This window comes from Engystomops pustulosus, chromosome 1 (genome assembly GCF_040894005.1).
Source record: "Engystomops pustulosus chromosome 1, aEngPut4.maternal, whole genome shotgun sequence".
Taxonomy (NCBI): domain Eukaryota; kingdom Metazoa; phylum Chordata; class Amphibia; order Anura; family Leptodactylidae; genus Engystomops; species Engystomops pustulosus.
In genome coordinates this window covers 272,562,235-272,634,323 of record NC_092411.1, presented here as the reverse complement: position 1 = coordinate 272,634,323, position 72,089 = coordinate 272,562,235, and positions in this window count along the sequence as shown.

The window sequence follows — 72,089 nt, the reverse complement described above, 5'->3', positions numbered from 1 at the left end:
CGGTATATAGCCAGCAGCCCCTGCCCCAGTATATAGCCAGCAGCCCCTGCCCCAGTATACAGTCAGCAGCCCCTGCTCCAGTATATAGCCAACCCCCCCCCCCGTCCCATCGTGCAGCCCCATTACAATACCATTTTTTGACTCGAGTATAAGCCGAGTTTTAGGTTTTCAGCACATTTTTTGTGCTGAAAAACTCGGCTTATACTTGAGTATATACGATGTTCTTGGCTTTGAGTGATTTCCATTGAATATTGGTGGCACAGACAAATTACGCACAAAGAGTTCACCCAAGGAGCGTTTCCTTATTTCATGGTTCTGTCATCACCAGGATCCAGGTTTAGAGCTTCCTGCTGCTATATACAGTAGATGGATACTACTAGAAGTCACATGGTTCCAAAATGGGGGCACCTTAAATAGTGATTTTACCAATAATTACATATAACCACAGGCCCTTGTTGTCCATTTTCCGCAGTCAGGAGATGTGATTCCTATTAAAGAAATGTGACTCTGTGACTTGTTTGACCAAAAATAAAAGGAACCCCCATTAAGGGTTAAGATGAATGTACCTGTATAAACAACGTAATCTTCTACATGAATGGATTATACAGAGGAACAAAGGATTTTAGTCCCATGTAAAGTTATCTCCCTGCACAGTTTGTGGTACTTGGCGTGAAAACGGGTAACTGCTGTTTTTCGGAGGCTGGAGATGAATACTGGTTCAGTGAGAGGGGAGATATACACAGTCCTTATCATCATAATCCAATTACCACAAGGAAGTGACATATAAAGAAAGCTTTATGCCTCCTGTATGGACACAGATTGTTGTCCCCTGAGCAGGGACCGGGAACATGATCCTGATGTGATTTGAGAAGGTTTAATGGGGACTGGAGATATCATGTGTGAGGTTATATCTAATGGGGGTATCTGACCTGATAAGACACTTCGAAACTTAGGGTCCTGTGTTTGGTGTGTCGCTCCTTCCAGTATTGAACATGCAGCCGTGCTACGAATTCACAGTGATTACAATAAGATGGAAAAGGAAAGGACAGACATGGACATTGAGCCCTAAAGCTAGACTATCCCAGCTTTCCCTCCCTACCTACTTGCCTACCCTAACCTAGACGGCAGGTGACAACTGGTTGACGTTTCCTTCCTGCGCTATGAGGACCTTCATTGTGTGGTCTTTGGTGTGATTGCAGTTGACAATATGTAAGAATTCTTCTTGGGAACTTATGACCTCTACCTTGATGTGTATCCTGAGGAAAACAAAGTTACGGGTTTAATCAAGAGTTTGCACCCGAGAAGAAGTTGATTTCGAGGGGTTGATATCTTTAATGACCCTTTCATTCATAAAATGCTAAAAATGTTATATAATGGCAGACATTTATCAAAACAGTGAAAACTGCCTTATGTTAGCCTGTGTAGTGTGCAGGGAGGGGGTGCCAGATTCAGGATATCTGGCGCACGTTCAGAGTGCACCAACTTTTTTTGGTGCACCTTTAACATGGGCCGTGTGACACACTACTGTCGAACTTTGCATGATAAATCTAGCGCATGGTCCGCCGGGTGCGCGGTCTCGGCTCTGAAGCCGGAGCTACTGCGCATGCGCAAGACCCAGCTTCGTAGACACGTGTGCGCACCCACCAGGAGAAGTGCACTGAAGATGTCAGGGTAGGCAGAAGGCTACTGGGGAATGGAGTAGCCCACAAAAGAATTAGCCCTAAAAAGGGCTCTACTACTCTACATTAGAGGAACCTGCCACCGGATCTACCTTAATAGGTAGATTCGTGGTGGTAGATTTCCTTTAATAAAATACATATGGTCAAATAGGATCACACCAAATACCACACAATGAAGGTCAACATGGCGCGGGAGAAAACGCCAACCCGTTGTCATCTACCATCTAGGATAGGATAGGCAAGTAGGTAGGGACAGCCTGTAGTCTAGCTTTAGGGCTCTATGTCCATGTCTGTCCTTTCCTTTTCCATCTTATTGTAATCACATTGAACATCCTCATGATGTGAAACTCATTTGTCACCTTAGGGGTCTGCATACATTTTGCAATCAAAGTGGGGGTGCTTTCTGGGAGCCCCCGCCCTGCACTGTATCTATACCCTTATAAGAAGTCTTATAAGAACTGCCTTGCCATATGGAGAAGTGTCTTTTTTTTTACATATCAAGACTCTTTTTTATATCGGCCACCGTATATTTATAGTATCTATTTAACACTACATCTCATTTATATTTTAGTTTTTATAACATATATTGACCTCACCTCATTCTACATAGTAAAAAATAGACCCCACCGCACGCCTGCCCGTCCCACCACCAACCTCATAGGCCCCATTTACCCATAAATAAGTTTGAAGGGGTAATTGCACCCCCTGCCATGTAGTGTGGCCTGGTAATCAGTAAATAATAGCTTATAATAGCAGGAGGAGGAGGAGGAGGTAGAGGGATGGGGGGGTCTTCATTTCGGAGGCCGCGCTAAAGGCTACATAAATCAGCTCACAGTTCAGCCTATATTCCCTTTAACTCACAACAGCTACTTGTATGAGCACAAAGTGATTATTTTCACTGGAAGCCATTCAGAAAGGAACCCACATAAGACCTTGTATTGTAAAAAGAAGGAAAACAGAGCCGGCCGCGCGGCCAATAATTACTGTCATGTGGCTGCCAAGTGCGGCGGTTTGTTGCGATTAGCGGTCGCATGAATAGGTAATAAGTAATAAAATATACATTTGTTCAATGACTACGGCCAATTACAATAGCGGCTACACTGCCCGTAATGTGTTTTTATCATCAGCCCCTTCACGGCTCCCAATATGTCCTGCTACATTGTAATTAACAGATCAGGTTCCCGGCTCGGCTTACATTATAGGGGACACAAATGTGCAAGTCACAAGAATAGGACTGTTCTTCTAATCCCCCCCCACCGTATAGAGCGAGGAGACGTCCTCCAACCACCGGGAAGAATAATGCAATGTCTGCATATTCACAAACTGTATTTCATGTACTGAAGGAGAAGCCATGTAATAGGACTGGATTATGTACGGATTGTTCTATGGAAGAGAAGAGAGCGAGGCAGGTTATTACTTAGGAAGAGGGATTTGTAGTGGAATGAGAAGAGTGATCAGATAGAGAGAGAGAGAGAGAGGGATGATAGAGTTAAGATAGGTGGATAGATATAGAGAGACAGAGAGATAGATGATTGATATGATGTAGATAGATAAATATACTGTATATATATATAGAGAGAGAGACACATATACTGTAGATAGATAAGAGATAGATAAGATAGAAATTGCCATCACTCCATCTTTATAAAAGCGAAAACATGTAGGGCCAGATGTATCACTTGTTTTTTCTGTTGTTTTTGCGCCTTTGCATACTGTCGCTTTGTTTTTGCGCCAGTTTTGCAACTAAATACCAAACTGGCCAAGCAGCAAAAAGAACCAGGTTTCCCTAATTTATCCTACAAATCCAGATGTTTTGCTGCACCTAATAATCATTCATCTATAGCAACTTGTTCATTTAGGTGCAATTTAGGCGCAAAAATACTCCAGCCCGAAGGTGGTGTAGACTAAGAAGCAACACAAGGCTCTGGTGCAGAGCAGCTCATCCCCAGCAGCAGACACTACAGACACTACAGACATCACAGACACTACAGACACTACAGACATCACAGACACTACAGACACTACAGACATCACAGACATCACAGACACTACAGACACTACAGACATCACAGACATCACAGACACTACAGACACTACAGACATCACAGACACTACTGACACTACAGACATCACAGACACTACAGACACTACAGACACTACAGACATCACAGACATTACAGACACTACAGACATCACAGATATCACAGACACTACAGACATCACAGACACTACAGACACTACAGACATCACAGACATCACAGACACTACAGACACTACAGACACTACAGACACTACAGACACCACAGACACCACAGACATCACAGACACTACAGACACTACAGACACTACAGACATCACAGACACTACAGACACTACAGACACCACAGACACTACCTGCAGCCTCTGTATAGTACAACAGCAGAGCTCAGCAGACACTACAGACACTATGAGAAGCCACTGTTTACAGTTCATGAGCTTCCATTTACAAATAATATGCAAAATTAGCAGCTCAGAGCAGGAGAGAAGAGAAGTGAGTGGGGGAGAGACAGTACCAAGAAGTACCCCCGTGTATCAGGATAGAAGAGAAGTGAGTTGGAGCTGCAGACAGGACAGAGAAGTGTCCGCATGTAGCAGGAAAAAAATAAAGGATTTTTCAGATAGTACATAGAAGTGTCCCTGTGTAGCAGGATAGAAGATATGTGTTTAGGAGCTACAGACGGGACAGAGACGTTTCCTCATGTAGCAGGACAGATAAGAAGTGAGTGGGAGCTGCAGACAGGACAGAGAAGTGTCCCCGTGTAGCAGGATGACCACACTGGTGTCTGAGGAGGATACTGGCCAGAATTACAGGGGGGCAGCAGGAGATCAGCACTGAGGGTCCCCTCCAGGAGAAGCCACTGCTGAGGAGGTCACTGGGTGTAGGGTGTCACACACCTGGGTGCTGCTGTGAGGATTATTCTCATGCTGGGGTGCGGGAGAGAAGCAGAGAGGAACTTGTAGGAGGATCACATGTAAGAGGCCGAATCTAAAGTAAAGTGATCAATGGGCAGGAACTCAGTTCATCACAGATGGTTGCAACTTGTGATAATTCAGGTGCAACAACAAGACTTGAGCGCAGAACAGTGATACTTCTTGCCCAGAGTTTATTAACCCATATGGCTATGGTTGAATAAACCTACAAGTTTTTACTTTTCTAAAGCTGGAGTGATGCCAATTGTTTGTTTTATTACATGTACCATTTGGATCGTGTCCTGGCATATCATCCATTATTCCTATTGCTGTGTTGCTTTTTTCCAATTCTTAGCTATGAATTTTTTGTGTTAGAGAGATAATATAATAGATAGATTTATATGAAAAATAGATGATTGATAGATAGATCAATGTTTAGATTGTTTAGATCACAATTGTTACGGTATAAACACTCCACTCTGATGTTGGTGTAGGGTGCTAGGACTGCATGGCTTACGCAAAAATTGCAACTTTATAAAGCAAGATTAAAAACAAACTAAGGTAAATTATACAAGGCCAATACTATGGGTGTTCCTGCCCTGTGACTGCACACTAGCTATAGCCTCCGCGCCTTCAGGACCGTTCGGCGTCCGTTCAGCTCCCGGCAGGACCTGACATAGAACTGCTGGAGCCTCCTGATAAATCCAGCGCATAGCACCAGCGTGTGATAAATATCTCCCAAATTTTATTGATAATCCTGGTGTCGTCTTGTGTCGGATTTTGAACCTCCCCCAGCACTGGTCCTTGGCCGTAACTGTTACCACAACACCCACTATGGCCGCCCTCTTGACTGTCTGTCACTATCTAGTCGTGCCAGACATATCAAATGGTATCAGACTGGTTTTCACTCCTCGTAATGTCAACAGGTGTCATTTTTCAGCGAGTCGCTCATTACCTCAGTGACCTACCGTCCCGCTTTTATGTCGACAAGTCAACGTCTTATATTCATAATGGTTTATGTAAGCAAGTATACGTGACTGGAGGTGCGCTAATGCAAGCCCAAACAAAAGAGATGGGTGTGCTAGGAGGCTCCCAGCCAACCAACATACCAGGCAACAAAACCCAAGTGCACCGCGAAGAGGACGGCTGGGGCTTAGATCATGGAAAGGATGAGTAGGGAGCCATCAGTAACATATCTCCTGGTAATTAAGAGTCCCACGTGTTACATTGACATACAGAACAAAGCTCTGGCTCCACACATATTCCACATCCCTCTACAGTAGATAATCTGCTTTATCCGTACCTGTAGGGATGGCAGCGGGCCAACTGAGGTCTGTGTCAATAGACGAGAAATTTCTTCCCTTCTACCTACATTTAGATTTGTTTCAGAAACCGCGGCTCCTGTTGTGACTTGTCAGGGGTTGAACATTTCTACTTGTTTTATGGGATTTTAGACAACACAATTATCTTCAAGACTGAGGATTAAGCTTCGCTATTCGTTCTACTTCTCCTTCTTGTTAAGGACGTTAGATTGTGGATTGCTCGGGACACTTAACTGGTTTGGCTCCCAATCTAAGTTACGCTATCGGTTTTTAACTCTTCAGCTGTTGTACAAGAATCTGATCTACGGTGTTGGTGGCAGATGACCCAGGCAAGGTCAGAGACTAGGTAGAGAAAGGTCTGGAGGAGCTAGCCAATATCAGGGCAGGCAGCATTAATACATGGTCAAGGATCAGGTTCAAGGTCCTGAGAGACAGCTAATGATTATGGTCTAGTACAAACCAGAATCATGACAGGAGCACATCAAAGATGATTCAGGATACAGGAACAGAGTCTGAGAAGGTGTGTCAGAACATTGAGGAGTCACAATAGCAGATCAGGCCAGACATGCTCCATTGAGGAAAGCGTCTTTATCACTATGGATAAGTTACATTGATTGAGGCGGTTTTACTGAAGAGACCCACATATGCATTGCAGGACATAGGAAACACATAAGTGATCATGGCCATCAGTTAGGAAAGAAGCTAGGACCATGACTGCCTGGGGAATGTAATGTGTCATTTCAACTTTAAATTACAAAAATAATCGTATTTTAATTGACTTTCCACTTAATAAAATCTTGAAACATCACAGGTTTCACATTGTTCACTAGAGCAATCATTATAAAATGAGACATTCTACTGTGAAGACAGGATGAGCAGAGTAATCTCATATTACAAGGGATAGTTGCAGCTGTTTTGTGTAGGCTGGGGCAGCATGAGCAGAGTCATCTCAATATCATTACAGGTTAGTTTAGCGTACTGCTGGGAACCTATACGACAGTGATGGCGAACCTTTTCGACACTGAGTGCCCAAACTACAACCAAAACCCACATATTTTTCACAAAGTGCCAATATGACAATTTAAGCAGTAACTTATTACTCCCTGAACTTTCAGAGGTTTAAATTGTACAGGCACCTGAGGACACCAATGCAGTAGAAAGAAGGACAAGAAGTTTGGATTATCATTGTAGATTCCTTCTAGGGTCCTGGGCTGCCTGTGACTACAAGAGGCCTTGAGTCCTGTCTGGCAAACCCTGCCCTGGGGTGATGGCAAGGGTGCCCATATAGAGGGCTCTGAGTGCCACAGTTGGCACCTGTGCCATAGGTTCGCCACCACTGCTATAGGAGATAGATGGTAACAATATATATAAGGGTCTGTGTGCTGTGTTCTATCACTCCCTGGATTTTGTGGGAAGGGGGTTGAACCCAGGAGTGAATTAAGACTTCCATAGGCCCTAGGCTGTATGAATATTATAACCCCTACAAGTCTGGAATCACTTCCTTTATATGGGACTAGAATCAGCTTTTTGGGGAATGGGATTTATCCCTTCTGCCTGCTTTTAATCTAAGGTTTCAGGACCTTTGGAGGACCTTCCTGAAATGGCTCTTGTGTACAGGTGTATTGAAAGCAGGAACAGATGTATAAGGATTTCATGGGTGAAGGTCCTTCTCAGTATAAAACTTGGTGGGTGGTTAGGGTGGTCATGGGCCCCCTAGAAGACTTGGGCCCTGGGCTACCACCCAAACCACTTATATTATAATCCCCTACTGCTTCAACCAACCACTTCCTGGTCACTGTAAGGATCAAAGATTGACAACTATTCTTTGCAGCCGCCATAAAGCAAACATCTCCCATTGCACTGACTATAAGAAAGAAAGTGTATCCAAAATAGCCGCCACCAGATCTATCCATAATTTCTCTTCTACACTGTCTGACTAATAGACACCTCAACATCAAACCTTCCACTAGCAGCTACAATTTTATCCTTCGCCTGACCCCGGACTGCTTTCGTCTTTCAGTGATAGCATTGCTCCGTCTGAACAAGTACTTATTAAGTACTGTAATATTTTGATTCCATGAATAAGGCCAGTATTCAGAAGCCCGAGTCAATGGATGACTATGACTCTATGAATGTTACTCTGTTGACACACGGTTTGTCCTTTATGTGCCTGTTATTCTGTTTTCCGTACCTCTGGGTCTCGCCCCTCTCATGTACTCAGTGTGTATGTTGTCTTATACCTGAACTTTCTGATCTGAATCTTCAAAGGATGGATGGTTGCCGGTAGCCTTCAATATCTAAGCGGCTTTCTCTCGGTTCTTTTGATCATACATTTTTGTGAAGGTTATGATAGAAGCAAACAACGTGTAAAAAAAAAAATACAACATCACAAGAAACAAAAATAAAAGAACTAAATGAAGCGTGAAATAAAAGCGCCCTGTGGACTACAAACTGCTTAGCGTCAGAAATACTAATCCATAACTACGCATTTGATTCTTGAACTTATAGTATGGTATTGTAGATATGAGCAGTGGTCTTGTACATGGAATATAAGGAGCAGGGTCGGTTCTACATATTAGTAGGCCCCTGGGCGACAGATCCTCAATAGGCCAAATTGCAGTGAACTCACAAGGTGCTATTAAAAATTCAGAAACTAAAACAGTCTCCTGTTCCCTAAAATATTCCCTAGTTTCTCATACTAAACAGCCCCCTCATGGGTATTTTATATACAGCCCCCCTCATGGGTATTTTATATACAGCCCCCCTCATGGGTATTTTATATACATCCGCCTCGTGGGTATTTTATATACAGCCCCCCCCCCCATGGTTATTTTATATAAAGACCCCTTCAACCCTTATGGATTCCTTATGTACAGTCTTATGTGGGCCCTCCCAGCAGCCCTGGGCCCCAGCACTTGCCCAGGTACGCCCAGTGCTGGTGCCGTCCCTGATAAGGACCTATCTGGGTCATTAGAAGGCATTAGTGGTGGCATGGACATACACATAGATAGTCACGGGAAAGTCCAAAATTATTATTGCTACAATTTTTTTTAATCAATTGTACATGGGAAATATGGGGGTCCATAAGTTTTAAGTCCGGTGCCCACTATAAGGGACAACACTGGGTCCTGTGTACACTGGAGGACAACCCAAGTGTCGGCGCTGGACTAAATATTTTTATTTTATTATATTTACCAGGAACAATCTCTTTAACATGGAACATATTAGTAATTGTTAATGAATTAACCCCAGACATCAAGGGAATAAATTCCAACATTTATTACAGCAAATGTGACACTTAAAGGGAATCCCTCATCAAGATTTACTTACCCGTCCAAACTGATGTTCTACGTATGGCGATGCCCACAAGTGCCACCAGTGCTGTTGTTTTTATATTTCACCTGCTCCTTCCTTGCCAATAGCTACTTTAGAAATATGCAAATTAGGCTGAAGTGCTTTGGGGGTTTAAGAAAAGCACCTCAGGGCTCCGCTTCTATAGCAATAAAAGCATCCTCTGCTTCACTATCACAAGGCAGCACCTTCTCTCATCCTACGTCACTCCTGGTTCCAGCAAGACGTGGAGCTGGAGCCCTGAGGTGCTCTGCCAAAGCACACAAAGCACAGCCTAATTTGCATATTCCTTAAGTGAAGTTTTGTCATGGAAGGAGCAGATGGACTATAAAAACAAAGGTGTGGGTGGTCTTTGTGGACACAGCCCTACATAATATAGATGTGAATTCACGTAGGTATATCATGGTGATTGATTCCCTTTAAGGGGTTTTCCAGACCCCCTACTGATGACCTATTTGATCCGTAGGGGTTCAAGTTTATAGGAAATGAGCTTCATTTCTCTATTGCATGAGGCCGCCATAACAGCTATTTGGTACAGGGTGCAAGTCCGAGATCACCAACAAGAGGTCATCAGTATGATAAATCTTTCCAGAATCTTGACCAACTGGTCAGTATGGCCATTATGCCTACGTAGTCAGTCCACTCTTGGTTACAGTTAATCTAGCACTAGGAGAGAATAATAACATGACCAACATGACTGGTCGATTAGGGATTACCTAAGTTTGGAAACTTTGGGAAGTTTTCCATGATGCTAACAAGTTTGAGAATCACTGGTCTATTCATTACTTCCTAAAAACCTGCACATTTTTGAAAAAGGGTCAAAACATGTAGCAAAGAAGCCTTCAGGCACCTGAGTTAGGGTACACACCCTTTAACCATGTTTTTAGAGTTCTGAACCTGGTGATGTCTATATCAGATTGTCATCATATGACCCAACCTTCAGAACCTCTGTAATGGAAACGTTTCCACTACACTACTACTACTATTTTCGTAGCTAAATACATCAAAAAGTTTCAAGCCCGTTGGGCCACGTCCATTGGGTTCCAGAAGTAAATAGGAGTCTTTGATTAATCAGGAGAGTCAATTACATGACGTCTTATTTTTACATATGAGGGAACTTCACGTTTTCATGGAAATTAAAACAGGACGTGAGTGTGAGGGAACAGAGCGAGGAGAAGGCATCTTACTGTTCCGTGGTAATTGCTGGGTGAAGACAAAGTAATGAAGTCATGGGTGATGAGGGGCTCCATGTCTCCGTGGGTCTAGACGTTGGCTGCAATTTAATTAAAGTCATATCCGAATTAAATTGATATCGGTTGTCATGAAGCGTGGTCAGGCGTTGTGACTGCCCGTCATCCGAAGACTTCAGATTTATTAGCAAGACCACTGACATTGTCATAAAAACATTATTTTTCGACTTGGAACAAATCAGGAGAATTTAAGGTTTAATATTTCTGTTCTACAGAGGAAATTTTATCGCATGTCAGTCGAATAAAAGGTTGAAATCTACAAAAATTTGGATATTGCAAAATAAGGAGTCAGTGCACTCTGCCTGCACACACACTATTGTGCCAAGAAGATGGGAGAAGAGGACGGGGTCCGCCAGAAGGTGTGTAAAGAGTTTATTGCTTTCATGTTGTGGGGGCCATGTGCTGGATACCTATATACTTGGGGAGGGGACTGTATTAGGCTACCTATATACTGGGGTATTAGTGTTCTGGGCAACCTATATACTGGGGGTAGTGTTTTAGGCTACCTATATACCGGGGAAGTAGTGTCCTGGCTACCTATATACTGGGGGAGGCCATGTGTGCTGGGCTACCTATACACTGGGAGGCAGTGCTCAGGGTTACATATTTACTGGTGGAGGCAGTGTGTGCTGGGCTATCTATATACTGGGGTCAGTATTTGCTGGGTTACCTATACACTGGGGGGCAGTGCTCTGCGTTACCTTAATACTGGGGGGTCAGAGTTTCAGCACACCACCCCTCCATTTTTTTGTGATAAAATTAGATGCCTCGGCTTATATTTGCGTCGACTTATATTAGAGTATATAAAGTAAGTGATTTAATTATTTCATAAGGAGGCACAGTATCTAATAGAGGGAGTCCAGGAAATATCTAATAAGAGGAGTATAGTATATAATAGGGGGCCAAGTATATATATGTAATAGAGGGGGCATATTTGTATTTTCTTTAGTGACATAGAATAGTAATTATATATGTGCAGTGTATATGTAAATCGCTATTTTAATTTGGAGGGGGGGGCTGTTTATGCTAAAATCTGGGTTTGTTGTATATTTTGATGAACTGGGGGGTGATTTTTTTTAGATTTACCCTGTACAACAAAGTACCTAGAAACTGCCCTGATTAGAATTGGCAATGGTAAAGGATCCATAATGGACTCTACAGAGGGCCACTAAAATAACTAAGTCACCAATTTTCCACGTTCCTGATAACTGCTGCAATACACTTTTTGGATATCTACAGAAACCCTTAAAGACCCTGTCATCAGGTCTCTGTCACTATTTCTGTCACCTCTACCTGTTGGAGCAGCTCACAAGGATCCCATCCCAGCCTTTATCTAGTCAATTCATACATTAATCATTATAAAATCATATTTTCTTTATTATGTAAATGAGGTTGATCACATGGTCAGAGGCAGTGATGTCACCCCTGTTCCCCCTCCCCTCTCCTCCCCCTGCTCATGTCTGTGTGTAATGTATAGTAAAGCATTGCTGGTGTCTGTGCTTTATCTTCTGACATGCTGCATCCTCCTATATACATGTGTGAGACACAGACATCAGCTACACAAGTACCTGACATGTTCTGCTATAACATGGCAGTCTGGAGCTGTTGTATCTCTCCTATACACACACAGGCTGCAGGGGGCACCAGCACCAGGAAGCACATGGAGCAGCCATCACACCATTATACCTCACATCATTATACAGGCTGTCAGTCATGTGTATAGGAGTATCTCATACACACACAGAGGCTGCAGGGGGTGCCAGCACCAGGATGCACATGGAGGAGCCATTACACCATTATACCTCACATCATTATACAGGCTGTCAGTCATGTGTATAGGAGTATCTCATACACACAGGCTGCAGGGGGCGCCAGCACCAGGAAGCACATGGAGGAGACATTGCACCATTATACCTCACACCGTTATACAGGCTGTCAGTCATGTGTATAGGAGGATCTCATACACACAGACTGCAGGGGGCGCCAGCACCAGGAAGCACATGGAGGAGACATTACACCATTATACCTCACACCATTATACAGGCTGTCAGTCATGTGTATAGTAGTATCTCATACACACAGACTGCAGGGGGCGTTCCTGGTAGCCCTTCAGGCTCATTAGCATAATTTTAATAGTTGATTTTAGAAGGAAGGCGGTCATGGATAACAAATATAAGAGGGTTACCACAGTCACGGTGCCTGGAAAATATGCAAAGTTTTTCAGGATGGGATAAGGAAAACCACGCCGCTTTTAGCTACCTTGTAAGGCAGCTCCCTTGACGTCAAGCATGACTTTCAGGAATTAGTATAATTTTAGAAAAAAAGGAAGCCATAGATAACAAATATAATCACATATAACCATGACCACAGTCACGGTGCCTGGATCTATAAGTTTCCCTGGTTTATCATGTTGGATTTTATGGAAGATTTCCGTTCATTTTTTTTTATTGAACTTCAATAGAGGAGGTTCAAAAGCTTTTTTTTCAGAATTTGGGACAGACCCTGTGGAGCCGAGATAGAAGTGGTAAGGTTAAAAAAAAAGTAAAGCACACTAACCCTGCTCCAGATCCTCGATCCTGTGGTTCTCCGGTACTTTCTGTCTTTGGTGAATAAGTGACCTCTTCGAACTACGGGAAATAAAAGTGGAAGTGACATCCCTTCGACAAGGAGGCCACTCGTTGGTCAAAGTGAGACTTTAAATTCCCTTTTGGCTGGGTGTAGACGTTGAAGACCAGAAATAATGGAACGATGATGGAACTGGAAACTGCCAGCCCTGTCATGTGATTTTTTTGACCGGAGCCACAACACTTTTGGGTCCTCCTAAGCAACAGGAGTTACCTGGGCAGTTTCTGAAGCTTCACCCCTGCGGACAGCTGTAAAATCTTTTCTTGAATCCAGGCACCAGGACCTGGTGTGGTGTCACCATTCCTTGTCTTTCTGGTATAGGATGTTCACGTCTAGATTTGAAGTTCAATGAGAAGCCTCCTTTGCATATTCCCACATGGACACCATAGAGTCAGATAAACCCCATTACAGGTGGTGCCCTACTTAAGGACACCCGCCTTACAGACAACCCATAGTTACAGACAGAGCCCTCTGACCTCTGGTGAAGTTCTCTGAATGCTTTACTGTATTCCCAGACTGCAATGATCAGCTGTAAGGTGTCTGTAATGAAGCTTTATTGATAATCCTTGGTCCCATTACAGCAAAAAATGTTTAAACTCCAATTGTCACTGGAGCCAAAATTTTTTTGTCTGGATCTACAATTATAAAATATACATTTTCGACTTACATACAGATTCAACTTAAGAACAAACCTCAGGACCCTATCTTGTATGTAACCCGGGGTCTGCCTGTATAAGCTAAATGGGTAAGTTTGACCAAGTTGACCAAGACAGATTTGATTTAAAAAACATTTTAATCTACTGACCAAAATCCCATCACATGATGGATTTTCTATGGGGTTGGGAAAATTCCTGTTTGCACAGATTAAACATGATTAAAAATTACCAGGTAGATTATTATTAATACACATCTTTTTCTGATAAAACTATTTAATTTAACAATGATTCATTTACTGCATGTTGGTTTTAATCATGAAAAGATTTATCTGTTCTGTGTTTTTTTTATATTAAAAAGTTAGTTAATTATCTTGAGCTGATTTTCATCTTCTGCAATTAATTTGTTTTAATTGTTTAATTAACACTTTTAATTTGCATTATTTTGGAGAGAATTATAGGAGGAATAATAATAGTATTTCATATGACAAAAATAAAAAATAAATATAACATAAAAAATGACCTTCCAGAACTGGGGTCCAATGTTTCATTATGACCATGGCCAACATCTGAATTTGATTTCTTGTTCTCTCTCTCTGGCTTCATCTCTCAGTACGTAAAATAATAAATTGCTTCCTATGGAATTGACTATTAATTAATGTGAACAATGGTAATATTTGCAGTAACAGGAAATTAAATACTGAACATACTCAAGTATAAGCCAACCAGAGTATAAGCACTTAATTTTATCACAAAAAACTGTTAAAACGTGATGGACATGTATCTTTTTTCATCCATATAAAATATGTAGCTATGTAAATTAATGACTCAAGTATAAGCCCAGGGTTGGAAATACAGTAGCTACTCTTTAATACAATGTCCAGTACCCTTTCCTGATTAATAAAAAATCTGGCAGCCTCCCCATCATAATGAAATGTCCAGCAGCCTCCCCTACATTATGAAATGTACAGCAGCAACCTCCACTCATTAATGAAATGCCCAGTAGCTTCCCCTCAGTAATGAAATTTTAACTACAGAGCCCCCTTTAAAAATAACAAAATGTACTCACCTTTGTTCCTGCTTCCTCTCTTCTCATGGTTCCAGCTTCCTATTCTCCACACGTTCCTGTTTTCATCTACTCCTCGCAGTTCCGGCTTCCTCTTCTCCTCATGGTTCCAGCTTTCTCTGCTCCTCACATTTCCAGCTTCTTCTTCTCCTTGTGCTTTCAGCTATCTCTTCTCCTTGCAGTTCTAGCTTCCTCTTCTCCTCGCGGTTCCGACTTTCTCTTTTTCTGACAGTTCCAGCTTTCTCTGCTCCTCACGGTTCCAGCTTCCTCTTCTCCTCACAGTTCCAGCTTCCTCTTCTCCTTGCGGTTCCAGCTTCCTCTTCTCCTCACGGTTCCAGCTTCCTCTTCTCCTCACAGTTCCAGCTTCCTCCTCACCTTGCGGTTCCAGCTTCCTCTTCTCCTCACGGTTCCAGCTTTCTCTTCTCCTCACGGTTCAAGCTTCCTCTTCTCCTCACAGTTACAGCTGCCTCTTCTCCTCACAGTTTCAGCTTCCTCTTCTCCTCACAGTTCCAGCTTCCTCTTCTCCTCCCGGTCCGGCTTCCTCCTCTCCTCATGGTTTCAGCTTCCTCTGATCCTCACAGTTACGGCTTCCTCTTCTCCTTGCGGTTCCAGCTTCCTCTTCTCCTCCCGGTCCGGCTTCCTCTTCTCCTCATGGTTTCAGCTTCCTCTGATCCTCACAGTTACGGCTTCCTCTTCTCCTTGCGGTTCCAGCTTCCTCTTCTCCTTGCAGTTCCAGCTTCCTCTTCTCCTCACAGTTCCAGCTTCCTCTTCTCCTCACAGTTACGGCTTCCTCTTCTCCTCCCGGTTCGGCTTCCTCTTCTCCTCATGGTTTCAGCTTCCTCTGATCCTCACAGTTACGGCTTCCTCTTCTCCTTGCGGTTCCAGCTTCCTCTTCTCCTTGCGGTTCCAGCTTCCTCTTCTCCTCACAGTTACGGCTTCCTCTTCTCCTCCCGGTTCGGCTTCCTCTTATCCTCATGGTTTCAGCTTTCTCTGATCCTCACGGTTCCGGCTTTCTCTTCTCCTTACGGCTCCAGCTTCCTCTTTTCCTCACAGTTACGGCTGCCTCTTCTCCTTGCAGACTCCTAGCCCACTACCGGGATACTGAGACCTACTCAATGTCAACACCCCCAGTGGACCTTGTTTTTGAGTTAGATGTAGGTTCTAGGGGTGGAACAAATATCTATCAAGTATTTCGACATATCCTATGTCATAAATATTATATTTGAGAATACCCCTTTAAATAGATAATATAGGAGGCAAGTCAGGTCATTCTTTACGAACTTTGTCCAGTAATTCGGAGGCTGCCAGGCTCCAATGCGGTCCTGCAACAAGCCCCCATTTATAGTTTCTTAATTTATAGTACTAGTCCCTTCATAAGGGGGTGAGCCATCTTATGGGCCCCCTAGGACCCTGAACCCAGATGCGACCACCTCAGCCTCTATCCTCTACACCTCCAGATGAAGCGAGGGTGACCCCTTAATCTTTCTCCAGAACAAGGATTTCCAGTTTTCATCTTACAACAAATTCATCGCTGCGCTGATGTCTTTTATCGGGCCGTCGGTTCTTTAATTTAATGTTGGCTTCAACTACAGAGATACGTGGAAAAAAAAGCATAACACAAAACAGAAACAGCGAGAAAATAAAAAAGAGAAAAACAGTAGGAGATAAAAATCTGCAGCCGTTCCCCTGGTTTCCATGAGGATTTAATAACAGAAAAATAATATTTAGATAAGTAGGGAATGAAAATATAGAAATTATAAGATGTACAGAGACTGGAGATTAGAGACGGGTTCAGACAGATAATTTTATTAAAATATGAAATATTCAAGTCTGGAAGTAACACAAAGGTCGGCATTCGAGAAAACGGGATCCTAGGCCCACTAAGACACCTGCCTCTAGGTACAACTGCACCCGCTGGACACCATTAAGGGGTTTTCTGGCCTAAAAATGTAGACCTTCATTAGGGGGTTGGCTAGGAATAACTGTTGATAGCCTATCCTCAGGCCATGGAGCTGAAGACAGATGACTCTGTGCCCATGTAGCAGCCATGGCTCCCACTGAAAGTCAGTATTTTGTTACATGCATTTTGTTTATTAGCATCATACCTACATAATACTTTTTGACTATGTATATCTAGCTTGAGAGAAACCAGTAATTTTCCAGCTAAAATAGAGGTTTTTTTGCAAAAAAAACCAGACAAGCAGACAGTCTGTCCTTAGAATGACAGATGCTGTCTGGAAAGTTGTTTACACCTTAGAAACTCTGTCATAGAATATTAAGGGGACCCAATGGGAGAACGCATTGTTTTTTTGGCTGAAATGTAACCACTCCTCCTAGTAGAAAGTATATAACAATAACAATCACAATCCTTAGTGTCTTGTAGTTAGGGAACAGAGCCTAGAGTAGAAGACTGCCAGAAGAAAAAGCTGAGACTGGGATACTCTGCCATAGACCCTGGGCTCCAGCCTGTGACCAGGGTACCAGCCTTCTGAGCGAGATTGGGTGCAACATCCCCCACCGGGGCCTAGCCTTTTCTCGGGGCCTGGAGTCAGCCGGGGCCCCTCAGTACCTGAGTGGCTGGCGGTTGCGGCCTAGGCACGCTAGTGTCACGGTGCTTGGTATGGGGGAATCGGGGGGCTGTCCTACAGCCTGGCAGGTCTCCAGCAGGGTGGTGTTGGCAAGAAATGATGAGGGAGAGGCTGCTATAGCGGATCTCCCTGGGGAAACCCTTTGCTGTCTAGAGTATGAGTCTCTGTGTAGTGGACAGGGTGCCCGTGATGGTGACAGCCGTAGTAGCAGGGACCAGACGGAGGCAGACGTTGAACATAAAACAACTTACAGTTCTTTATTGGAACCGACAGGAACCGCAGCAACGTGCCTTAACAAAATGGTGGAGTGCTGAGATGCATTTGGAGGGAGCCACAGGAGGTAGATCGCCAGCCTGGATGCAGAGGGCAGGCTGGGAGGTAGCTGTGTCCTAGTAGGATGCTTCAGCTTTATCCTGGATTGCTTCAGGTATCATCCTGGAAGGTAGGATGATATCCCTTTCCTCTCTCTGTCTAACTCACTGCTTGGTCTGACTGGCTAGTCTTTCTGACTGAATCCTGTCAGACTCACTTCTCTGACTGAACTAACTGTTGGAAATCTCCAACCGTCACTTTTTCTCAGCTCTTGGTCATGTGGTGGTTACTCCTCCAATTACATCCCAGCTTACAATACATTAGGATAATACATGTGATTGGATGACACATCTTACATCACATCAAAGAATTAACTCCTGCCTTGCCAGGCAGTATCTACCACTGCAGAGTTCATCTGTGTTATCTAGTGTTATGTAGTGACATGCTGTGGGGCTGATCAGACCCTACACAGGCTGCAAGCTACATGGTGGGACGTATTTGCAAACACAGCTCTGCCTTGCATCGGCGAGGGTGTTGCAGGGAAGTCAGCTCTTTGATTTGCTTTTATTGAATACAGAAGCTGTTCACTGCAGACGCTGACTCTTTAGACTTATTCTCCACTGGGATGCACCAGGCCTTTTCATCCCATCCGTATAGCAGCAACATGTGGTGACACCTCGGCGGTGCCTGGCGGACCCAGCATAGCATTGGGGCTACCCCTAACCTGGTCACTGCTTATGCAAACCCCTTAAACCACTGATATGGGATTGGTTATGACAGAGGCAGAATACAGACAGTACTGACTGCACAGTATCCCCCACTCACCAGACGGCAGAAGGATACGGAACGTCACAGAAAGTCCTAAATCCCATTGCTCAGGGTCACGTGATGAGTGGCTTGTGGCGGTGAATGCCAAACTTTAACAAGGTAAGTATAATATGGGTTGTACAACCCATTAATTCCCATTCAAATCATTGAGAGCTGATCTGCAGTACCCTGGTCTGACCACTGCACAGAGTGTGGCGCTCTTTGCTTCTTCTTTCTTTCTCACTAATCAGTAATAAGCTATTCAGTAGATAAGTTAACAATATTTTAAGCCTGGAAAAACCCCTTCATGTTACACTCGGCATGTAATTAATACTTCCTTATAAAGTTGACAAACAATATTATATTCTTGCGTAATATTGCAATCTAATTACCAAAGAATATTACTATAGATTGCTCAATACTTAAAGGTTTTTCCTACTCATGGTTTGCTTTTGGCACCCGCTAACTGGACAAACTTAAAGGGGTTTTTCTACAAATATCATTTAATTTGACTACAACAATAGGTCTTCGAAGGTCTCCAAACCCTCCCACACATTGGATATAATTCTCATTTATTACAGGAGACAGATAAACAGTCGGTGTCAGTAAGGAAATGTTTCCCGAGGATCAAGTGTTTATACAAACATGTCCTCCCTGCAGGTCCTACACCGCTCAGGTTTTACGAGAGGAAGAATGTGATGAAATGCAATGGAGTCGTCTATTGTCTACATTATCACCATGTAATGACCCAGGAACATGGTGTGAGCTCCAGGACTCCACATGAAACATTATCCAGCTCTAACTTTCTATTTTCCTCCAGATTCCATCTGGCATCTTCATATATTTATATATGGGAAGACGAGCAATGAGATGAACACTAGTTTTTGCATTAAGGACTTTAGCGGTGTCAGCCTGACATTGTGCTGCTCCCATTCATGAGTAGGGTTACAAAACACTGTCCTACTGTGCTCTTCGATGCCTTGAAGAGAGTGTTATACCTGGCGAGAGGGGTAGAACAGAAATAACATTTACTTACCCGTCTCGTTGACACCGCCGATCCGGAATGTCCGATGAGGATTCAGAGCTGCCGCGACTCACTAAGATCATGCGTCCAATTTCCTGCATGTGTCGCTTCCCCGCTCAGGTCCGCCAGAGTTCACCTTCTTCTTCCTTGTGCATGTGAGTGCTGATCTTGCGACACAATTTGGTTTTTAAATTCCGCGGTTTGTCAGAATCAGTCGGGTTTTCCAACATCCACGCCCCCCCTGATTTGTGTCGCATGCAAGGCAGCGCCGATGCGCCACAATACGATCGCGTGCACCAAAAACCCGGGGCAATTCAGGGAAAATCGGAAAAAATGCGAAACCCCACCAAAATGTGTCCGACGGACCCTTAGTAAATGTACCCCATTGAATGTAGCCAGAGAAATAATGAAAAATGTAAGTAATAAGTGAGGAATCGTAAAAGATGGAAGTAGGGAGGAAAGAAAAAAAGGAATGAAGGAAAAAATAGAAGGAAAGAAAAACTGAATTGGCAAATAGATGTAATGGAAAGCAGGAGAAAAAGGAGGAAATGAAAGGAGAAGAACACACTGCGGCACATTTACTAAGAACAGTCCAGTGTGTACTATGTGCAGTGTCCTGTGTAGTGTGCAGGGGGCGCCAGATTCAGGATTTCTGGTGCACGTTCTTCATGAATCTGGCGCCCCCTGCACTGCTCCGACAGAGTGCACCAACGTTTTTTGGTGCACCTTTAACATGGGGCGTGCAACACACTTCTGTCAGACTTTGCATGATTAAAGTGGTGCACGGTCTTACTGAGCTGTGACGAAATTAGTTGCATGAAGAATAGCGCAGCCTCGACACAAAAGGGTTCTGTGCAACAAATATGTGGTGTGGACACTTCTTAAATACCTGTGCAAGTCAGACATAAAACTGGAGCAGGGGGCCTTAGTAAATGTGCCCCATTATGTATATTTTCGGAAAAACCGATCTTCTATACAGTGAACCACCTACAGGGGAGCGTGGAGTCTGTACTGTACATTCGGGTTTCCCGAATATTTCCATTTTGCCCTGAATTGCCCTGGGTTTTTGGCACACGCGATCGGATTGTGGCGCATCAGCGCCGGCTTGCATGCGACAGAAATGGGCGGGGGGCGTGGACGTCGGACAACCCGATGGATTCCGACAAACCGTGGAATTTAAAAAAGGAATTGTGTCGCAAGATCAAGCACTCACATGCACCAGGAAGAAGAAGATGAACTCCGGCCGATCTCAGTGCAGAAGGAAACATGCAGGAAATTGCACGCACGACCTTAGTGAATCGTGGCAGACCCGAATCCTCATCGGGCAATGCAACGGGCGATCGCGACAGGACCGGGTAAGTAAATCTGCCCCATTGTAACTAATATACAATGAGAATTCTAGAAAACAATGGCGTTAGACAATACTGGAGACGATTCCCGCAGTCCTGTGTGTTTGTGGTAGAAGTATAGGGATAGATCTGTAGATAATCAGTGGAGCGGGTGCAATTTTCTGCACCTTTGTCCGGGGTAATGTAGCTGAAAGCCACCGGAGCTTTTTCCATCGTCTCGGTGGGATATCAGGCCGCAGTCACACATTCCTTATAACTCTCATGGAGGATGGATATGAAGCAGCCGCTTTCCATGATTAGTATTTGTGAAAGTATTTTAGTAATTCCAGCGCTGCCTCTCCCCGCTGTGCGGCTTATGAGCTCGCAGTCCTACAGATGGTGTCCTGTCCTGACTCTTCTGGCTTAGGTTAAATGTTATTTATTTAGCTTGCTACGTCTTCAAAGCGTCGGAGGAGCGCACCGGGCTGTTGTCCTGCTTCTCAAGACGGCTGGAGACAAGCTGAGAGACAGCGCCAGCAAGCGCCACTCATAGCAGATTACAGAACGTGAGAGGCCAAAGCTACAACCCGGAGGAACAGACATTGGGATATAAGAAGCTTTAGTGTGATTTACGCTTAATATTTCATCTCTTCAGCAGCAGATGAAAGAGCCAACTAAATGGCAACTACAAATATTTGGCATTTTTTTTGTAGTGTAGTAGGAAAATGACTTAAAGGGACTCCGCCAGCAGATTCTACCTCATTAAACTATAAGCCCCCTTAGATAAGGTATGAAATGTCCTTTCTGGCATTCCCTCTTTTATGAGAAATCTCACCGGTTTACCTAAAAGAATCATTCAAAAGTCATGTGACAATGAAATGAGTCAAGATTGGAGGCTTCAAGGGCAGAATTACTTCAGCTGTCTCTTTATTCAGTTCTATAGCAACTAGAAACATGGTTTGGGTGTCATACTAAAGATAAGAATCTCATCTTCCAAATTGCATTGAGATTGTGGTTTTGTAAGTTACATAAATGGAGATACACGGTGATAAATGCATGCCAGCTGCAGTAACGGAGATGAGTAGTACTCTGTTGTGCAGTGCAGTTCCAGTATATACAGAGTAGGAGTAGTGTATATAGTGGCCATTTATGCAGGATATGTGTTGCAAAGCTGCATGTACCATACTGTATGAGGCAGCACGGTGGCTCAGTGGTTAGCATTACAGACTTGCAGCGGTCAACAGTCCAAGGGTCAACATCTGCAAAGAGTTTGTATGTTCTCTCTGTGTTTGCATGGGTTTCCTCTGGGTCCTCCAGTTTCCTCCCACACTCCAAAACATACTGGTAGGTTGATTAGATTGTGAGCCCCACTGGGACTGATCTGACAAGCTTTGTGCAGCGCTGCGTAATCTGTGTGCGCTATATAAATAAAGGAATTATTATTATTTATTATTATTACTGTATGTAGCTTAACGTAAAGCAGCTGGACCCCAATGCAAAAACTTGTACCAATCTCCCCAAAAATAATATATTGGATATAACATTGGTGTTCTTGCACCTTTGGGGCCTTTAAGATACCTGGGTCTGGGTGTGACTCTGCTCCTGTTGATACATTTTAGATATTTAGCTTTCTACTTCGCAGAGTGAACAATGCATTTCTACCCAGCTCCCTGTTCATGAAAAATTCATCTTCCTCTTTAATGACCCTTTAAGAATTTCTCAGATAACCGCCTAAATCAGGAAAACTTCCTTCCTCGGAGAAGTCGTAAAAACAGAGAAAATTAAAACAAATTTTTTCGGACTTGATTTGCTATTTGGCAAATACAGTTAAATGACTTTGAGAATTGTGAACCTAAATGTGCTACTTATCTCCCCCCCCCCCCCCCCGTCCTCTTTGAGTAATACAAATAATCTTCATTAGGCATAAAACCTTCTTTCCCGAGCACATTTTATAGAGGAGGAAGCAGCTCGGTTGTGAAACAGTGATGGCGACACGCTTACTTACTAAGGAAAACATTTCCAGAGAGGATCAGGTTCTGTCGAAGGTCAGGCGGCCACTTACCAGCGTGTGTGATTAATCAGTGTCTATGGAAGAAGTACAGGATCTATTAACCATATTGCTTACTTTTACGGAAATTTCCTTGACAGTCATTGAGTGCTAAAACATGTTCTGCCTTCCAGATCAACATATGTTCAACTACAAGAGAATCAAGCAATGGCCCCTGGCCGAGCAAGACTATGGTTCCTTGGGTCCACCAGGTAAAAATCCTGAGGCTCACAAGTCTCTGGCTGAGTGAGACAATGGTTCCTTGGGTCCACCAGGTTAAATTCCTGAGGCCCATGAGTCCCTGACTGAGCAAAACTACGGTTCCCTGAATCCACCAGTTAAAAATCCTGAGGTCCACAAGTCCCTGGCTGAACGAGACAATGGTTCCTTCATCCACCAGATAAAAATCCTGAGATTCACAAGTCCGTGACTGAACGAGACAATGGTTTCTTGGGTCCACCACATAATAATGCTGAGGCTCACAAGTCCTGGATGAGCAAGACTATGGTTCCTCGGGTCCACCATGTAACAATCTGAGGCTCACAAGCCCCTAGCTGAGCAGGACTATGGTTTCTTGGGTCCTCCAGGTAAAAAGCCTGATACTCATGAGCTCCTGGCTGAACAAGACTATGGTTCCTTGGGTCCAATAAATTAAAATACTGAGGCCCATGAGTCCCTGACTGAGCAAATCTATGGTTCCCTGATTCCAACAGTTAAAAATCCTGAGGTCCACAAGTCCCTGGCTGTGCAAGACCATGGTTCCTTCGGTCCACCAGGTAAAAATCTTGAGACTCACGAGTCCCTGGCTGAACGAGACAATGGTTCCTCGGGTCCACCAGATAAAAAGCCTGAGGCCCATGAGCCCCTGGCTGAACAAGACTATGGTTTATTGGGTCCACCAGGTTACATTCCCGAGGCGTGAGACAATGGTTCTTTGGGTCAACCAGGTTAAAATACTGAGGTCCATGAGCCCCTGGTTGAGTGAGACTATGGTTCCTCGGGTGCACCTGTTAAAGATCCTGAGGCTCATGAGTTGCTGGCTAAGCAAGACTATGGTTTTTCGGGCCCACCAGGTAAAAGTCCTGAGGTCCACGGGAATACCATACTGAAGCATCTTTGTATTGAATGCATTGGCTCCTTATCTTTAGGAGTTATAGATTGAGGAATAAAGAAGAAGTAAGGTCTCTTCTTGGTGATGTGTATGGGAGACTTCATAGCAGCTAGTCTCCATACACTCTGGAGATGAGATTTGGGAAAGTTGACCATAAGATTTAGACCCTGCAGAAGTAATATCTGTTCTATTGCCTCCATTCATTTTCCTTAAACTAATGGTATCAGAACCCATACACTTTGGATAGCCTGAGATATCCTGAGGCCTCCAAACCCTTGGCTGAGATAGACTATACTGTAGTTCCTTAGATTGACCAAGAAACAATCATCTGGCTCACAAGCAAACAATATAGAAGTGGTGCACATCTATGTATTGGATCCTTATCTATAGGAGCTTAGCTGGAGAGCTAGACTTAGGAAGAGTAAAGGTCTTCTGTGGGTGCTGTGTATGGGAGACATCATAGCAGCTAGTCTAGTATCAGTACCTTAATGATTTTCAGTAATTCCTATGTAATAGTAGACAACCCCCCCGTAGATCTATAATGAGGTTCTCTATGCTAATAATAAGCAGACAGGAGGATGAGGAGCGTCCATGGATCTGTCAGCAGCGTGCACTCTTCATGACATCCCCTGCAGGAGGCCAGGATGTGTCAGTATACGCGGCTGCATGCGTTGCACAAGATGCATGTAGAACAGATGTGTGAGTAATGTGCTGCTACTATTATATATACAGAGGTATTAGCCAGTACTCGCACCCCAAGTCACAGGCTGTACGCCTTCCAAATATCGGATCCTGCAAACATCACTGTCCCAGGAAATATTCTCCCGAGAGTGTTCTCCAGCTGTTGTGGAACTACAACTCCCAATATCCCTCCTCACTATCGTCTTGTATCATGTTCATCTCTGCCCATTAATGTCATGCGGCTGATGAGGTGTGTATTATGATGTTCTGCAGCAGTTAGGGGGGTATTCCAGGAATAAGAATAATTCATATACAAATGGGTCATTAAAATATTTACTAATATGTAATTAGTTATTTTAAATTTTGCTCCCCTTAGCAGAAAAATGTTGTGGGCATCAGTATAATGGAGAATTAAAATACTTCTGCTCCTTTTATCAGTCCTGTGACACAGGACAGAAGATGGCCACTGGTCATATGTCCACATCACATGTCCTGCACCTGCCTGAGCAGGTCATGTGATCATCACTATGTTTGGCTGTTGTCGGTTGGTTGCAGTGCATCCAGTATGGCCGGTGTTGTGGTGAGACATTATCTCGGGGAGTTAATGTGCAGTGATGGCAGTTACACATCATTACTATGTAACAGAGCAGGACAGTCTGTTACATCATCACTGGGAGCAGAGCCTAAGAGGGAGGAGCTGTTACTGAGAACTGAGGGATCATGGGACTTGTAGTTGTGGCTAATAGCTATCTTGGAGATAACTCTGCCAACTTTAGAAAGCCCACAAAACTTTGTTGAATCATAAAAGCAAACTATTTAATCTCCATTTTGTGATTACTGCATTGAGTTTTGTTGTATTCATTTAATTATAGCATTATCAGATTTCAGGAATACCCTTATAAGTGTGTATTATGATGTTCAGCACCCATGCTTGCCCGGTGCAGGTCTCCTGCAATTGTCCCCTCTTACTCCTGCTGCCTGAGCTGTTCTGCTCCTAGATTATGCAGCAGCCTTATGGTGTGAAATCCTGTAAATCACATAACTGGATCAACATGGGGAGTTCTAGGAAAACAAATGAACTTTATTTATCCTGCGATTTCCCTTTATCTCTAGCGATAAACAGACGCAGGGAAACAAGGCCTTAACAATGTTTAGAAAGCGATTTGCAATTACGGCGTTTTTCGTCAGAATCTTTAAACAAACGCTGCACAGGATAAACATTTACTGAGTGTAATAAGTGCTGGGAGTGATAAGATACACAGCGGGCGGGAGGCGGCAGCTGCACCGCACCAGATCCCAGTCTATAGGGTCCTACATAATCCCCCCTCTTATATTTCTAGCCTTACAGGTCAATTGTATAAGCAGTGGTTTTCCCAAATTCATATCCAAAATAAGTTGCTTAGATAATCCCCGGTGGTAATTTTTGAAACACGATAGATATTACAGATGTGACTGCGGAAATCAATTTCTGAGAAAAATCTGGTCTTCTTTGATATATTACATGACCACCTTCCCATTGGATAAACTTGTCCTTGATCCAAGATGGCGGCCATGTTCTGGACATAAAAGATAGGCCCCCCCCCACTCATCAAAGATAGCCCCCCCCCCCATTATTGAACCACAATAGATATTAGAAATGTGATTGCGGAAATCAATTCCTGAGAAAAATCTGGTCTTCTTTGATATGTTACATGACCACCTTCCCATTGGATAAACTTGTCCTTGATCAAAGATGGAGGTCATGTTCTGGACATATAAGATAGCCCCCCCCCCCCCAACTACATCATTGGGATATCAGATATTTAAAAAAAATATTTTCTGAAATAAAAGGGTGTCCTTGGACTTTAGACTCACTATATATATATATATATATATATATATATATATATATATATATATATATATATATATATATATATATATTATTTTTATTATTATTATTATTTTTTCCCCTTTTGAAAATCTAGGTGACCCCATTACCAAAATAGAAATAGCAGCGTCCAGCTGTGTGCCGCTCTACCAGGATATTTCTATAGACTCATCCTGCTAAAAGGTATCTCTTCAAGTAATTGTAGATCTGTGCTGTATGTAGCATGCAGGGGTCACTTAGTATTGATTCATATATACAATATTGATGAGGAAGTCGCCTAATTCTTTATCTAAAATGAGTCACAACCAAAAAATGAAAAATGATCTTCATGGGAATGCTGTGAGTCAATGCATTGGGAAACCACACACATTAATGAGGTATAAAAAGGCGCAGTAATGTCATTGGGTCCTCAATTATTAACGCACTGCTAATAACATTAATCTACACTATACAGTATACTACTACTAATACTACACTACTATATCACCATAGTCCTATACACGAGATATGCATCAGTTACCCAGCACTGACAGTTCACTGATTGCTTTGGGTGATGTGTAGTTCCTCAATCCTCCTGTGGGGGAGCTGTAGGGGAAGAAAATACTTGCTGCCGGATTTTCCCACTGCAAAATAGATAATGGAAGAGAGTAACTGTGGCCAGGCATCCTGAGATGGACTTTCTTTTGTAAAATCTATTTTCCCCAATGCATAAACTTTGCAATATGGCAGCTGTGGTTCCGGCTCCCAACAATACCAGAATAAAACTGCACCATGATAAATGGAAGTCCATAGCATCCGCCAGGGGTCTAAAGGAAAGGCAAGCTACTCATTCAAATGTCGAACAATCAGTTAATGTGGGTCCAAGGTTTTGACTTTTTTAATATATTAACACAGAGATGGTGATGGTGATAGTGAAGACAATTTCTAGCGGTGTAGGATAGTACAGGGTTAAATGGTAAAAAACCTGGTGGAATGGTAAAAGGATTACACAGTGGTTTAGAGTAGTGAAGGATATAAAACTTCTCGGGGTCCAGAGATAATAAGAGATATTCCTGCTGGTCTGAAGCAGATAAGGAAGTAATAGAGATATTTCTGCTGGTCTATATCAGAGAAGGAAATAATAGAGATATCAATGCTGGTCTATAGCAGAGAAAGAAATACTAGAGATATCACTGCTGATCTAAACCAAATAAGGAAATAATAGGGATATCACTGCTGATATCTAAAGCAGAGAAGTAGATAATAGAGATATTCCTGCTGGTCTAAGGAATGAAGAAGAATTACTGTTGGTCCCCAGCTGAGATCAAGATAATAGAGATATTTTACTGTACTGTGACAGAGAAGATGATAATTCCTGCTTGTCTAGAGATAAGAATATGGTAATAGGGATATTTCTGCTGGTCTAGTCCTGAGACGTAGATACTAGAGATATTCCTGCTGGTCTAGTCCTGAGACGTAGAAACTAGAGATATTCCTGCTGGTCTAAAGCAGAGAAGGAGAAAATAGAGATATTCCTGCTGGTCTAGAGCAGAGAAGAAGACAACAAATATATTCCTGCTGGTATAGAGCAGAGAAGGAAATACTATAGATATTCCTGCCGTTCCAGGACAAAAAAGAGATGTAGGAAGACACCAGGGACAATTGTAGACAATTTTTGTTGTATTGCAGTGCTGGGTCCTGTGTTCGAATCTGACCAAAGCAGCATCCTCATGTTACTGCTGCAAAACAAACAACTCACCACTAGACATGCTGCGTGATGTTTTGTTTCCTCCTACATTTAATAATATGATATTCTTTTAATTTGCTGCTACAGGGAGAACACGATTCTGCAACTTGTAATAAAACACAAAGAACAGAACACTCACAGCCTTGATGTCGAAATCATTTCTCCTCCACTATATATAAAGACACTTTGCCGCTCATTTTGCACTTTCCCAAAACAAAAGTCAACGCTCTGTGTTGTATTATAAACCAAGAAACATGGATTTTAAAGTGACGCTTCATATACATGAGACTAAAAATCTAAATACATATTACTGGACCATGTATTAAAGGGGTTTTGCCATTAAGAACCCAACAATTAGCAAAACAGGGAGACCTAAGGAAATCAATGAAAAACGGAAACTAAAATAAATTTTTTACAAAATTATTTTAAAAATTTAGAAACCTTAAGCCTATGTGAAAGATTGATAATTATCAGAAATGTGATCCTTGTCGTCAGAAGAATCCATTGCATGGGGATTAGCGATGGGCAGCAATGTTTTCGTTTTGTGAATTATCGGGTGTCAGACATCATATATGTAATGGGCTGCGATGTCATCCGCGCTTCCATGTAATTACAGCTTTGCTTGGAATATAATAGGAGCGCATAGACTTGCTGGTAATTAAGTCTGTCTCCTGGGTGTACGTGATATGAGCTCTCCCTCCATCCCGATCCCACAGCATTGCTGATAGATCTGTGTACAACACAATGTCCTCTGTACTCAGGCGTGACATGTTCTACACAGGAAACCTCTCTACCTCCGACACATGTATGACAGCATCTATGGCTGTGTAAACCGAGCCCTGACATTCATCTCCGAGCGGGGGATATGTACACAGAGTGCTAGGACTTTTAACGCTTTAGCAAATCACAGGGAACGTGTCGCCAAATTTCGTGTTGACTAATTTAAATCAGATAACATAATGCCTCACATTTTCTCATCTCTATTGGTTTTTTGATTTTCTGAGATTTTCTTCTATTTTTTTGTATGTGATATTGGGGACGGCATCTTTGAGCATCCTGAGCTCTAGTAACAGCATTTAGTGATATTCAAAAAGTTGGACATTCACAGCTGAGTAGGAGATAATAGAGATATTCCTGCTGGTCTAGAGCAGAGAAGGAGATACTAGAGATATTCCTGCTGGTGTAGAACAATGAAGATAAAGAATGTCTGCTGGTCCACAGCTGAGAATGAGATAATAGACATATTCCTGCTGGTCTACAGCAGAGAAGGAGATACTACAGATATTCCTGCTGGTCTAGAACAATGAAGAAGAAGAATGTCTGCTGGTCAACAGCTGAGAATGAGATAATAGAGATATTCCTGCTGGTCTAGAGATAAAAATTTTAAAACCGTCCATAAATATCATCACCGTATCATGGTTAAATGGGATATCCTGGTTCTTCTGAAAACCCATGGAGGTTTGAGGGGCTAAAGAATGGAAATATATTGCAGCAGTGCAGTCCTCATGTCTCTGTGAGTGTAGAATGCCTACAATTATAAAACCACTGCTCTCAATCAATGTGCACAGGAATCTTGAGATCAAAAACACCATGTCCAAGTCCATGCCAGTCTACTAGAGATTTTCCAGTACACTCTGGAAATTTGGGGTGATTAAAATTAAAGAATGCATACCTACCCCCCTCCGACTCCAGGGTCCTGTAACGCTTGCATACTTCTGGTTATCGGGCCTCAGATCTGTCCGGAAGTTCCAGGGGTCACAGGATCTAGTTCTGCCAATGTGTGACCTCCTCTTACCATGGGCAGTCACTTTGGTTTTCCAGGAGAATTCACATCCTTTGTTGCGACTGGATGGAGGGGATCACTCATTAGCTTTGGCAGGTCTGTGCTTACCTACCCTACCACCCTCCGAATCCTGGTTCCCACAATGCTCCAGTACTTCTGGTTGTCCATCCTCTGATCTGGCCAAAAGTTTAAGGGGGTCATAAGACCCAGTTCCACCAATGTGTGACCTGCTCATACAACAGGACATCACTTCGTTTCTTCCAGGGACATCACTTCCTTTGTTGCACGTGGAGGCAGGTCCTGTGTCCCCAAAATTTCCAGCCAGACGGGACTCAAAAACATTGAGTATCAGAGCATGTGGGATCTGCGATCCACAGTGTGGAAATAAGATCATAAACGCCAAGTCTACCTCAGTCCACTAGGGATCAAAATAAAAGAATGCATACCTACCATCCCCCGACTCCTGGGTCCTGTGACGCTCCTCTACTTCTGGTTGTCAGCCCTCTGATCTGGCCAGAAGTTCCAGGTGGATCCATTTCCGCCAATTTGTGACCTCCTCGTACCACGAGGCATCACTTCGGTTTTCCCGGGGACTTCACTTCCTTTCTTGCATATGGAGGCAGCTCCTCTATCCCCAAAATTTCCAGCCAGGCCCAAACTCAAAAACACAAAGTATCAGAGCATGTGAGATCTGGCGCGCTGCAGTGTGGTAAGTTTGCACTCTTTATTTTTTCTCCCAAACTGGCTCCAGCCCTCTAGGGGTTTTCCAAATTCCAAATCCAATTCCTGAGAAACCCCTTTGAATAATAATATGTACTAGTAGTTCAGCTTATCGATATTGATCGACTATTCATAGGATTTGTCATCCTCTGGGGCTCTACCACATAATAATGTCCCTTTGATTTTAGATGCCATAAAGGATGCTTCCAATATACCAACCACCAGAACGTTCTTAAAAAAGAAAAAATAAGGACACTATTTAAAGATAAAAACACATAAGATCAGAAATCCTATGAATGTATATAAAAGCAAATACATAACAACATCCCCTTGAACACATTCTATTTCTGAAGGGCCCCTTTATTTGTGATGTTGAGCTCTGCAGGAGGTCCTCCTCGTCCTCGGGCACAGCTTGCTTTGGTGTGATTACTGATAAAGACCTTGTACATTGTTCTTCACTTTGACTCACAGGTGATTCAGGCTGTAGTCATCAAATAGTCTGGGTGAGGTTTATCATTCCTTGCCCATGCCAGGATGTTGGCACAGATTTAGTATTACAACATTGAAGGTGTTTTTCCAAAACCACACGTCTATTGTTAATAGTTTTATAAGTTTTACCAGCTTGAAAAATGCCTACGACACCTGAACATCCTCCCGCAGAATGTTATTCATGTATTTGTCAGTAGGGGGCAGTATTGAAAAGTAGCAATAGTTTTGGTTTCAGTGATTGTCTACTCAGTATTTTCCAAAGGCCGTGCATGAATCTGTTTCTTTTTAGAACTTCCTTCCTCCTCCCTTCCTAATAAATTCACGTTGGTTGTCATATCTCTGCTGAATTCCCTCTTGCTATGTAAACAGAGGTTTAAGATGACATAGAAGTCAATGGAGAGGGGTAGAGATGAGCAGGAGTTAAGTCACAGCATCTAGGTCTCCTTCTCAGCTCAGGGAGAACCTTACAAACTACAAAGTTATACAATACACAAAAACAATGGAATCCCTTATGTGTTCCGACTTTGCTATTGATTTATGCAAAGTTAGTTGAAAAGAAAGATGTGCTTTAAGGTTTACATCCACATGCATAGTATCATGTCAGGTCAAAATGTGTTAGCTACCATCCTCAACCCCAACGTCCCCATCCCAAGCGTATACGAGTACCATGGTTGATAATGCCCCCCATTTGTTCCACACACTGAACAGGGAACATGTTAGAGATAGGGTGAAGAGAAAGGCAGAAAGTCAAGTTAAATCCAAAAATTAAGTCAGAGAAAAAACTTTTAAAGTAGGGAAGAGGTACAAACTTTATTCAGACTCAGATTACTACAGGGTACAAAATCAGGAAGCAAGTAGTAGTCAAAAAACAAATCTGAAAGTAGGCAAATCCAGCTCAGGCAGAATAAACACATTGAAGCACATTTACTTACCCGTCCCGTCGTGATCCCTGATGTGCATTGTCCGACGAGGATTCGGGTCTGCCACGATTCACTCCAATTTCCTGCATCTGTCGGTTTCCCCGCTGAGGTCCACTGGAGTTCCCCTTCTTCTTCCCGGTGCATGTGAGTGCTGATGTGTCGTCCGACGTCCACGCCCCCGATTTGTGTCGCATGCAAGCCGGCGCTGATGCGACACAATCCGAAAAACCCTGGGCAATTCAGCACAAAATGGAAAAAATCGCAAAACCGACGAAAATGAGGCGTTCGGACCCTTAGTAAATGTGCCCTAATAAGTCACATTTATCAAGAAGTGTGCAAACTATACTATGTGCAGTTTGCCTGTGGAGTGTGCAGGGTGCGCCAGATTTGGGAATTGTGGTGCACGTTCTTCATGAATCCCCGCACTGCTCCGACAGGGAGCACCAACTTTTTTTGGTGCTCCATTTAACGTAGAGTGTGCAACACAATTCTGTTGGACATGATAAATGTGGAGCATGGTCCGGCTGTGCACCGGAACGTCCCTTTTAGTGCAGAATTTTCCTGTTGCATTAGGTGTAGTGCAGTTGCAGACACTTTATAAATACGTGTACAAGCAGTTTACATGGAAAATAAAGTCAGACAGAAAACTTGTACAAGGGCTTTATAAAATGTGGGCCAATATACTTATGTAAACCAAATCACTGGCAAGGATATCCAGCCCCAAAGAAGCTTTAAAGCTAAATAATGAGCTGAGCAAACCACTAAATGTTTTGGTTTAACTCTCTCCTGGCTCTGCAAACATTAGAATTGTATCTTTATGAAGGAAGGGTGACTTCCTATGAGAATAAAAACCTCACCGCTGATGCCCGTTGCAAGTTTTCCTACAACTTTTTTTCTGACAGGGAAGCGGTGCTGTCACCTGTGAGATCCCTTAAAGCCTTGGTCTTACTATGATTGGAAAAGATGAGTAATGCCTCCTTTATATTAGAGCAGCTTTTGTATTGGAGCTTGGAAAGTGTTTCGGCGTTATGGTACACAATGTCTTATGAGTCCATGTTCTGTCTGATATCCAGAGTTTAATTAATTTCAAGTTCAGGCAGATTCTGTACTTCCTCAAGGAAAAAATAACTGTAAAAACTCCAAAACTGGGATCAAAGCTCCAGGGGAGCGACACAGAACAGCCTGTGAGTATTACGTGTTAATTACACGTATACTGGAGGTAAGGGCCGACACTCACCTATTCATTCCACCCTTTCACTGCCACAGAAATATGTAAAATCCCTTTCACACGTGGCAGGGTTAAAGGCAATTTAGATGACAGTAGAATTGTAAGGGAAAGCAAAATGTAGAAAATACTATTACAGACGGTCCCCTACTTAAGAACACTTGACTTACATACGATCCCTAGTTACAAACGGACCCCTGGATATTGGTAATTTATTGTACTTTAGTCCTAGACTACAATAATCAGCTGTAACAGTTATCACCGGTGTCTGTAATGAAGATTTATTATTAATCCGGATTCTTATGACAACCCAACATTTTTAAAATCCAATCGTCACAGAGACCAAAAAAGTTCTGGCTGGGGTTACAATGATAAAATATACAGTTCTGACTTACATACAAATTCAACTTAAGAACAAACCTACAGTCCCTATCTTGTATGTAACCCGGGGACTGCCTGTATTGCACTACAGTCCTTTTGCTTACTAATGTGTCTCTATGGAAACAGACTACATTCCATGCAGTCCAGTGGTGATGACTACATGTCATCTTTATTCTTTGTCGTCATCTTTATTACATGTGAAGTAGTAGCAAAGTTTCAGCTCCAAGGAGACTTTTTCAAGCCAAACACTAATTGTTTGGCTTGAAAAAGGCTCCTTGGAGCCGAAACATTGCTACTACTTCACATGTAATAAAGAGGAACCACATTTTTCACCTTACTCGATGTCTGGAGTGCTGCTTACTTTTTTATTTGATAGATAGATAGATAGATAGATAGATAGATAGATAGATAGATAGATAGATACATAGATAGATACATAGATAGATAGATAGGAGATAGATAGATAGATAATAGATAGATAGATAGATAGATAGATAGATAGATAGATAGATAGATAGATAGATAGATACATAGGGCCACATTTATCACTTTTGTGCGCCTAAGTGTAGTAGCTGCGCCTAAATTCAGGCGCACTGTTTTGCCAGAATTATCACAAGCTACAACCATCTGTGATAAGTATATTTTCTGCCTCTTATTAATCACTTTACTTTAACACAGTTTAGGCGCAGTTTAGGCGCAATGTTAGATTCGGGCACTTCCATGTCATCCTGCTACAAGCTCCTCTCTGCTTCTCCCACAGCCCAGAATGAAGATAACACTCACAGCAGCACCCAGGTGTGTGACACCCAGCAGCCAGTGACCTCCTCAGCAGCACCCAGGTGTGTGACACCCAGCACCCAGTGACCTCCTCAGCAGTGGCTTCTCCTGGAGGGGATCCCCCAGTGCTGGTCTCCTGCTGCACCCCTGTAATTCTGCACAATATCCCCCTCAGACACTGTGCAGAATTACATGGGGGACACTTGTATGTAGTATCTGCAAACTTGTGCAAACTTCTCTTCTCTTGCTGTGAGCTCAGCGTTTTGCAGAATATTTTGTAAATAGAAGGTGATGAACTGTAAATAGAGTCTGCAGCTCCTGTCTGCAGTGTATCTAATGTATCTATTATATGTTCCAGTGTCTGCAATGTATCTAATGTCTGTATTATATGTTCTAGTGTCTGGCTGAGCTCTGCTGCTAGAAATGAGCTCTTCTGCAAAGGGGCTCAGTGCTTTCTTCTCAGATAACGCCACCTTCGGGCTGGAGTGTTTTTGCGCCCGTTTTTGCGCCTAAATGCAAAAGTCGCACGTGATGAATATCATTAGGCGCAGCAAAACATCTGGAATTGAATGATAGATGAGGGAAAGGTGGTTATTTTAGCTGCGCGGCTAATTTGACGTTTAATCGCAAAACGGGCGCAAAAACGGTGCGCCTAAACGAAAAGGCGCAAAAACAACAGAAAAAACAAGTGATAAATGTGGCCCATAGATAGATAGGAGATAGATAGATAGATAATAGATTGATAGATAGATAGATAGATAGATAGATAGATAGATAGATATGAGATAGATAGATAGATATGAGATAGATAGAAAGATGGATAGATAGATAGATAGATATGAGGTAGATAGAGAGATATGAGATAGATAGATAGATAGATAGATAGATAGATAGATAGATATGAGATAGATAGATAGATAGATAGATAGGTATGAGATAGATAGATAGGTATGAGATAGATAGATATATAGATAGATAGATATGAGATAGATAGATAGATAGATATGAGAGAGATAGATAGATAGATAAGAGATAGATAGATAGATAGATAGATAGATAGGTATGAGATAGATGATAGATAGATAGATAGATGGATAGATAGATAGATAGATAGATGGATAGATAGATAGATAGATAGATAGATAGATAGATAGATAGATAGATATGAGGTAGATAGAGAGATATGAGGTAGATAGATAGATAGATAGATAGATAGATAGATATGAGATAGATAGAAAGATGGATAGATATTAGATAGATAGATAGATAGATATGAGGTAGATAGATAGATATGAGGTAGATAGATAATTACTGTAAGATTAAGTAATTTGGAGAATTTTTCCCTCTTGGATGTAATAAATGGTTAATTTCCCTGCAGATTCCGTCACTGGATAATGTGACAGAGATTGAGTAAACCAAGATGTTTTCTGGTGTCAGGACAGTATAACATCACCTTGTACGCGGCGCGGATCAATATTATAGACTGAGTGCGGTGAGAGCGGTGGTGTATACAGAGCCGCTGCTTCATCTAATATGTGCGCCATTTATCATTAGCTGCTGCGCTAATGAACCCGCCGCTATCTGCCGCCATCTGATGCCACACGCTCATTCACCAAGTGCGGAAAAACCCGAGGATGGAGATTAATGGATTTTATCAAGTCTTGAGAATAGACTTTGAGTATATTTAAATATTTAAATGAGAATTGTGTGATACCTATTATGTCCTGTGGGGGCGCTACAGGGAAACTGAGTACTTACTGACAAACTTCCCAACATATTAGTTATGGTGACTGCAGACATTTTGTAATCCAATATTAACGAAGATCCCTTCCAACACTAAGGATTGTCTAAAATCATGGACCTCTTTAACGAGAACCTGTCATAAGGTTCTCATAACCCACTAGACTACAAGCCCCACCCCTAGTAGAATATGAAATGTTCTCTCTAGAATTCCCTCTTGTGTGTGAAATCTCACCAATTTTCCTATAGAAAAAAATTCCAATTCAGGCAAATGTGACTCTTCTCTCCTTTGTTTTACATGAGATGAGTCAAGTAGTTGTGTTTGTTTAGTGGTTGTAGGGGTAGGGACACTTCAGAAGCCCCTAGAAATATACTTACACCAGTCTTATGGCTTTGTGAGCTACAGAACCAGGGATATAGGCAACTAAAACATGGTTGGAAATTTGAGCTGCAGATAAAGTTCCAGTTTCTACCTATTTTTTAAAAGGAACCTGTCAGCAGGAATGTAATTTTTGCAGATGACAGGTTCCAATAGCCTATACTATGCTGATTTTAAAATGTCTTTTTTAGCATTCTGAATCATTTCAGTATTTTATATAAGTTTTATTCACATTGCCTGTCTCCCTGCCACTAGCATGTAGAGAGTCCCAGGAGGGGCAGCAACAGCCTGTGTGTGCCTGTGTCTCAGTCTCCTTCATTCTCATGCAGCTCCCTCTCCACTTCCTGTCATGTGCATTGAGCAGGCAAGGGAGGGAGGGGGATGATGTGGAGGAGACTGGGACACAGGCACACACAGCCTGCTCCTCCCCCCTGGAACTCACCACCTGCTGCTGGCCGGGAGCCAGGTAATGTGAAATAAACTATTATAAACTACTGAAATTATTGAGAATGTTAAAATAGGCAGTTTTAAAATCATCACATCACAGGCTATTGGAAACCGTCACCAGTTAAAAGGACATTCCTGGTGACAGGCACACTTTAACTGCTTGTATGTCCAGGTCTTTAGCTCACAAAACCATATGCCTGATGTGATCTGAAAGATGAGATTTGTATCTTTGATATGACATCAGTAACATATCTGTAGGTGCTATTGAACAGAAGACCATAGCCTCTAAAGTGACATTACCTCTAAAACAAGTAAACTTGACTCTTCTCATGTGAAAAGAGAGTCATATTTGCCTGACTTTGGGGGAGATTTTTTATAGGTAAACGGGTGAGATTTCACATAAAAGAGGGAATTTTAGAAAGAAAATTTGATCCCCTACCTGAGGGGGCTGTTAGTTTAGTGGGGTAAAACCTGGTGACAGGTTCCCTTTAAGGACAGTTTGCATTTTCCTATCACCCTATACAGTATATCGTGCACCATTTAAAGGGGGCTGTTGCATGTATATTCATAGTGATTGGACTCATAATTATCTATGATTCCTGTACTTGTATATTATGGCCTTACAAATGCCAAAAAGAACAATAACAAAGGTAACGCAAGGTAGAAACGCTCCAAAAATAACCCGGTAATGGACACCAGAAGTCATCACTTACCTCGCAGGGTTAATCAGATTAAAGGTAATTGTCCTTGAAAAGCCAATTACAGGATCGGAGCATCCGGCATCATCCTGCATATTAATAATCATATGGATCCCGTCCTAATAAATCCACTGTCACAACTTAGAACCTAATAAAAAATCATGAACATATTACGTTGCGTGTAATCGCATCACGTCCGTGATTTAATCCTGAAATTCGATTTATTTTTCCCAAAACAACATTGTTTTTTTTATATGACGGGGAAGTTCATTTTTAATGCAACTGAGGTCTATGGAATAAGTGAATACTTAATAATCTAGGAAGAGCGCCCCCAACTGTACATAGGTTGAGTCTGGTATTGCAGCCAAGTATAAATGAAGTGTATGGGGCTGAGCTGCAATACCACACACAACCTGAGGACAGGTGGGGCGCTCTTTAGGGGGGGAAACTGACATGGTTGTTTTATACTGGATAATCTTCCCATTCTTAATATCATGTAGTGTTATCACAAGAGGCTTAAATTTTATTCCTGGACCCATTCATAGTATTGGTATCTTTATATGAGGCGGAGGGGTCTTTAGGCCTCAGTAGGCACCAAGGCTGGAGAAAAAATATTACCTATGTGCAGCTATTGCTATGGCCTTGGGCACAAGCCCCGAAATATATGGATAAAATGCAAAGGTCCAGCCATTGCCAAGGTGCCCCCCCCCACCCACCCACCGATATAACATGGTCTATGAGGATGAAGAGGGTCAGTAACCGGGTAATATCTGATTGGTACATGGGCATTTCCCATGGCTCATGCTGTAGTGGGGTAGTTTTTGGACCCCAATTGCACAAGGATGCCGTCCATCACATGGTCTACTCTAGGACGAGATGGGTTCCATAATCCTCTGATCCATAAGGCCCTGCAAGGATCAATGGCCAATGGAAAAACCAAATGCTCCAGTCATCAATTTGGGTGGAGGTCCAAGAGTCTACAATGGAACAGTCTAGAATAAAGGTGTCAAACTCATTTTCACCGGGGGCCACACCAGCCTCGTGGTTGTCTTAAAGGGGCCAAATGACATTTTATTGCTCTATAAATATATCTACTGTTACATTTATACAACCTAACTATCACAATCAGACACTTTAGGGAAACCTAAAACGGAATATATTGTTAAAAAAACCACAGCCAATCTGTGCCACTACATTAGCCAATAGTCACAGTGCCGCCACAGAGCCCCCACAATAGCCAATAGTCACAGTGCTCCCATAGTAGCCAATAGTCACAGTGCCCCCACAGTGGACATTAGTCACAATTCCCCCACAACAGCCAATAGTCACAGTGCCCACACAGTAGCCAATAATTCCAGCACCCTCACAGTGGCCATTTGTCACAGTGCCCCCACAATGGCCAATAGTCACAGTGCCCCCACACTGGCCATTAGTCACAGTGGCCAATAGTCAAAGTGGCCCCACAGTGGCCAATAGTCACAGTGCCTTCCAGTAGCCAATAGTCACAGTGCCCCCACAGTAGCCACAGTGCCCCCACAGTAGCCAATAGTCACAGTGCCCCCACAGTAGCCAATAGTCACATAGCCCCCACAGTGGACATTAGTCACAATGCCCCCACAACAGCCAATAGTCACAGTGCCCACGCAGTAGCCAATAGTTCCAGCACCCTCACAGTGGCCATTAGTCACAGTGCCCCCACAATGGCCAATAGTCACAGTGCCCCCACACTGGCCATTAGTCACAGTGACCAATAGTCACAGTGGCCCCACAGTGGCCAATAGTCACAGTGCCTTCCAGTAGCCAATAGTCACAGTGTCCACACAGTAGCCACAGTTTCCCCACAGTAGCCAATAGTCACAATGCCCCCACAGTAGCCAATAGTCACAGTGCCCCCACAGTAGCCAATAGTCCCAGTGCCCCCACAGTGGCCAATAGTCACCATGCCCCCACAGTGGCCAATAGTCACAGTGGCCAATAGTCACAGTGCCCCCATAGTGGCCGATAATCACAGTGCCTCCCAGTAGCCAATAGTCACAGTGCCCCCACAGTAAGGGATGCTCACAATGCCCCAACAGAAGCCAATAGTGACATTGCTCCCACAGTCGTTAATAGTCGTAGCCACAGATAAGTAGAGCAGAAGCCTGCTACTGCTTCGGAGGAGTAGGGAAAGGTGAGTATTGGAATACCCTAGGCCCTGTGGTGCTCTCCTGAACAACACAGCATGGGGCAGGGAGACGTGCCGGATAACACAAGGCTGAGCGCTGGATTAGACCTGTGCACCTTGTGGTCTTGATGCTCCCTCAGAATTGAAGAGTCTGGGTTGAGGGATCAAGAACCTGATAGTCATATCCACCCCCTTAGGCTTCCCAGAGGGGACTCCCTATGGTGTACCCAATTGAGCACCATGGGCTGGATTTGCCTCATGCTTCTCCATCCTCTGTAGAAATACTCTTCTTTTTGCTCAGGGAGAACTTATTTGCATACATACCCATAATGCATTGCCTGTACATTAGCTATGGTGAATCTATAGCCAATGTACAGGCAATGTACAAGAACCAGTATCCCTCACATCTTCTCAACGCAAAAAATGTTCATTAAGTTTATGTAGTAAATGCTAATGGCACGTGTAGAGAGGTAACCGCCTCACAATTACCCCGCCAGTCCTGAAGCGTTCGCCCCCTGTCGCTGCCTCGTCCTCAGACTCTTGTTTGGTCCCCGGTGTTTGCTCAGAGTAAATTGTTTTCTAATCGTCTCCGGCGTGCGAATACGTGCAGCGACTGCACATCGTAACCTATAGGAGAAGTGACTTGTACTTTGCTAATGGCAAGGGTGTAATTACATTGTCAGCAACGCCAGGAAGTGGTAGGAAAGTTATTATCACTGGAATGCTTATTATCCTCTATCTGCCTCGTGGCAAGAACTTACCCCATTTCCATCACCTTCCCGGTATACTCCGTCTTCTCACCAGAATCACAATTTCCTTCTGCAGAAGTCAGATTAATAATATCACACATAATCTATTTGGAAATTGGGTCATATCTGTTACATTTCCACATAGTGTCCTATCTGCAGGCAGCATGTTATAGAACAGGAGGAGCTGAACAGATTGTATATAGTGTCCTTTCTGCAGGCAGCATGTTATAGGGCAGGAGGAGCTGAGCAGATTGTACATAGTGTCCTATCTGCAGGCAGCATGTTATAGAGCAGGTGGAGCTGAGCAGATTGTACATTGTGTCCTATCTGCAGGCAGCATGTTATAGAGCAGGTGGAGCTGAGCAGATTGTACATAGTGTCCTATCTGAAGGTGTCATGTTATAGAGCAGGAGGAGAGGAGCAGATTGTACATAGTGTCCTATCTGTAGGCAGCATGTTATAGAGCGGGAGGAGCTGAGCAGACTGGATATAGTGTCCTATCTGCAGTCATCATGTTATAGAGCAGGAAGAGCTGAGCAGATTGTACATAGTGTCCCTTCTACAGGTAGCATGTTATAAAGCAGGACGAGCTGTACAGAATGTACATAGTGTTCTATCTGCAGGCAGCATGTTATAGAGCAGGTGGAGCTGAGCAGATTGTACATTGTGTCCTATCTGCAGGCAGCATGTTATAGAGCAGGTGGAGCTGAGCAGATTGTACATAGTGTCCTATCTGAAGGTGTCATGTTATAGAGCAGGAGGAGAGGAGCAGATTGTACATAGTGTCCTATCTGTAGGCAGCATGTTATAGAGCGGGAGGAGCTGAGCAGACTGGATATAGTGTCCTATCTGCAGTCATCATGTTATAGAGCAGGAAGAGCTGAGCAGATTGTACATAGTGTCCCTTCTACAGGTAGCATGTTATAAAGCAGGACGAGCTGTACAGAATGTACATAGTGTCCTATCTGCAGGTAGCATGTTATAGAGCAGGAGGAGCTGAGAAAATTGTATATAGTGTCCTATCTGCAGGCAGTATGTTATAGAGCAGGAGGAGCTGAGCAGATTGTACATAATGTCCTATCTGCAGGCAGCATGTTATAGAGCAGGAGGAGCTGAACAGATTGTATATAGTGTCCTTTCTGCAGGCAGCATGTTATAGAGCAGGAGGAGCTGAGCAGATTGTACATAGTGTCTTATTTGCAGGCAGCATGTTATAGAGCAGGAGGAGCTGAGCAGATTGTACATAGTGTCCTATCTGCAGGCAGCATATTATATAAGAGGAGGAGCTGAGCAGATTTTACATAATGTCCTATCTGCAGGCATCATGTTATAGAGCAGGAGGAGCTGAGCAGATTGTACATAGTGCCCTATCTGAAGGTGGCATGTTATAGAGCAGGAGGAGCTGAACAGATTGTATATAGTGTCCTTTCTGCAGAAGGCATGTTATAGAACAAGAGGAGCTGAGTAGATCTTACATAGAGTCCAATTTGTTGGCAGAATGTTATAGAGCAGGAGGGGATCAAGATAATTCACCACCAGTTATGGAGCATACTCCTGTATGAAAGAAATGCTGGTTTTCCCTTTTACAGGACACCCTACAGCACAGGGTGATGTGACTATCAGGACACCCGCTTTATATTGATTACTTCTCAGTAAACCATTCTTAGTAAATGCCAAGGGGTGAAGAATTCATGCCAACCTCAGATGGCTCCCAGCATGCCAGCCTGTTCATGCATGTCCATGATGAAACGTACTGGAGGTATTTACTCGGAAAGGAACAGAACCCGAGAGCCAAAGTCAGAATCCTGGATCCTCTCTCCTTTCATCTGCAGCTACATAGAGGCAATGCCAGGGATGGCAGAGAGGGAATACAATGTCAATACTTGCAGGTTTACATTCCTCCGGCCTTGTGTCATCAGATACAATGACAAGATTACACATCCATAGACTTTTATTAAAGGGATACACAAGCTTCTACTTATGGAAGGATCCATATTCCAGAGGCGCAACTTTACTATGGAATCTCTATGAGGACTCCTGTCAGGTTCCCTTTAAGGAGCAATTTCTGTCCACTTCTTGTAATTTCATAAAGTTGACCATACAAATGTAAGATGGTCCCCATAGCAGATGTTGTGGGAGAATGGGATTGGGCATGTTGGATCTCTACATACCTGATAAACTTAGGCTGTGGTAGGTGATCCATTAGGTATGTAGCAGTATCCCACACCCCTGCCCTTCCTGAGAACATATACAACCCCTGAGCAAACAGCTTTCCAAACAGCTTTTTATCATTTATTTTTACCATTACCATTCAAAAGCCATAACTTGTTTTTTGCAGGTCGCATTTAATTTTTTAATAGCACCATTTTGAGTTAAATAAAACAATTCTGGAGACTACTTTATATAATTTATCTGAAGTTTTTAGACTGTTGGATGATGAAAACACGTTACACAAAAAACAGTTTCTACATCACCCAATTTCAAGACTTTTCAAGACTTTCAGCTTGTTTTTTGTGGGACAGTTTGCAGTTTTTATTAGCAAAATTGTGGTGTTTGTTTTTTTTTTTTTGCTTTATTTCTGTAGACTTAATATTGAGCTACACATCGAGCGCTGCCAATTCATGTCCTGATAGAATGAATACCAAATAATTAGGATGTGACTGCAGTGGTAACATAGGGTTAACTGAGCTGAGCATGCATGTGTATATAGATTGGTCAATAGGTATTTTGTGTAGCCAAACAATAAATTATTTTGCCTCTTACTACTGAGTGTTCTTTAATCGTTTTGTCACTTTTTGGTCTTCTGGTTTTGTAAATTGTATTAAAATTTGATTAAAAAAAATATGAAACTTTTTATGACCTTTTTATGAGCAAAAATTCAGGATCCCTATCTTTGACCAGGGGTGGATTAATACTGCAAAGAGCCCTGGGCTTTATGACTATTATAGCCCCTACAAGTCAGGAATTCACTTCCTACATATGGTTCTAGATGGAGGATGTGTCCCTTCTGCCTGCCTTCAATCTGCAGTTTCAGGACCTTTGGAGGACCTTTGAAGGTCCTGAAAGAGCTCTTGTGTATTTGTGTATCGAGAGCAGGAACAGACGCACAATAATTTCCTGGTTGAAGGTCTTTCTGAGTAGAATATTTGGTCCATGGTTTGGATGGCCATGGGTCCGCTAAAGGGTTTGGGCCCCGGACTACCACCCAAACCACTTTTATGAATGTCTATGAGCCAGGATGGAAAGTATATTGGTAAGTTGATGCAGAGATCATCTGTCACTCTTGGGGAACTACCATGTCCTCTCATTACACATACAATCCATTGATATCGATGGACGCGGTGTAATACCTAATCCGGCCTGGGGTGGCACTGCAGGGAAAGTGATCACTTAGTCTCTGGTTTCTTATTCCAGCAGATTACTTTAGGCCTCAGCAGGGGGACACTTTGTAATCTACTTATTGTCCAGGGACACATCCAAACAGGAGGCCCCTGCTTATTACTGCCATAAATCACTGTCATACATTCTAGTGCAAACACCATATCTATAATATACCCCTCCCGGGACTACACTATGTCCCCTGTGTGATGTAGATCCACTATCTGGGTAATTTATAAGTGGGGGAAGGGAGTGGAAACAATCCGATATTCTTCTAGATGAATCTGTATCTTTAAGAAAAAAAAAACTGGTGAAGCCTGTTCTGAAATTTCGGCGGGGGGTCGGGGGGGTCAGCGCATTCTCACACATTGAGATGAGAGGAGAAGAAAACACTCGATGACAATGAAAATAAACGCAGAATCCGTGTCCATGATGTTATCTAGAAATGATCTGCTAAATACAGGCCTCCGACCACATGCAGCATTGGAAAGGCCTCCGCCACGATCAGCCTCCAATTTGAGCTAAGATGCCGAGATCAGCATTTTTTTTTTTTTTATTTCAACACACACCCACACATCGACCGAGAAGATTTTGGAAAAACTTGGAGGTTTAAATAAGGTCAAACGTGTTTTTATATGGAAAGATATTACTTTTTCATGCTCTTGGGGAGAAGGACTTTGGTGGACAATGTGATGGCAGAGCAACTTCTTGCATTGCCGATTCTGGTTTACTAAGATAAACCACAAAAGCCATAGACAGAGAAAGGATTTCTATGTTTCTTACATTCTTAAAGGACCACGGCTATAACTCTATAGTCTCATAGACCGGGAATGGGACTTGGTCCAGTTTTTCCATTTATTAAAGGGATTGGGACATCTGCTCTTGAGAACAATGAAGTTTGTAAAAAGTAGAGATGAATCCCCCCCCTCCCCTCATTGGGATACCTGGAACAAGGTAAGTAGTCAGACACAGCTGCCCTATTAGTCCTTAAACCATATTTCAGCCTTATGTCCCCCTATTTCATGCCATCTGTTGTCTGATTTTAGGGTGGGATATTGGAAATATTTTTTGGATATGATATTATAAAGGCAGTGGTGGCGAACCTATGGCACGGGTGCCAGAGGTGGCACTTGGAGCCCTCTTTATGGGCACCCTTGCCATCACCCCAGCGCAGAGTTCGCCAGTCAGGACTCAAGGCCTCTTGCAGTCCCAGGCAGCCCAGGACCCTAGAAGGAAGCTACAATGATGATCCAAACTTCTTCTCCTGCTTTCTACTGTATTGGTGTCCTCAGATGCCTATACAATTTAAACCTGTGACAGAGCAGGGAGTCATACGTTACTGCTTGTGGCTTTGGTACTTTGTGAAAAATATGTGGGTTTTGGTTGTAGTTTGGGCACTCGGTGTCTAAAAGGTTTGCCATCACTGTTATAAGGGGTCGTTCCATGAAAGTCACGTTCCCTACCCACTGTGTGAGTTCACCGTCCTGGCAGCCCAATGAAACGGAATAGAGCACAGGTCATACCCGTACTCCGTCACTTTATTTGTAGGGGTCTCAGTTGTCAAACCCTCAATCAGTGTGACAGTATCAAGTGATCTTTCTTCGTAACGTAAGGATCCGATCTGGGGTCTAAAATGAATTATGGGTTTGAGGTCTCGAATAAATTAAGGATTTTTGTTTGGGCTCCAGCCTGTAAATTAAATATATTTAGGGGTTTTCTTATTTTATAAATTGATCTGGGATCCAAGATTAATATTGGTGGTCTGAATACATATTAGAGGCCCTGTTTTGGGACTGAAATTATTTTAGGGATTTGAGGTCTGGTATTAAAGGTGTTGACACAAAATTATCACAAAACTTTACCAGACTGATAGGGTCATATATATATAATACTTACCCTGGTAAAGTTTATGTAAAACCATCAGGACTGGAGGGTGAGGAGACCCACCAGCAGCAGAACTCGGAACTTCCTTTGATGTCCTCTGTCCTGCTGGCTTCAGGCAGTGTGCACGCCCCCTCCATCATAACCACTCCCATAGTAGTGTTTGGTGGGGTATGACACGCATAGTGGCACTCCTCCTACCACTGCTATGGCAGCCGCTATGACAGAGGAGGAATACAAACAATAATGATTTCATCCCACCCCCCATCTACAGGAAAGCAGCAGGACACAGGACATCAAAGTAAGTCCCAAGCCCTGCTGTCTGTGGGTCACATGACCCAGTGTCCCGACGGCCTTACAGAAAATTTTATACAGTAATTACTATATGAATGACCTTACTAGGGTCTTGTACTTACTTTCGTAAGGTTTTGTGTTTGTGGCCAACCCATTTAGGGTTCTCCAAGCCAAACAGCCATAGACTTACCCAAATCTAAGCTGGTGTCCATCTAACAGGCATCACCTGAACCTTCAAAAATATTAAATATGAGTAGTTCTAGTAATAGAGTGTGACACGGACAATACTATAATGGGCTTGTAAGACTTGTACATATCCCATTCCCATGTATCATGCGTTGCCCTTTGATACCTCTGTAGGGTTGATCTTGTGGGGTCATCTATTATTGTGTTTACCCTCCTACGCAGAAATGAATATGCACCAGATATGTCCATAGGTCAGGTCCACCTCTCGGGAACTCACGTCACCCCCAACTTGTTAAAAGCCTCTTTAGCTGATCCGTCGTCAGTGGTGATTGTAATTGATTATCCAGGAGGACACTGTGTTCAGCGGGGTTAATAATTAAGCCCTCTCATGGCACAGGGGGTGATAATAACGTGCTGAGTAGGAGGCCTCCTCCAGAAAGAACTTTTAATTTGTATTTTGTCAACAAAAGCTGATTAATCCTACAGAGAAGCATCTTTCTGGCAGGCCGGGCCTTTGTCCCGGGGGTCCCGGAGTACATGGAGGGGTAAGGGGGGGAAGGATTTAATGGCTACATGTAATTTACGGGTGAAAGGACGTATTTGAAGTTGTCAAACAGTTGTAAGCTTCAGAATGAGATCCCAACTTATCTTCTTTTCAAGATGGTCACAACAATTTAGGGGGCGGGCGATGCTGGGTAATCTTCAAACCCATTCTTTTTGGTTACGGGGTTATTTACGGGGCATAGATTTGCTACTTTTTAAATAGGTGTATAAAAAATTTTTTATTTTTTAGTTATTTTTACATTTTAATTGTGTTTAAAATTGTAATTTCAGTTTTAGTTATTTGCTATTTTATTTCATTTATTTAGATTCACCTGGACAAATGAAACGGGTACTTTTATTATTTATTCATTGTATAATGTGCATTATTAATTGTTGATGTTTTTTATTTATTTTTTTGCTTTGATCAAAATTCGAGGAACTTTTCAACCAGATCTAAAAAGGCCAATAAAGAGTAATCTGTGGGATTTTATTTTATTTCATTTTGATGTTATTATATTAGGCCAATACTTTTTATTATTATTACTACTCCTGATATTATTGTTAAGATTTATTTTTAATAGTCAGAATTCAATGAACTTTTGAACCTTGTCTAAAGAGGTTGATCCAAGGAATTATTCTGACCGCCATATTAGGGTTCGGGAAGGAATTACAGACAGTCCCCGGGTTACACACAAGATAGGTTCCATAGGTTTGTTCTTTAGTCGAATCTGTATGTAAGTCAAAACTGTATATTTTATCATTGTAGATCCAGGAAGAAAAACTTTTTTTGACCCAGTGACAATTGGAGTTTCAAAATGTTTTGCTGTAATTGGACCAAGGATTATCAATAAAGCTTCATTACAGACACCTTACAGCTGATCAATGCAGTCTGGGACTATAGTAACATCCAGAGAGCTTCACCCGAGGTCACAGTGGGCAGAGGGGTCCGTCTGTAACTAGGGGTCATCTGTAAGTCGGGTGTCCTTAAGTACCACCTGTATTCCCTGCTTTGGACCAATTGGCATCAGCCTTGCAGGATTTTGCCATCTTCTGGATCAACACAATATAATATATAGGTTGGACTTAATGGACTGATGTCTTTTTTTTAACCTTTTTTACTATGATTCTAAGGCTACATTCACACGAACGTATGGGGGACGTATATACGGCCGACGTATATATGGCCGATATACGTCCCCCATACACTCCTATGGGCGCACGGCACCCTACGGGAGCGGTACGGTGCAGCACACGTGCGGCACCGTACCGTTCCGTACCCGGGAAAAAGATAGGACCTGTCCTATCTTTTCCCGTAATACGGGGCCGTGCGCCATATGTTGCTATGGAGAGGGGCGAGGGTGAGCTGCGCTCACCTCCTCCTCCTCTCCCCGTACACTGCCGTGGTCATGGTCCTATGCAGTAAATCCAACCAATTATTTTAGAATTATTATAACTATCATTATAAATATTGATTTTTATTTGTATATTATTAATATTGTATATTATTTCTATTTTTTAGTAGTCAAAATAATCTGAATTTTTAGTTAGCCCAACCCATTATTTTATAATGATGATGATATTTATAATAAAATAAACAATTATTAGAATTTATTAGAATTAGTTTTCTGTTTTATTTCACCACTCATATAATTTTTTTTTTTATATTTTTTTTTTTTAGAATTCAATGAACTTTTGAAGTTATTTGATAAAATGTATAATAGAGTAAACCTTTGAAATTTTTTTAGGGTTTTTTTAAGTTTTTTTTTCAGAATTCAATGAATTTTTAAAGTTATTTGATAACAGGTATAATGGAGTAAACCCTTGAATTTTTTTTTAGGGTTTTTTTCAGAATTCAATGAACTTTTGAAGTTATTTAACAAAAGGTATAATGGAGTTAACCGTTTAAATTCTTTAGTGTTTTTTTTGGGATTGATTTGCGCTAAACAAAATTGCCCCTTTTTTAAAATTTGCGCCTCATAAGGCTTTAAAAAACCTGGATAGATAGGTGCAAAAAATAGACTCACAAAAGGTGCATAAAGAGCTCAGAGAAGGGGGAAATAAGATAAATGACCCCCATAATGTTATAATGTTAGAGGATGCAGGTGATTTCTCTTTCGCAAGTTCTAAAGCGAAAATGAACAATTTGTTGTTCGATCCACAAGGGGTGGATCCTCTACGTAAAGTAAATTTTTATAATTTTAGCCTTTCCTCTTCGGAAATTGATATTAGTATCCATTAAAAAAATCATATAAATGACTAAAGGTGCTATGAAGTCTGTGTGAAGAGCAGGTCAGCCGATGGTATCTCTGTCTAGTCCTAAAAAAAGAATAAAAACACAATAAATATGTAGGCACGTTCTATAATACCGGTCAGGACATCTCTTTACTATGAATATGGATGACGCCATGTGGTTTCCTTGGTGCGTGTGCTCGGTGAATCACAAGTGAGACATCAATGGCCACCAGTCTTCTTCTACCTTATATCACAAAGCTTCTTTCACTATGAAAAGATGAGGACCTGAAGAAAGAAAAGTCATTGATCCTCTGTGCTTTGTGGTGGGCCGTGTGGTGTCAGGAGGGCACCGGCCAAGGGACTAAAGAATAGGGCAAGGTTTCATCTTTTTAATTAAGACACAGTGCGAGAAGAAGACAGCGATGGCTTGGATCTATAGAATTACTCTTCCTAGACATTGGGGGGGGGCTAACGATATATATTGGATTACAGCCACAGCCCGAGTCACATCTGATTCCCATCATCTCACGGAAAGTAGTGAAAGTTTTATTTTGTGATCTGTCTGGCTCCTCGTACGAAGGAGGAAAAATAAATAAGATGTCCAAGTCACCAAGGAAGCAGGTGTGGAGTCTACTGTCATGTCCAAGTCAGACTAAATAGTCTTCCATCGACGTAAAAACATGTAGAGTGTGTGATGACAGGTCTGGATGAAGTATGGAAAATCAAGGAGGGGGGATCCTGACTGAGGATTAATACAAAAATCATTCAAATTTGCACCAATTTTGTAAACAGCCAATGATACTGTATATAAGCCCCATGTTGAGGGGCACCACCAGAGTATCCTTGTAAGGTGGTTGGATTGACCACCATCGAACTTCAGAGCATAAAATATGCTTAGTAATAATAACTAAGGTAGTTTATAGTGGTGTCAGCAAAGCATTTTGTTGAGTGTATCTTAGTGGATTTGGCCGGTTAGGGAGTAGCCCCTTAAAGGGAACCTGTCATCAGGAGCCCTTTTTATGGCTTCCCCATGTCCCCATAGAGGATAGTCTGCACATTGCCATAGTGTTTTTATAATAAAATATAATATAAATATAATATAATAATAAAAGTTAGATGAAACTTTACCTCTCTCTCTGCAGAGTCCTATGGGAGTGGCCAGTGAGAACTGTCCCCTCCCCCTCCTCCTTGGGAAATTGCTCTGTCATGTGTCTATTTCATATAGGAGGGATATGGGCGAAGTTTGAAATAGACGCATGACAGAGCTATTTCCCGAGGGTGGGGATGGGGGGGCTACTCACTGGCCACTCCCATGGGACATGGGACACTGCTCTGCAGAGAGAACGGTCAACTTTCATGCAACTTTTCTTTTAATCGGAAAAAGCCAGTTTTATTATTTATTGTGTGTGAACACTATTCTCTATGGGGACACTGTGGAGCCTGAAAAAGGCCTCCTGATGACAGGTTCCCTTTAAAGAAAAAGGAAGGTGATCTGTCGTGCAAGATCATGGAAGTGTGAGTACCTTGTGCTGCTCCACCTGGATTGTTACACTGGGAGAGTAGACTTTTTGCCCCTTTTCTCATTCATTGGAGTAGAGGAGATAGGTGTCCTTCCCTGTGCTTACTCCCTTTCAGTCGAGCCAAGCTCCTCTGTGCTCTGGCTTTACAAATAGTTGTTACACTGTGCAGCAGCGCGTCTCAGTCTCACCCTCCCCCCTGCACTTCCTGTAGTCAGGCAATGAGCACACAGTGGGAGGGGGGGAAGTGCTCCTTCACACTAACAGCCTGTGTAGTTACAACACGGAGGGGCTGGGGTAACCCTTCTGGATCATTAGCATCATTTTATAAGTTGATTTTAACATAACAAATATAATAAAATTACTGCAGTCACAGTTCCTGGATCTATGAGTAAGTGTTGACAATTAATGGTAGATTTTCATTAAGGCGGAGATTGTGACAATTTTATGTATGTCATTCAGGATTATAATCGATCAGGATCGGCAGATGCTTGGCTCCAGGGATGTGACTGCAATGTATAGTTATATCCGCTCCACACATGTCGGCATATGTCACAAAGCTTCTATATGGGATTTTCCATTATCCCGAAGGAGTTTAGAAGCGAGTTCTCCATCCATAAAGATGGGATTAGCCGGTGAATATAAAGCACAGAGCCCGGTCACTTCTTAACACCTCATGAGGAGATTTGGCAGATGACAAAAGCAGAACCTTAATGTGTAAAAATGCATAATAATGAGGATAAATTCCATCACGTGTCACATGACTTTTTCCTGAGAAACAAACTCTAGCAGAAGGCGCGTCACAGAGACCCCGCTGTGTGCAGACCACTCCGTGCACTCACAATACATTCATGCAGACCCCAATTATGGTCATGATAGCCCAATTCTTAAACTTTTATCTAGTCCCGATCAAGGAAATTACAGGCCTTCAAGACCTGACACTGTGACAGTATTTTATAATGTGTTGGGACCAGGGGCGTGACTAGGAGAGGCTGGGCCTCATAGCAGACTTGCATGGGGCCCCCATATACATATTTGTACACTCAAATATTTACACACTCACACGTGTATGTATACACTTGTATATACACACATTTGTATATTTACATACACACTCATAAAGTTCTACAGTCATACACACACATGTATACACTCATATATACATCTACATCACAAATTTATCTATAAATTTGCACACGTACTGTAGAGTGCATACACATTATATACACATATAGTATATATACATCATATGCACAGATTCTTTACTCATACATACAGTATAACTCATCATATGCACACAAACAGCATATATACACACATACAGCATATACATACATACATCCAGCATATACACACCATATACACACATCATATGCACACCATATTTACACATACATACAGTATAACACATCATATAGACACAAATAGCATATATACACACATATACAGCATATATACACACACATACAGCATATACATACATAGATCCAACATACACACATATCATATGCACACCATATTTAAACAAACATACAGTATAACACATCATATACACACAGACAGCATATATACACACATATCCAGCATATATACACACACATACAGCATATACATACATACATCCAGCATATACACACCATATACACATATCATATGCACACCATATTTACACATACATACAGTATAACACATCATATACACACAAATAGCATATATCCACACACATATACAGCATATACACACACATACAGCAAATACATACATCCAGCATATGCACACCATATACACACATCATATGCACACCATATTTATACATACATACAGTATAATACATCATATACACACAAACAGAATATATACACACATATAAAGCACATACATACACACATCATATTCACACCATATTTACACATTCCCCGCAGGGGAATTTAAGCATTAAATTGCAGCCTATTGAAATCAAGGGTTCGTCTAGGATAGGTAGGTTCTAGATGACAGATGCTCTTTGTGACCACTATTCACTCTATGTTAAAATTCTATTAAACATTGTCATAGTGGACAGAAAAGTTTGTCATTTTTTTTTAGAAGAATGTGGTTATGATGCTTGAAGATTGCGTGTCAAAATTGCCTACAAAGTTGTCTACCAAGAAGCTAAAAAAAGTCATTTTATGTCTGAGTCGATTGAAGGTGAGTAGGAGAATGGGTAGTGCCTCTTCTGATATAGCTATCCTGGGTTAGAAATTTGCTGGTGTAGTTTTAAAGATGAGAATTTCAGCTTTAGAAGACGCCAGAATTTAATTTCTATGTTGTGTAGATACAAACAATTAATGGGGGATCTATGATGATGATAGCAAGTTAGCTTTCTAACTTGCTGATCGTTAGGGGTCTCAGTTATGATACACAGTGGATCACAAGAATGGGGGGGTCTGTTGCTCCCCCCATTGCACTACTCGGTTCATCTCTACGACGCTAACAGAGATGGCCAAGCGGCACACTCTTCATCAGTTCCAAAGAGATAAACGGAGCAGCCAGCGCAGTGCTGCTTCAGTCATCTCGGTACAACCCGTTCTTCTCATCTGGGGGGCGGTCCCGTAACTGAGAAAGGGCTTGATTTTCTATGACCAGAAAACCCCTTTAAAGACATAATTGAAAATGTGAGGCACAGATAAAGATCATATTTACGACTATCTCTCTAACTGCCTGCATCTCCAGTTCTATAGCACATGGAGCCCTAATCCTGATACACTCTATATTATCATCTTTAAAATAACATCAGATGCATGATGCTATGGAGTCTTAAATATAGGCAAGATATAACTGCCTGTTATATTTCCTGTTATGTTTCCAGATCTATAGCACATGGAACCATAAGAATGATACCTTTTGATTCCTGAGATTCTTATCTTTAAAATGACACCAGAACCATTCTAGTTCCCATAGATAACTAGAAAGTAACACCCCACCTCCAGCCTCTCAGCATGACTCATCTGAAGCCAAAAGTGACTCTTCTCAGCTAATTTGTATAGGATCGCAATTTTTGGTAGATGGAATCATAGAAAATATATTTCATAACCTAGTTGTTAGTTTAGGGGTTGAAAATGCTGATGACGGCTCCATCGTAATGTCATTTAAAGTAAAATTTAGAGTAAGTGAAATAGGAAATGAAATCCGGTCTGTGATTTGTTTCCACGCTGTAGTAGGGTAATTTTTTAATCTGTGAGACTTCCTATTTGTCTCATCATCGAGAAGAAGACCTTCGTCTATGGTTCCCAGCTGAATAACAAAAATGATAGATCAGAATAATGTGCACGTGTGAGTTCTGGGACAGATCCACTGTTAAAGGGAAGGTTAAAAAAAAGTTTCTTGATGGAGAATTCTGCATATCATAAGGATAAGATATTCCTTCTCACATCTTGCATTAGGGCAATGCCGGAGCCGGGTATCACAATAACAAGAGCCGGCTCTCTCCGCCTTTCACTCCACTTCTACATAAATGGGATATTTACTCTCATACAGAGCGCCGGACAATGGAAGGCTAAATTCTGCCCAACACGCACCAGGGGGATCTTTCTTCTCAGGCTGGAACTGGTTTAGTCTGTCTGGAATCCCTTAAATCTTAATTATAAATGCCTTATTTAATCTCGGTTTGTGGCTATTGAGATGCAGTTCATGAAAAGGGGATTTAAGGCTAAATTAGTGGAGCTTTTATGACATATTTGAAGGAGTTGGCTGACAACTAAAAGGGGATTGGAAAAGCTGCAACACTTGCCAGGGCGTCCATTCTCTAACGGGTTTCTAGGCCAGGATCTCGTTTTTTAAAGGAAATGGGCAAATTTTTATTTATTTTTTTTTGGAGACGCCAGAAAATTCCTTGGGTATATAAGAAGAAAGTTCTGCATTATAAATGGATTTCTCTCATAGTCACCTACATATATTCAAGTGCATCGGGGACGGCTGTGACCTTTTTTGCTGATGCTAGAGTCTAGGATTCCAAAAATGTAAAAGTTGGATTTTTATCACAATTAAAACAAAGCAAAATGTTGAATAGGTTGTCCATAATTCGAAAAACATGGGGGCATAATTATCAAAGCTGGTGACCTCTGCCCTCCGGCATGTGTCGATCTATCAGGAGGCTCTGCCCTCCCGATAAGTCCCGGTGGACGGCAGTACTGCGTGGCATTGCGCTGCATCACAGGGGCACTTCTATGCCAGGTCTGCCCTGGTGTAGAATTGTGCCATAGCCTGCACAGGCTAAAGCCAGTGTGAAATTGTGGGGCAGGAACGCCCCACGTTGGCCCACTGCATGCCCCGAAATCTCCCAATCCGCACTCAACCGGCGTAGAGGGAGGATAAGTTGCAATTCCAGACTTTACACTGGGAATTGCGACTAAATCCCGGCCTGTACGCCTGTTTTCAGTGGCTCAATGATCTATTTTTTCTAAAAATAGCACCACATCTTTAAACTGGTTGTTTATGGTATTACAACTCAGCTCTTCACTATTCACTCTATTAGAGCTGAACTGCAATACCAGACACAGCCTATGGACTTTAGGGCCGCTGTATTCTAACTTTCGAGCACCAAAGGTGTCATATTTACCTTTGTCAAATCTGATGTGGAATTTGTAGCAATAATTAAAAATCCAAATTCAATCTGTGGAAAGTTATTTGATGCTTATTTTGTCTGCTTTAGCTTATTGTGTTATATTGTGCTGCCTATATAGGTATAATAATATTATGTGCTACCATTGGTTGCCTTCATCATGGAATCTCAGTGGAGTTTGTAAAAATTTAGGAGAAAAGTCTGACCATGAATCTAGACCAAAACCTGCATTGGAGAACATGAATTAATGGGAACATGTGAGAACTGTCAATCTGTGGAATAGCCTGCCTCAAGCGCTGTCACAGCAGGAACAGCAGAGAACTTCAAGAAGGGTCTAGATGCCTTTTTACACCTAAATAACATTGATGGTTATGTTATATAGAATTGTTTCCCATAAATCCCTTCCTTATCCAATCCCTTCCCTTCCTTGGTTGAAGTTGATGGACAAGTGTCTTTTTTCAACCGTATAAACTATAATACTATGATATCTGTGATGGGAAGTTATATCAAAAGTTTTATATATAACAAAAATATATGACTAATATTTGTCCACATAGGAGCTGCATACGCAAATCTTCGTAATTTGGCGCCATACTAAGGCCCTCACTGTAGACCAGTAGGTTGATGTTCTCAAACCTCAAGGGCTCCTTGTATATGGTAATATTTCAATGTTTCATCATGTCTTACCGCTGAGACCCCAAATAACCTCATGATGATCGAATATCCTGACAGTGTAAAAAATGAATGACCCCTTTAATCTGTGTAGTGTAAACAGAGGTGGTTGTCGTAGAACTGACCCATGGGGTCAACCTATGGGAAGGTCAAACAAGTGCCATGCCCTCTTGTCTTACAAGTTGAGTAGGATTGGAAAACACTACAAATACAACGTCTAAAAACTACAAATACAAAGTCGAATTTTAATTAAAAATTTTTGCCTTTCCTCAAAGGTCACCCTGACTTTTCCACCTGACTTTAAAAAGTAAACTTTGATAGAAAGTGTTAGAGAAATTATATTCCTACATAACTATAGAAATGTTGATAACGATTTGAGTTGCTTTTAATCAAAAACAAGTTGATAATAATAGTTGCAAATTTTCTTTTTTAATTTGAAAAAAAATATATAAAAATTCAAACAAAAAAAAAAGGAGAGAACAGATTGTTTACGTTAAGAAACGCCACGGGTTTTATGATTACTCCAGGCTGAGGTGTAGAAAGTCAGCAGTTTTCTATCGAAAGTATGTGAATTTTATAAGTTTACCTCCGCTGTCATGGAACAGACGTTCAGAAGTTTTCTGGAAAATTACTATAGAGAAAAATAAGTAATTGGGGACTATATACCCCCCCTATATACACCACCATCAATGCAAGGAAATGTGTAAGTTTACAAGCTGAGGAGAGAACCGACTGACCTTACTCAAGGTCAACGTTCATCAAGACTGAAATTACAAGATGCTTAATTAAATATGACTTAATTTTTGGCATTTTTTATATAGTGCCTGGATTTAATACAGTAGGCCACCCCGAAGAGCTCAGATTAAAGTGGTTGTCTGAGAGTTCTGAAAAAAAAATAAAAGTGGCCGGGAGGGGGCTACTTAAAAAAATAAAGATCTACTTACCTTCCGGCACCCTCCGGTGTCCCGCGCTGCTGTTGCTCCGGTCTGGGCGCCATGTAAACAAACATGGTTGCCGGAGCAGCGCCTACCATGCCTACCCGTCCCTATTCACAGCATTGTGAATGCGGGCCGGATGGTTGTCGGGTCCGGACGGAAGCTGAGTCCAGCGCTGCTCCGGCGGCCAAGTTTGTTTACATGGTGCCCGGACCGGAGCAACAGCAACGCGGGACACCGGAGGGCGCCGAAAGGTAAGTAGATCTTTATTTTTTTAAGCAGCCCCCTCCGGCCACCTTTAGATTTTTTTTTTCAGAACTCTCAGACAACCCCTTTAAGGGAAAAAAATTTAGTAGAAATTTTGTGCATCCTGAGCTGTTACGGCTTTTCGAGTAAATAAACATCTTTCATGCATGAGGTATATTGGAGTTCTGTAAATGAAGGAACCTGGAACTATGATGTTAAGTAATGTACCAGAGATGACGGAGCGGCCAGCATAAAACCTTCACAAAAAGGATGTCTATGTATCGACCCACTCTGCTGCCCCCTTCATTCTCCTCCATGCCCATTTGGTGTGGAGGTGGAGTAAGCGAGGCAATAGTCACAATTCCTGGAATTGTGACTATTTCAGAGCTTATACACCAGAATACTGGTGCACTAGCTCTGATAAATCCCCCACACACACAAAATTTCCTGAGATCTTGAAATGAAATATCAAAACGTGTACATGTTACACAGGGTGAGGAATGGTTAACGCGTATTTGGATCGCGTGGATAATTCAGCAATGGCCAGACCGTAGTTCATAAATTTTGGGTTGCTTTTATTTTTATCTTGTTAGTTTTGGTAAAGAGCTCTGCATGTGGTAAAACAAAGAATCAAAGAGATTTGCAGTTTTTTCAGTTCCAGGGTAGAAATGGAGACGTTTGTGGGCAGTAATACCAGCGTCTGTATAATATTGTATCGTCAGCCTGTAATTGTGGAGAGGAGCCTCGTGCCAGTTGGCAAAATATCTGAAAAACAAAGAACACAATAGAACTGCTGAATTGTCACTTCATCGAGAAGTGTCCAGAACATTTGCTGCGATTTACGAGCTACGGATCACAATAAACACGAGTCTAGTATAAGATGTCCAGTACATACATGTAACATACAACACGCCAATCACTTGCTAAATCTATGAAATGGGGCATGAAAATGAAACTGAAACACAATCACACTAGTACTGGTTCATGTCACCCCCATTTTGGGACAACCCGCACAAGTTATTTTAGCTATTACCCTATACTTACCAAAATTTTTGTTTATAGATTGGGGGTTGAAATGAAACATGAAGGGAATGTTTCAACAGGTACCACAAGCAAGACCATTGTTTTGTAAGAAACTGGGCACCCATGTATAGCCCTTCACTGCCCTAGACCACCAAGGACAGATAAGACGCTATACTTACCATCATTTTAGATTATGGGTTGGGGGTTCAGACTATCGATGTTAAAAGAAGGGTGAAAGAAGGGCTGGTTTCAAAGGGTAGCATAAGCCAGGCCATAATTTTGCAAGGAGCTCGATCCCCATGATCTGCTTGGGAGGAGCACATAAAGTCCTCCATGATGTCCTCCATGATGTCCTCCATGATGTCCTCCATGATGTCCTCCACATGAAGTCCTCCACTGCCCTGGACCACCAGTGACTGCCATCCATGACCCTAACCTTATCATAATTTTAGATCAAGGGTCAGGATTGGACTACAGATATGGATAAAATGGCTGGTTTAAATGAGTAACATAAGCAAGGAAGTCTAAGGAACTAGACCCCCCATGTGTATCCTGGGAGTAGAGAGTATAGCCCTTTAATACCCTGGACCAGCTGAGACTGCTATGACATCATACTTATAATTTTAGATCTGATTTTTGGGGGTTCCAAGGGATATAATAAGTAAGGTCTGGATTTTTTAAGGAATTGGACCCTCACAAGCGCTGCTCCGGCGGCCTTGTTTGTTTACATGGCGCCCGGACCGGATTGACAGCAGCGCTGGATACCGGAGGGCACCGGAAGGTAAGTAGATCTTTATTTTTTTAAGCAGCCCCCTCCGGCCACCTTTAGTTTTTCTTTCATTACTCTCGGACAACCCTACCCTGAAGCACCAGGCACTGCTCTAAACCTTTATCATAATTTGAGGCTTGAGTTTACAGATGTGGAAAAAAACTAGTTTTGAGGTGTAATATACAAGAGAATTACTTAGAACTAGACCCTGTGAGAAAACTGGGAGTAGTACATATAACCCTTCACTACCCTGGATTACCAGGGACTACTGTGACCCTATACAGGCGGTCCCCTACTTAAGAACACCCGACTTACAGATGACCCCTGGTTACAAACGGATCTCTGGATGATGGTAATTTACTGTACTTTAGTCCTAGGCTACAATAATCAGCTGTAACAGTTATAAATGGTGTCTGTAATGAAGCTTTATTGTTAATTTTGGTTCTTATGACAACCCAACATTTTTAAAATCCAATTGTCACAGAGACCCAAAAAAATTCTGGCTGGGGTTACAATTATAGTATTTACAGTTCCGACTTATATACAAATGCAACTTAAGAACAAATCTTGTACGTAACCCGGGGACTGCCTGTACTTACCATAATTTTAGATCGGGAACTTGGGGAACTAGACTACTGATGTGGAAAAAAGGGTGGTTCTAAGGAACTGGACCCCCATGAGTAACCTTGGACATATTGTCCTTCACTCACCTGGACCCACACCCAATACAACTATTCACTGATGCCGGCACCAGAAGGTAGGTGCATACATACTGTATCTGCATGGGGCAACAATGCCTCCACAACAGGACAAGGAGGCCGGGAGGGGCTGCACAATGTGATTCGGGCCCCTAATGGAAGTGATTTTTTTAATACAAATCTGATTTTAATTCATATTTAGGTCTAATCTGGACTTATCACATTATTATTATTATTATGATTATTATTATATATTATTAATAATAATTATGCATTTTCAATTGGGAACTCTTGACACTTATCATCATCATTCTCTGTCTCTTTTGCCTTTCCTAATTTTAGACATCCCTGATTTTTAGCAATCCCCAACCTGTTAGCTCCGGCGTTACAGTCTGTGTTTCCATGTCAGGTTTCATTTGTATTGTTTTACATTTCATCAGTGTTACATTTAGTTCTCAGCCTGAACGCCCGGGACACTGCAGCGGCGCATGGATCTGCTGGTGACTTTCAATTACAGCTTCCACTGCCGGATGCGTCTATAGGACCAGTCTCCTATGCTCGGTTATGTGACAAGTGTAATAGCAATGGACGCTGCAGACCTGTATAAAGATTATAAATAGAGGTTTTTTATCTGTAGAGGATTCATCTGCAAGTAATTTTATTAAAGGGGCTGTGTGGGATTAGAAAAACATGTTTATTTGATAAAAACAAAAACAGCGCCACACCTGTCCACAGGTTGTGCAAGGTATTTTCAGATTAGCATCAGATAAGCTCCCCCTAGTGGCAGCATCAGACTGCATATATTTATCATTTACTTTTATCATGTCTACATGGGGGGGATACCCTGTATCAGAAAAGGGACGGGATATATGCAAACACTGCTCAAAATGGACATCCTGAATGTAAGACCTAGGCTAAGCCTTGGTGTGAAGCTTTAGTTTATACCACTAGGCTAGATCTCCATCTTCATGGTTCTTTTCAAAGAAGACATTCTGGACAAGGGTGGAGGATCAGGTCAACACTGACTTTGATCTTACACAGGTCATCATTTTATTTTCCTTATAGGTAGTCATCCTCATATCCTCACAAGCCTAATGATATATTGAGGAGTATTGTAGCCACATTCGGCTTGATCCCACCTCTGCCCTTCTTGCTCGCTTGGTATGATGTGCTGCTATATGATCATTGAAGAGAGGAGCTGCATCCCATTGGGACTGCACCCCTTATTTCAGCCTTCTAATCTTAAATGATGTCATCCTTTTGATAGAGATGAGAAGACCAGACATTTCTGTTTGGGTTCATGGTTTGGTCGCGCAAGAGCCATTCCGGCAAATTGACACCCCTAGCAGCTAGCTATGGATATGTCCGGCAACATGTCCAGGTCACGCAGCCATACCTGAACCGGAATGGGAAGGTTGAGTCCTCCTATCGCAGCCATATCTGAACCGGAATGGGAAGGTTGAGTCCTCCTATCTCCACCCATTGACACCATTGAGATATTTCTCATCCTGAAATGATATAAAGCAGAGAACAATAGATCACATTGTACTGTTTAAGTAGGAGAACTATCCCTTGCAGGGCTGTATTGTCAGCTAAAACCCTTTAAAACTTGGAAGTGATTCTGGAAATTGAGATTAGTGAAGCACCTTCGTCTTCGACAACTTGGTTTATGTGTCTCCTGACCTGGCAACCTGAGCTGAAACTGTCTCATTAGAAACCATAAAACATTGAGAAACACTGGAGGATGGAGCTGTGGACCATATAATAGGTCTCTGTCCTAGTCACAGCAAGAGTTAAGTCTCAGCTTTTTCTCTCCTCTCCATGATCCATCATTAGAGCGGACACATAAATACACAGAAAAAACGGGAAGGAATTCCTACAAGCTGCTGAGTCTGACGTGAGATGTTTAATGTGCGTCTATGACAGCTCCGAGCTTCTGGGGCCCTGTCCTGCTGGGCCATGAATTGCAAAGTACCATAAAAGACAGTTTCATCCATTCTTCTTCACCAGTGTGAATATGGAGGGATATTTAGGATCCCTTTAATAGGGTTTGATTGTGGGCCCACAAGGACTAATAGAAGTACATTGTCTGCAAGATGATTGCATATGAGAAGAGGTTTAGGAAATGTAAGGAATTTTGAAAAGCTTAGCAAAATTTGGGATTATTGGTCACATTATGTTAAGGGAGTGGAATTTTGTAGACGTAAGTAAATGTAAAAGTATGAATTAAAAATGTTTTTCTCAAGCTTTCCCTCAATGTTGCCGCACCATCTTCTCTCTAGGGGTGGGGTTGGGCGGTAATGTGGGTAGGGTAATTGCATCCATGGAGGCATGCTGTGAAATCATGTGACCAGATACAAACATGGGGTAGATGTTTCAAATGTAACAGGACCTTCGATTACATCACCCTGGTCACATGGCATGAAGTAGCCAACTGGTTAAAGGACCTTAGTAGCCACCCTGGTCAAATGACATGTTGAGCAGAGGTAAAAGAACATGGGGAGGAGTAGATGGGAGGTGCGGACCAAACAGGACACACCCCCTCTGATGTATATGTAATAGTACACATATAACTGTATATAATTTTATTGATTGTAGTTGGTTGTATATTGTATTTTTCTGTTGAGAAAATATTAATAAAGATGATTTCATTTAAAAAAAACTTACGACATTGGTTGTGGTTGTCAAAGGGTAAAAGCAAGGGATGAACAGACTGAAATGGGTTTGGGGTCAGCAGTATTGGTCGAACATTGTAAAAGGTTCAGTTCATATACCAGAACCTGAAGAGAACCTGTCCCCACATTTTAATAATACAGCTAGTGGCAGGTTCCCATAGAGCTCTATTAACTAGCTGCCACCCTTCTTTTAGCTTAAAATCGTTTCCACTTTATCTTAAGTTACCTGCCATCAGAGGGGGTGTGTCCTGCTTGGCCAGCACCTCCCATCTACTCCTCCCCATGTCCTTTTACCTCTTCTCAGCATGTCAGTTGACCAGGGTGGTGTCATCTAAGGTCCTGTTAAGTTTGAAACATCTACCCCATGTTTGTATCTGATCACATGATTTCACAGCGGCCTCCATGTATTTCTAATCCTCCTCATCCTAATCCTAATCATGATCCTAATCATAGTTTTTAATTAAGTATATATTTTGGGTGGGTTAATTTAAATGGCACTTTCTCCAGGGGACTTGTGACTCGCTATCATATTCCATAATGCTTTACATGGGGGACATATAGCATATAGTATAGCATGGGCAACATATACAAACAACATAAGACAATACAGAGTAAAAAAAAAACTATTGTAAAGTTATGGAAAGTCAAGTAATTGTCTAAAAATCACTACTCCTGGAGGACAAGTGTATAGTAGCAGATATGTTTCTAGCAGAATATCCCTAGTGATAGTGATCATCGTCTTCTACCATTGTGTTCAGGGCGTCAAAGACCGTGGTGACCACATGCCTGGTACAATGACATAAAAGAAGATTGTCTATTCTTGTATACTTGAAAAAGACCCATCTATTGTATGGGTGAAAACGTTGGTGTTGTTCTCTCGGCTGGACACAAAAAATAGGATTGTTTGAGGATGCTGCCTCCAAGAGCTTAACAAGGGGTGCAGAGTCTGTGGATGTCCGGGCTTTTACCCATAAACCCTTAAAATGTTACTTAGTCTTTCCTGTGGTCCCTAAACTTTTTGTATCAAGGGCTGCACCCAATTTTTTTTTCAGGGTCGGGTAACCCCCTTACTATGGTCCCTTTTACTGCCCCTTTTTCTGTAGCCCCCTTGTATTGTCTCTTTTTCCCTATCCCCTCTCCCTTTCTGTAGCCCACACCTTTATAGTGCCCCCTTTTATGTAGCTTGCTCCTTTTTCTTTAGCCCCCTTATTTTTTTGTAAGTCTTTATAAGAATAGGGCTTCAGAAAAGGGGACATTTAAATACCAGTTTCCTGAAACTCCCCTTTCCCTGCTCCTCCGAGGTTGCAGGAATCTATTCCTTGTGTCTTCTATTTACAGCAGGACCTGGCTCTGAAGCCGGCAGACACCATGTGATGTCATCAGATGCGATGTCAAAGAAGAGGAGACGAGAAATAGATTAGATGCCTCGGGGAAGCGGGGAAAGGTGAGCATCAGGATTATTTTTTTTACAAAGTTCTTTAGCCGCTATCCGGGACCAAGTGTTCCATTCTTGGGCCGCGGCCTGGTGGCTGGGGACCACTGATGTAGAGTACACCTTTCAGCAACCAAGATCTCTTCAGTAGTAACAGAAGCCACTTATCTGTCATTACTGAAATCTCAAATCATGAGTCATTTGAAAGAAAAAAAAAAAAGGTAAGACATGCAACATTTTACAGTATTTAGATTAAAAGAAACCAGGAACAAATTTGGATACACCAAAAAGTGCAATAAATTGGAGCTGAAAATAGGCAGGCGGTTGGACACAAGAGACAGAGCTCCAGATGTCAATCTACGGTGGAGAAACCTTGTGTTGAATATCACAGCACAGCCCCTTTAATTTTGCAATATGTTGGGATTCCTGGTCACAAACTCTCTATGATGTGTCAAAAAGTTCTGATAAGACCTTATTCCCCCAATATATATTATTGGGGGGAGAACCAGGAGGCCCCATATAAATTAGATGGTTGGTTGAATTCCCAAAATTTTGCAGCTTCATTTCAATTAATGTGAATTGCAAAAGTTTTGATCAACTTTAGGGGAAGGCAGTTGTTCCGCTTCTAATTGTCTTAAAATAGTCTTTTAATAAAAAAAACTATCATGGTCAAAAAGTTCTTGGTACCTTGTAGTTGCAGAAGTGGAGGTCTGGAGATAACGTAACTTCAATATGTTTATACTTCACTGTTTGATCTGGGACAAGTGAAACCAGGCAAGAGCATTCGAGATAAACTGGTCAGCAAAGTATTTCAGACCACCCCAAGGACTTCTGGCATTGTCCATTATCGGAGTGACAAGGAATCTTCGAGACCTAAATAGTGTGTAAACATGGTACACAAGGACAGATAGTGAGAGTGGAGCAGAGATATCTGTAGGACATGACAAACCAGACAAGGAGCACAAATATTTATGTATCCAAGGATTAAAGATTCGGCCAAGCAACCCTAATGACTAAACATGGTTGAGTGATAGCCAGGCATTGACCAAACATACTGGGATTTCACACCAACAATTGTGATCTTGGTTAACAAAGGTCCCAGGCCAAGGTTTCCCACAAATGGTCCTCACGATGAATAAATACTACGTTGATTAAACAATAATGTTGTCTTTTTAGCTTTCCACCTGTCCTCTCTTGTGTGTAGACCATGGCTTATTGATAACGCCAAGTGGTACAAAAGATCATCTGTCAACACCTTTACGACATCCAATGGAATTAATAATGTAAGAAAAACAGAGATCATGAACCTTCATCAAGGAAAGGGCAGCTTCTATTAAGGTCTAAAAAAACCACCTAAAATATGTTTAAAGTGTCCCACTACACAAATATAGCTTAGAGTAACTCATCGTTTACTCAACCTTTAATATATACAACCACAATAGTCCAGAATACCACTCGATTTCTCATAAATATTCTATGTTAAGTTCATGGAAATGCAGTGTTGTTTGATGACTATTTAGATGTAGTGTTGAGATGATTGAGATGAACAGAGGGTAGTAGGTCTACCTATGATCAGGTGTAGGATTTAGGGGTGGTAGATTGATCAGTAGACCAACAATATCAACTTGAAGTTATAAATCACCACCCGAAACCACCAAGAATCATTAAATGGATTTTTTCCATAACCCTAGACCACCAGAGATGATGAAATTCTGATAAATACTGTTTAATGGGACAATTAATGTCAATAGGTTGACGTTAATCTATGACATCAAAGTTTGCTGGCTCTCACCTACATTCATTTCTGTAGTATATCTGTAGCACATTGTGGGAGTAACTGAAAATACAGAAAGTTGGGTCCATCTCTAGTTGATGACTTTTGGATCTCTTCATCTACATATAGGAAGAATAACAATCTCGATTCAAAACCTTCTCAAAGAACATTGTGTCTCTAATCAAGGTCCACCACTAAATAGACCAATAGTCCTCTAAATGTCCCACATAGACCTCCAAGTTCAACCATTAGCAGCAGTGTCCAAAATCACAACCATATATAACACCGTAAAACTTGATGTCAAGACGGCTTGTACACATTGCACTTCGAGCTGTAGTTTTATAGACATGCACTTCATTAGTCTGATGTTTTTACCACCCTTTAGCCACATATTGGCCTGTAAACCAAACAACAACATGATTACTTTATATATAGTGCTATTATCAGGCCATAAACGCATCTAGACTTACCATTCTGTAGAAAGGCACCCATCCCCCACCACATTATCATCACTAATTCAAGCTGCTGGTCAACATGTTTGCAGATAGGTGTCAGCTCAATAGAGGAGTCGTTTACAACTGGTATTGAGATCGTATACTAGATTATGGTAGGGGGAACTAAAAAGAATCCTCAAAGCCTCCTCTCCGAAGTCCTCAAGCAATGTCGTGTTGAGAAGAAGGTATCTGTGTAGCTCAACATTTATATCAAAAATTCCGAAACATTCTAAATAATTCCGGGATCTTCGGGTTTTATCTCACATATAATAATTTCGGTGAAAGTTGAGAGTCCTCAGTTGTTGATACCTTTTATTGGCTAACTAAAAAGGATAATTTTGGTTGCGAGCTTTCAAAACCTGAGTTGAGGCAACTGCACCCATTATATTTCTCAGGGGAGAGGAGTCTGGAAACGGCCTACTCTTCTCTTCGTATGGTACATGCTAAATAGAGAATCCATGTGTATCGTAGGTCAGCCAATGTTGGGGAACATCAGAAACAAAAACTCTTCTCAGTTCAAGAGCTAGGACCCAAACGTCTTCGGAGTAGGCCACATGAGGTATTCCGACACTATAATCAGTAAATTTAATCTGAAAATTTACCTCCGGTGTATACGATTGCATACTATAGTGTATACTATTGCCCCGGATTCATCTCGATCCAAAAAACTATACAAACCTCACAGAATTTTTTGTAAAAGTTGCCAAAAGGTAGCATGACCGCTGCCCTAAATACGACTACGTTAACTGAGCCTAACTACTTTTTTCCAGATACCACTTCCTTCCTTAAACACCTATCTGTGGCCTCCATCCTTATTTTCCACTACCTCCCCTAAGGACATCTACCATTAGCTTCACTGATGGTAGATGTGTCCTACTAGGAAGTTCCTGAGGAACAATGTACCTCAGGACTCCTTTTATTATTACTCTATATGCCGTGATCAATATAGAGTTATACAAATTATGCTAATTAGCCTAGGATGCTCCACCTATGTCACTGGAGTGTCTTGTCTTTTCATTTATTCATCAGCCCCCCAACCCCACCTCGTTCCGATACAAGTCCTTCCGGGTCCTGCCCGTCCGCATAGAGCATAAGGCACGGTGGCTGAGTGAGTAGCACTTCTGCCTTGCAGGACTGGGGTCCTGGGTTCGAATCCCACCCAGGTCAACATCTGCAAAGAGTTTGTATGTTCTCTCCGTGTTTGCGTGGGTTTCCTCCGGGTACTCTGGTTTCCTCCCACACTTCAAAAACATACTGTTAGGTTGTTTAGATTGTGAGCCCCATGGGGACAGGGACCGACAGGGATGCTTTGTGCAGCGCTGCGTAATCTGTGTGCGCTATATAAATAAAGAATTATTATTATTATTAGGGCAGATATACCATTAGTAAAACTGATGGTAGATGTCCTTTAAGTAGCTTCAAAATAACAGCTTAACCAACTTTGAGTGTCCCACTGTAACTTTAGATCACTAGGCCGCTATGACTTTCATACACATCCCTAATTTGAAAAGAATAGAATTTTTGGATTTTGTACCCCATAGGCTACGATTATAAGTCCTGCACAGTGTAAAGGTTGGTATAGATGTACAGATAACATTGCTGATCCCATTACAATGTGAGATAATGGCTAGATGCCTCACAAGTAATATCACCTGCTGGGAGCTCCGTAGGGGGGAGGGGGGGGGATACTACCCTGGGATCACACCAAGATTTATTACATGCTGTAAATCTCTGTAGTGTGAGACTAAGAACCTCTGGTTAAATTATCTGGTGCTAGAAAGTGCACAGATTTATTTAGAAAACCTTTAGAATCACAGCAAAGTATGTGACACAAATAAAAGTTCTGGATTTAAATTTTTGGGGGGGATTTTACAAAAAAAAAAATAAATAAAAATTCTAACTTCCTACTATTTGATTTTTTAACCAACTTTTTTGCCCACATTGATCAATGTGATCAATATGATTGATTTTTAGATTGTCAAGTTACTGTTTTATATAATATTTGAATTTAATTTGAAACATTTGATCTACTACATAACTGCGACTCACTCAACCTTGACCTTTGTAAGAGTTAGAGGTTCAGACTCAGCAGGGTCAGGGAAAAAGAGTGAGAAGGAGAGGGTTGTAATCTGTGATGAAACATGGAGGTAGTACTATCTGTGCCTACAATGTATACATGAAGAAAGTTGGATGTGTGCTCTGAGCATTGTACGGCTTCGGAGCTCCTGCTCTTAATCTTGTGGTAGTCCTCTATACCTACATCCTTAGCACAGAGAAAGAAAGGGAATACTATATATGTCTAGATAACAGACAAAGAGACAAGGTGGTAGTACTATCTGTGTCTGTATTATCAGCAGTGACAATTTTGTGTGACAATTTTCTCTACTTACATCCCCAGAGAGAGACAAGGTGATAGTACTATCTTCTATATATCTACATTGTTAACAGAGAGAAAGGAAAGAAATACTATGTGAGAGACAGGAAGGTAGCACTATCTGTATCTACGAGATTACCTATAATAGAGATATAAGCAATAGGCAGATATCATCTGTGTCTTATTGGCAAAATGATGCTTTTTCCTCGAAGCAAGAAGTGGAAGACTCTGAACACTTTGTGGGCAATAGTTTATTGACTACGAATACCAATGAGGAAGACTACGATATTTACCCCTTATCCTCATATGGCAGGAATGCTAATTCTAGAATAGATCATCACATTGTTTGCCATCCAGATTAATTGGACTTTTAGTCTTTACACCCCCAAAACACAAATTGCCTACTGCCACAACAGCCTCTATCCCAGACATGGCGCCCCTGACAACAGTCTCAATGCTCTCCACGACATCCCTCTATGTCAGGGGTGTAACTAGGAGAGGCAGGGCCCTTTAGCAGATCTTCCCTTTAAAAATATAACAAATATAATATATATAATATATATATATATATATATATATATATATATATATATATATAAAATATAAAAAAGGCGTATGCTGACACATGTGAGTTACAAACACACAGATTTATACACTCATACAATACCATATACACCCATGCAGCATATATACATATATACAGCATATACACATCACAAATGCACACACATATAGAGCAAATACACATATACAAACATACATCAAATACACACATATATACAATAACATACCATATACAGACATACAGCATATACACACATACAATATCGTACCATACCATATACAGCATATACGCACATACATACAATACCATATACAGACATACAGCATATACACACATACATACAATGCCATACCATATACGGACATACAGCATATACACACATTTATGCAATACAATATACAGCTATACAGCATATACACACATACATACAATACCATACCATATACAGACATACAACATATACACACATATATACAATAACATACCATATACAGACATACAGCATATACACACATACAATATCATACCATACCATATACAGCATATACGCACATACATACCATACCATATACGGACATACAGCATATACACACATTTATGCAATACAATATACAGCTATACAGCATATACACACATACATACAATACCATATACAGACATACAGCATATACACACATTCAATATCATACCATACCATATACAGCATATACGCACATACATACAATACCATATACAGCATATACACACATACATACAATACCATACCATATACAGACTTACAGCATATACACACATTTATACAATACAATATACAGCTATACAGCATATACACACATACATACAATACCATATACAGACATACAGCATATACACACCTGCTACTTCATTATTGATGAATCATTTCTCCAGGTACCTAGGGTACCTAGCAATAAGTATGTACCATACATATGCCACCCTTTGCCTTGGCCTAGGTGTTCCTGCCCTGTCAACTTGTCAAAATCCCCCATCCATGTAACTGAATATGCAAAGAGGACTAAATCATAATCACTATTTTGGAACCTTATTTTGTTTCATATGGAAGGTAAGTTCATATTTTTAAAATGTCTAAAATTTATAAAATATGAAAAATCAACAAGGGACATAGGTGGTTCGTCAAAACTTGAGCATCCGCTATCCCGATGAAGATATCAAGGAGAAGGGACAAGAGGAGGTGTATCTTGGCCTCACATGATGGAAAAACATCTCCATTACATGGAACTAAAAAAATGTGTTGGACTCCACCAATACGTGTGAATGGAAGTGGCTGCCATTGTGAGGAGGATAAATAAGGAGATTGTCGGAGGCTTTTTGTTTTGTTAAGCAGCGTTTTTTTCTCTTTCCACCAGAAACTATGACAAAGGTGTGTCCGACCTGCTGAATGGAGCCACTGTGACCAATGCCTCGATTTGTTCTGCTGGGCTGAAGAGGAATAGACATGCCAGTGTTGAGCGGAGCAGCGGGAGGCCGGCCGGGTGTATGTGCTGACTAAATTAGACTCATCAGTAAAGAGATTCTGCCTATTGTATGATGGGTTATAAAGCTGTCACCGCTCACAGCATTGAGATTCTCTCCCATGCCTGTCCCGGCACTTAGCTGTGAACACAGGCCTAGTCAAGGCTTTTGTCTTCTTGAGAAACCACGGACACCTTCAAGTTTTATAAAGCCATCTCAGGGCTGCCATATTAAAATGAACACCCCTCACACGGGACGCCTCTTTATGGTCACAAGAGGGGATGGGCTGGAAGGCACTTATTGGGAGGATGTAGTACAATCTAAATTTTTGGTGATTTTTTTTTTATATTTATGCAAAATGTTTGCCTTAATATGATGGAAACCACTATGGAATCCCAAAAAGGCAAATGTTGTAGGTCCCAAACCTATGGGTAGAATCAAAGATGTAACTGAAATGGGTTGGCCACTTCTAGGAAACTTTAACAAGGTAAGAACATGACACTAATAAGGTAACCTATATCATATTGACCCTTATAAAGATTTGTGTTGAGTTATGGTCACATGCCAAGCCCCCCTTCCTCCCTTCCAGTAGCAGGACTCAAGACTTCCTGTGACGTTCCATGTCCTGCTGGCTTCCGAAAGATGAAGGAGCGGCGTGAAGACATTACTGATACATCATAAAGACCCTCTTCACCAGTGATAGGAGGGCCGCCTGGATATCCTTGGCATTTCCCTCCATCTACTGATATGGAAGAGGTAATGACATTGAAGTCATATAGCAATGACCGCCCAACCGCCTCCATTCACCTGAAGCAAGCAGGAAATGGGCTGCCACAGAAAGTCCTGAGTCACACTCCCAGGAAGTCACTTAAAATGCGGCTCCTGGTGGCTCTCAGTAAACTTTTGCAAGGTTAGTATTATATGGGTGACCCTATTAGAGTCTTATACTTACATCATTAAAGTTTCCTATAAAGCAAATCCCTTTAAGGCAGCTGGGCCCCAATGTAAAAATCTATGGCAGCCCCCGTATCTACAATGTGCCGTTTACAGTATTGCTTTCTTCATTTTAGTATCAGTCACTTTTAAAGGGTTTTCCCACAAAACAAGGTAGGGCCTAACCTGCTGATCGGAGGGGTTCTCAGTGATGGGACCCCCACAGATCACTAGTACAAGGGGTCCGATGTACCCCAGTTAGACCCCTCATTGCTCCCCACGATGAGTGGAGCAGCAGGACGCGCATGACCAAGCTGTCCCATTCATCTCTATGGAGCTGACAGAGATTACCGAGTACGGCACTCTGCAATCTCCGTTAGCTCCATAGGGATGAACGGGCATCCTGGCCATGTGGGGCAACAATGGGTCTTACTGGGGTACATCAAAAATTAAAAATTAAGGTCCTTATTCATGCCCTGACCCTATAGCCAGGGTGGGACTAAGAGGAAACATTTCCGA